The 72,089-nt window shown below is 36.6% G+C and overlaps 7 protein-coding genes across 7 annotated transcripts; 3 read left to right on the top strand and 4 right to left on the bottom strand.

Moving 5' to 3' along the window:
* Nucleotides 1–18,110: 18,110 nt before the first annotated feature.
* On the bottom strand, nucleotides 18,111–19,895 carry PADG_07832 (uncharacterized protein; the record flags this gene model as incomplete). Its single annotated transcript, XM_010764758.1, has 2 exons — nucleotides 18,111–19,053; nucleotides 19,189–19,895. The coding sequence occupies 2 exons, from the start codon at nucleotides 19,893–19,895 to the stop codon at nucleotides 18,111–18,113; spliced, it is 1,650 nt and encodes a 549-aa protein (XP_010763060.1).
* Nucleotides 19,896–22,080: 2,185 nt separating this feature from the next.
* Nucleotides 22,081–22,341, top strand: PADG_12362 (uncharacterized protein; the record flags this gene model as incomplete). Its single annotated transcript, XM_010764902.1, has 1 exon — nucleotides 22,081–22,341. One exon carries the CDS (start codon nucleotides 22,081–22,083, stop codon nucleotides 22,339–22,341), a length of 261 nt encoding a protein of 86 aa, XP_010763204.1.
* Nucleotides 22,342–41,796: 19,455 nt separating this feature from the next.
* On the top strand, nucleotides 41,797–42,456 carry PADG_12361 (uncharacterized protein; the record flags this gene model as incomplete). Its single annotated transcript, XM_010764901.1, has 1 exon — nucleotides 41,797–42,456. One exon carries the CDS (start codon nucleotides 41,797–41,799, stop codon nucleotides 42,454–42,456), a length of 660 nt encoding a protein of 219 aa, XP_010763203.1.
* A 61-nt stretch (nucleotides 42,457–42,517) lies between these two features.
* PADG_12360 (DNA-binding E3 ubiquitin-protein ligase SNT2) lies at nucleotides 42,518–47,241 on the top strand (the record flags this gene model as incomplete). The annotated part of the gene is made up of 3 exons (XM_010764900.1): nucleotides 42,518–42,596; nucleotides 42,709–43,192; nucleotides 43,269–47,241. The coding sequence occupies 3 exons, from the start codon at nucleotides 42,518–42,520 to the stop codon at nucleotides 47,239–47,241; spliced, it is 4,536 nt and encodes a 1,511-aa protein (XP_010763202.1).
* An 858-nt stretch (nucleotides 47,242–48,099) lies between these two features.
* On the bottom strand, nucleotides 48,100–48,944 carry PADG_07830 (uncharacterized protein; the record flags this gene model as incomplete). The annotated part of the gene is made up of 3 exons (XM_010764757.1): nucleotides 48,100–48,212; nucleotides 48,320–48,371; nucleotides 48,471–48,944. The coding sequence occupies 3 exons, from the start codon at nucleotides 48,942–48,944 to the stop codon at nucleotides 48,100–48,102; spliced, it is 639 nt and encodes a 212-aa protein (XP_010763059.1).
* A 1,575-nt stretch (nucleotides 48,945–50,519) lies between these two features.
* Nucleotides 50,520–51,535, bottom strand: PADG_07829 (uncharacterized protein; the record flags this gene model as incomplete). Its single annotated transcript, XM_010764861.1, has 2 exons — nucleotides 50,520–50,881; nucleotides 51,004–51,535. The coding sequence occupies 2 exons, from the start codon at nucleotides 51,533–51,535 to the stop codon at nucleotides 50,520–50,522; spliced, it is 894 nt and encodes a 297-aa protein (XP_010763163.1).
* A 19,225-nt stretch (nucleotides 51,536–70,760) lies between these two features.
* PADG_07827 (uncharacterized protein) lies at nucleotides 70,761–71,342 on the bottom strand (the record flags this gene model as incomplete). Its single annotated transcript, XM_010764756.1, has 2 exons — nucleotides 70,761–71,128; nucleotides 71,273–71,342. The coding sequence occupies 2 exons, from the start codon at nucleotides 71,340–71,342 to the stop codon at nucleotides 70,761–70,763; spliced, it is 438 nt and encodes a 145-aa protein (XP_010763058.1).
* Nucleotides 71,343–72,089: the final 747 nt, after the last annotated feature.

Raw genomic sequence — 72,089 nt, 5'->3', positions numbered from 1 at the left:
TCTTCACATACTTCTTGAAGCTCAATTTTCTATCTAGTCAGATTTCTATATATTTTATGAAGCTTTTCAATATATTTGCTGTAATAAAGTAAATGTCAAATGTTGTTTCAAAATTAATTAACAGATTTGAAAGAATTTTGCACTATGTGAAATGCACTATCTCAGTTTTGACAAAGTCAAATATTACTTCTTCATTACTGACTTAATTATTTAGTAGTTTGAAATTCTTCTGAAGAGTAATAATATTTTCTTCAAAAGTGATTTCAGTACTAAGCAGTTCTAGATTATCTGTAAAGTTTGAGTATGCATATCTTCTTTGTATAGTTTCTAGAAAGAACAGAAACTGAATAAACAGTATGAATAAAATAGATGAGACTGATGAGTCTTATGAAAGCTTTGCTAAAATATCAAAAAGCTCTTTCAGAAGTTTATTTATTATGATTCTGTCTATGTATTCTATCATGAAGCTTTTCACTTATCTAATTAAATTTGAGATTTAGTTTTGTTCTTGTAGTCTCTGCAATATTCTTTCTCTGAATATAGCATCAAAAACATTGTTGATATTGAGAGTAAAAAGAGATATTACTCTTTTATGAGCTCAGACTTTTTCTATATTATAAATCATTGCTGCCACTAGATCAGAGACAGCTCACTCAGAGAGAGCTTCAAAGTACTGAAAATGAATAATCTTCTATTGTATAGCTATTCAGATTAGTCTATGAGCTATCAGACATTTTAGTCTCTTTCTCAATGTTGAGAGATAGACTATAAGTCTGTAGAATTGCAGAAATGTTGAATCTCTGTTGATCTTAGATAGCACAATCCGTGTAACTTCTTAAAAAAAGATTGAATATCAGTCAACTCTAAGAGAGACTCTGAACAGTCTTTTTACTGATATCTTAATATGTGGTCATATCTTTTGTAGCATCTTTGTTGATATTTCATTAGTTTCTAAAGTGATATTATCTGTATTCAGTAGAGAATTTTATATTTCATGTACTGAGATAATAGAAAGTGATAATTTAACAGATAATGAATTGAATTAGCTAACTGAGATATTCTCTCTGCTTGCAGCCTTCTATAAGAGCATTTATTGCAAAAGGTCTCTTTTCTCTCTAAAACTTGTTCATGCTAGCTCAGTCTCTTCATCTATAAGAGGGAGACAATAAAAGAAGTCAGTTGAATGAGCTCATTTGATCATCTTAAAGATATCTTTTCTCATTAAGATCTCTGCTATCTTATCTTATCAATATTCTCTTTTGATTTTTCTGATAATTCTAACTATATTGTCTTTTACTTCTTGTAAAAATCTAGAATCTAGATACTGTATTCAATATAGTATTATCATCATTTTTTAATAGTTTTTATTTCATTATAACTAATCTATATCTTGTCTAATGCTTTTTTTGATGAAGCTTTTCAGAAAAGCTACTAGTGCATCTATGATACTTTGAGTCAGAGTATCTAGCTGATCTGCACTAAAGTACTCTGAGATATTATATAGTTTACCTAATTTTGACTTATAGATCTTCAGTGTCTGATTAAAAACCTTTTTATTCATGATGTCAAGACAGAAATGATAAGGTGATCTGTCAGATCTTGCACTCTGTGAAAGACTGATTTTGATGAGAAAAGTTTGATGATTAAAGAAAGTGTAAAAAGATCTGTTCATCTATGTGTTTACTTTTTTAATAACTAATTCTGAGGTAGTCCAAACCAGGTCTAGCATATTATACTTATATATAGAGGTATCTAAGTCCATGATAAGAGTAAAGTTGAAATTTATAATTCATTGCAGAAATGATTCTACTTATATGCTTGAAATCACCTCTGATTGTCATATAAGATGCTTGATATTGAGATCATCAGTAAGAAGTAAAGAAAATACTGAAACAAATCAGAAAAGAAGACAGCTAACACCTTGTTCAGAATTCTGTATGTCTCAAAATGTGTTGTATACGTTAACTATCTGAAGCTACAAATCTCAGATCTATATGTGCAGTATATGAATGATTCAAGTTTCTTCCCAAAGGTCTGAAACTACATGAGCAAGAATTTATGAGTGCTTATACACATAAATGAGAATTTGTAACTTTCTGTCTTACTTTTCAATTAAGATAAAGCAGTTGAATGCTAAATGCTTTTTAGAAATATATCAGCTTAAGTTTCTATTGATGCATACAAGTAATCAAATAGATAGAATAAATCATGTCTGATTCTCTTCTAATAAGATGAGCAGATGCCCTGCTATATATACACACTATAATTACTCTATATGATAGAAGCAATCATATAAAATAGTAAATATAGAAAAGATTGAAGTCTCTGAGTGGATTAGAAAGGGGCAAATAGAGAAAGAGGCGGAAGAATAAAGGCGGAATACCACAGTCCCTCTGTTCAAAAGAAGGGGTTCAGACACTTTTCCTCTATTCATTTTGATATATTATTTTGGGTTTTCTTTTGTCAGTTACTATAATGCGCAATCATGTGTGCAGTTTTTTACCATGAAGGCCTTGACAAGCTCAGGGCAGTCCTGCAAGAGGTTTTTCAAGGGTTCTCAGATGAGATTGTCATATTTCTTTTATTTGATCTGAAGGTAGGTTTTCCCATTGTCAATTCACTTTCTCATAATCTGTTCAACTTCAAATTGCAGCTGATCATCAACTATTACTGGTTCAGATAGTAGGTGATAAGTGTCTACTCCTGTTAGATTCATTTTTTCCAGGTAGATCATGAAGATTATAAGATGTATTTATCAATCAAACAGTAGCTCCAGTTAGAAGATAACATCAGACACTTTCTTGAGAACACAGAACAGATATATATGTATAGGTGATAATTTTGATGATTTTTTCAAAATATAATCTTTCTGGGCTTTCTAAACAAGGTTAAGAAATGCCCAGTTTTCTACATGAAGGTTAGACAGCTGGTGAGTGTGGTCAAAGACTTTTGTCATTCTTGTCTAAACAAGTGTGTATTGCTTGAGTACTTCTTTTTGCAGAGTCTTGTGCTCTGCTATAAACTCCGTCACTTTATTATCTTTCTCCCTATCAGCAATCAGCACTCACTGTGATTTGATCTCTGTCATAAGCTGGAATGATGAGATTGAGGTAGAATGAGTTATAATCAAGTTAAGAGTCTATTCTATTTATAGACGCAGGGTATTCCAACTCATCTCATATCTACTCACTAGAAGTATTTGCAGCATGACTTTGACAGTTAGATTGCTATGCTCACTCTGGCTATTTAACTGTGAATTGAAGATGATCATCATTTAGCTCTTAATACTTATCAATCTGAGCAAGCTTTTTCAGAAATGGGAGATGAACTTCAGATCTTGATCAGATATAATTGCTAGCAGCAGCTGCCAACAGTATATCATCTTGCTGTAGAAGCTTTTCATTCATTGAGATGTGTCTTACTTCTTCCTTCTGATGATCAAAATAATTGCCTTGGAGAATTTATCAGTAGTAGTCAGAATAGTGTCATAGCTATCACTGATAGATAATTCAGTGATGAAGTTGATAGAAAGCATCTTAAATGATTCTTTGAGTGATGAGATTAAATGTGTCTTCTCTTAGCAGATTTAATTCAATGGTTTGATCATTTAGCAGTTGAAGCACTGCAATATGTAATCTAGAATTCTTCTTCAGATATGCAGTAGGAAAAAAAACTGATGAATAATTTTCTCTGTTTTATGCATATAAAATATAGAAGCTCATCTTGAACAGTGAGTGCATGATATCAGTTCTTCTGACTTATCTTATGAAAAATTTTCTTTAATATTAAATTCTGAGAAAGCTCTCTATACAATCACTTTTTAATCTTATTAGTGAGCATTATCTGACTAGTAGACATCAAACACACATCTGCTAAAGATGCATCTGCCAGCTTCATATCTGAATGTCTTTCTGTCTGATTGATAATGGTCTGACAGATCTTCTTCTGTTTATTTAAAGTAATATTTTTTAGATTATCAGTCAAGTTGCACAGCTGGGATAGAGCATCAACATTAACATGTGAGGCACTCTTGCAGTAGCAGATTATTATTCATGACAAGTATGAGCTCAGAATCAATACTCAATTTGCTAGTTAATTACTCTGATGACTCATTGCTGATGACTGTAGAGCAGAAATCATCATCTATATATTGAAACAGCTTCTGTAATGCTTAAATAAGCTCAAGACATTTCAGTTCTATCATTCAGTATCATTTTTCTGCTGTATTTAATTAATAAGAAAGATATAGAATGAGTCTTTCAACATCATTCATGCTTATCTGATGTAGAGTGACTTCAATACCTCTGTACTTGCTGGAATCTACATATAGAATGAAGGGTCATTTGAAGTCAGAATAGACTTGCATTGAGGTATCTATTAGTGCTTATTTGACTATTTCAAACACTAGCTGTGCATCTGCCATCAATCTTTTATACTTGATTGAATCTTCAAATCTGATCATCTTTGTTTTTACAGTATATGAAGTTTTTTGACTTCTACTGCAGAGACTGTTTCTTAGAAAATGATTCTTAAGAGCCTTCAACACTTTTATCTTATCAGTGAAGAAATCAGCAAAGTTGTAGTAATAATTAAAGAGATCAACAACATTCTCTAGTTCGCTCAGAGAGTTGAGAAATGCAAGATTCTTAATCATCTTTATCTTTTTCTTTTGTGTGAATATGCTCAGCTACTTAACATAATGCCTCAGCAGAGCTACTAATGAATAGGCAAAGTGGTATTTTCTTAGTGACATTGTTATCTCTGACTTCTCTAATACAATGAACACACTGCTCAGATGTTTGAGATGCTCATCCAGCTCTTATAAGTATATAATTATATTATTCACATATACAAATATAAATTACCAGAGATATTGCATCAGAATTTCCTTCATCTGTTGTTGAAAGAACTCAGATGAGGTCATCAATTTCATGATGATGACTGTGAATTGCTCTAACCCATGATGAGAAGTGACAAAGATTGTCTTAAATCAGTCACTCTTCTCAATTGACTGCTGGAGAAAGTCTTGCTGTATATTTATTGAGGAGAAGAGGATAGAACTACTTAGTGACTGCAGAACATCTCTTTGAATTAACAGCAGATATGCATTCAGAACTAGTCTCATATTGATCTTTCTCAAATTAATGACCATTCCCAGCTTGCTCTTGTTCCACACAATAAATGCTAATGATGTGATAGAATTTTTATTCTTAAGAGAAACTTATTCAATTCTGCCATCATTCAGAAGTGGATTCAGAATCTGATTCATTGCCTCTCAATCTCATCTCAAAAATAGATAGACATGTTACTTGAGTCTCAAAAATTTGACTTTATTTATGAAGTGTAATGACATCTTTATGCTGTTTGTGAACCACCTCAATGCAGGCTGAAACAGATGATAGTAATGATTAATTGTCAATTAAACTACAGATTATTCTATCAGATTCAAGTGAGGAAATATATTCACATCTACAGACTTCTCTGCTGCTGTCTCAGAGACTATTAGTGAGTTTTTGCCTTCATCATCTGTTGCAACTAGATAGATAGTTTTGAGCCAGTGAGTGAGGTTTCTTTTCTATATTGAGAAGATGTATTCCACTACTTGACAAAATCACATAGTGATAGATATGACTTCTAGATTAGTAAATAAAAGCATTATTACTTTTGAATTGATTATGATTCACAGCAACTTAGTAAATGTAGCTAATCTTTTGTCAGCTCTTAATCTCAGCTTCATCATTCAAAGTACATCTGTAAACCGCCTGGCATGAGATACAGTAAGTGGAATTCTTTCATCTAAATTGATTATAGCTGGTTGAATGGTGCAGATTGTGAATCACTGTTTGATCTGACTAATCTTCTCTACTCTTTTTGATGAATATCTCTATTTTTCTGCTCAGATAACCCTCTGAGTGACTCTTGCTCACACAAAATACTGATTGAAAAATATCATCACTTGATCTCATAAGATGATTTTCACACTAGTAGATGTTAGAATATTATTGACTAATATGATATTATAATCTAAATACTTTACTAAGTGAAGTTCACTCTTCATGGAAAAAAGGAAACTTTTTTAATCCTATATAATAATATCTGAATTAATATATGTATTGAAGGCATCTGACTCTGCATCAATATTTCTGATTTCAATACTGTGATTATCAAGCATAGAGATAGATAAGTGCTATGAGAAAAATAGCTTCACTATCTTCATATTAATGAGAGAGATTCCAGCACTGATGTTCATACACATGAACAACTCTTCTCACTGAGTGATCATCTGAATGAATAAAAATATATATAATAGATAATATAAATTATTAATAACCTTCTAATCATTTTCTGAAATGCTATTGACTAATATATATGTCTCTGTATTAAAAATGAAATGTTCTAAGAGAGAAGCTACTACAGCTTCTGCTAATGAGATGAGCCTCTTAGTACTTATCTTCTCATTTAATTTTCCATCTCATCATTAAACTTCAGAAAGTTCTTCTTCAGGTCTGATAATGAATCTGCATTATTAAATTCCACTTGATTTATGACACAATCACTGGTCTTCTTGAGGCATCTGATAGTATAGTACAGGCTTCTGCAAATAAAACACTCTGCCACTGGGGCAGATGCAGGCTTGATGAGTGTGGACTTGAGCAGAGTCATCAGATCAGTTCTGCTGACTCTTATTTTCAGCTGATGCAGCTGTCATGATCAAACAGTTAACTTAGCTTGTCAATTGATTTATTAGTCAGTTTTGCCAGCTTTTGCTTCTAATTGATGCTGCTGTCATAGTCAGACAGTTGATTTGACTTGCTGATCAATTTGTCAGTCAGTTCTGCTAGCTTCTGCTTCTGATTGATTCTACTGTCATAATCAGATGATCATCTCTACTTGCTAGTCATGCTGATAAAATATAAAACATCTATTCTTAGTCTGGTATTCTGCTCTTTTATACTTGAGAAGTTGCTATTGTTGATCTTCTCAGATATGTCTAGCAGCTAGCTCATTATCACATATACATCTGCAAAAATCATTTAGACATTCTGTTGAGATTAGAGAGATGATTATAGCTAGACTGCTCTTCAATTCCTCTCACAACAGATGCTTGATCATGATCTAATCAGAAACTGCTGTCACTTGTAGAAGAGTGATTTTGTAGATAATGTAGACAGTAAGTAATAGCTCACTTATCTTGTTAAATGAGAATTGTAATTTCTGAGCTCAGTCTCAGATCTTCTCTTCTGAAAGTTGAAACTCACTTTGTAGCTCATTGACTATTATCACAAGCAAAACTACTATCTCATTTCAGCATTTGAGCAATAGCTCATTATTCTACTCTAAAGATCTTCTCTTGAGATATAGAGAAACCATTCTGAGGACTGCTACCTCCTCTTCTAGAGTTGCTATGAACTCTAATGGTGATGTAAAAGTAGTCATATCTATCTCATTTGAATTGTAAAGCATGAGGTCCACTGCTCAGAGCCTTATCAGCTACTTTTTATCATATAAAAAGATAGTAATTCTATTTTAAGTGCTTGTCATTAAGAGTGTGAATTGATTATATTCTCTTAGCAGTGGGTCAGTTATCTCATCTTATTCTATTATCCTTCACATTATATGTATAATGCTCTATGCTGGCAGTTCTATCATGCTCTAGATTGACTCTGATATACAAAACCAACTCTCACAGATGACTTATTACTTTCAATACTTCTCAACTGACTTCTTTCAGATCCAGTCTTGCAATAAATGAGTAAGTGGTGCTGGCACACTCTGAGCAGATCTCATGAGTGATTAGTTCCTCCTCTTATTCATTGAGAAGAGACTCATAAATATAAAGCTGGGATTTCAAATCTGTCATCCAGTTCTCTCACTTCTTTAACTACATGTTGAGGTCTGTCAGTCTATTCTTTCACTTTCTCAACTGTACATTGAGCCCTTTAAACTTCTTTATAATGTTCAGTATCTCTTTCTCATCACAACGATCATCTTCTACAACTGAGCGACTGAAATCTATAAAGACAGAAGTAATAGATCTTTGATTTCTGATGTACTTGATGACTTCTGTTCTGAACATCTAAATTCATTAGTGAAAGATAATCATTCATTCTGCTACCAGAGTTTTTTGTATTGCTGTACTCATCTCATTGTATTATCTTACAGAGATAGTAAATAGCATTCTCTTCACCTTGAGATAGTTATAGAAAGTGATCAATAATCATAATTTTGTGTATTGACTGCTCTTGTTTCTCCACACTTCTGTGATTGCTATCGCATACTTTTCTGTGGATGTTTGTATGCATTGGTAAGAACTGCTGTAGTAAGTATCCTCATCAGCACCTTGCTCCTTACCAGCTAACCCAGCACTCTCTGATCTTGTTGAGGATTCAAAAGTCATTGAAAAAATAAGAGTGTTTGAATGATGAGAGTATTTATCTTTAGAGCTACTCTGAAGCATTTTAAGAGGCAGTTAAGGCAATCATTTGAAGGCGATTAAGATCTGACTCAGAGAATAATACCACAGCTAATGCTTTTTTTAAGGCAATTAGACTAGTAATTATGAATCAGAGTGACTAGCATTTATGATTTAGAGTAACTAATTTAGTAGATCTTGAATCAATTTGATATATATCTTAAATATTGATTGATTTAGCAGATCTTGGACCAATTTGATGCGTATTTTGAACCTTGATTGATTCAGTGAATCTTGAATCTTTTAGAAAGACATGAACATGCTATCAATTTGATGCGTACAAGTAATTGAATAGATAGAATAAATCATATCTGATTCTCTTCTAATGAGATAGGTAGATGCTCTACTATATATACACAATATAATTTCTCTATATGTTAGGCTCAGCGCCCGACCGAGCCCGACCGAGGCTCGGTGCCCGGTTAGACTCGACGTCGGATTAAGCTCGGCGCCCGGTTAGGCCAAATATTCTCACGTGATCAAACGACCATGCGGGTGGTTATAACCCGGGCAGGCCCCAGCACCTCCTTTCATTCCATCAAGCTTAGTATTTCGTTATATAGCAGTTAGCAACGCAGAGAGTTTCCTTCTTATGCAGCTCGCATTCGCTCCCTAACACTATATAATAGAAGCAATTATATAAAATAGAAAATATAGAAAAGATTGAGATCTCTAAATGAATTAGAGAGAGGTGAATAGAGAAAGAGATAGAAGAATAAAGGTAAAATGTCACAAGCTTAAGTTTCTATGAATTCGGAGTTTCTGTATGAGAAGAATATCAGTTTTTTTTTTAAATATTAGATTAAGAGCTGTTTTATATATCAATTTTTTTTCTATATTAATCTGCATAATCTGTAAAAATTATAAAGATCTAGAGTTCTTTTTCATTGAGTAGCTGAAAGAAAAGTATTGTTGCATAAGATATCATATTGAATGTTATATTAGATGTTAAGTTGAACATCATATTTAATGCTGTATCTGATGCTATGCTTAATACTATGCTAAATGCTGTGTTTAATATTTATATGAGATTAGATCTACACTTAGAAAAGTTATTCAATCTCAGATCTGCTAATGAATTTTGATCACTGCATTTGCTGTTATTTGTTTTGATTAAGTATATCTTATTCTATATATTGTAAATATCTCTCAGCTGATTTTTTGAACATTTTTAAATAATTTTATTCTTTATTTTTGATTTGATAAAGTAAAATGAATCATTTGAAGCATATGATTCAAGATAGTTAGTACAATGATTGAAGTATTTACACACCTCATTCTTCTTATAACAGATTGAATTTTCTTTTATGTGATTTTTAAAACTGAATTTTTTACAATGAGAGAATGCAGAGATAGTATTTTTTTAAATAAAATTCATAGTATCTGCTGTATTGTTGTATTTTAATGTTAAATATCTTTCTAATCACTGATTTTGATATCTATATAATTTCACTTTTGACGATAAATTTACTCCTATCTTTTATAAAAAGTATAATATAAAAGTAACTGTTGAGTTTTTAGAATATATTTTTACTCAATAACTTTAAACAAACTTAATTTTGATTTGAAGTATAAATTTTTCTATCATGAATTTTATTGAGAGATGCAAAATTTCATCACCATAGTTATTAATTTTCATAAGTAGTTTAAAAATCAGATAAATGATTCAATGTTCTTCTTTCTTATTTAAGTATTGGTAAGAGTAACTGCTATATCATTCTTTTTGACTAGCAGAGTCTTCATGTCTTATAAACTTCTAAAAATAATAATAATGCCTGAGAGAATGATTTGAATTGCTGTAATGACTACTGTCAAAAACTCTGAAAGTTCAGTCTTCAACTTTCTAACAGTAGTGATTGAGCTTGCTTTATGAGTTAGATGATTTGAAAACAAATATATCAAAATTCACAGTATTTTTTTTTAGGAAGTTATTTCTAAGCAAAGATTTCTGTAGTATGATAGTTGATATTTTTACTATATTAGTGCTATCTGCAGCTGTCTTTATGTAGATAGAAGCTTTTGTATCTGTTACATCAATAAAATCAGTAAATTTAATTGTGATGAACTACTTCACTGTTTTTAGACTTTTATTATATTAGTTTTTAATTAATATCTTCATGATAACTTCAAAAGTTAGTGCTTTTGATAGATCTTTTATCTTCATGTCATTTAAGTCTTCTTTAATTTAATCAAATATATTTGCAGCAGCTAGTGCTTCTGCATGAGATTTCTGTGCCTTAGTCTCATAAATGACTAGAAGCTTACTAGTTATCAGACTATGTAGATTGAGACATATTGATATGACATTTATACTCTTTGAGCTACTTGCTGATGTAGAGAAGCTTGAAAACTTTATATCACTCAGTTCATATATGCAATGAGTAATTGAGATAAAGAGATGAAGTCTTTTAAGTGATCAGTATATGAGAGAGCAAATGCATGTCAAGACTCAGAACATATTTGATGTTATTAAGGGGCCAGAAGCACTGACAGTGTTGTGTTGACACATCATCAGACTTATTGTCTGAGAGGATGAGAGAGAGCTTATAGAGATGTGATCAAGATTAATTAAGATGTTTTCATAGTTTTTTTGCAGCATGCACAGTTGTACTTGTATTTATCTGTTGGTATGTGTATATGTGTATGTGTGTGTATGTATGTGTATATGTGTTTTTATTTAACATCTGGTTAGTCTATATGTTTTAAGGGCACATGATCTAGTAGAGTCTGTGTTGAACTATAAAGTGAGTAGAACTACGTCTGTAGATGACTATCTACCTAGTAGCTATTTTATAAATAAGGTAAAATGAGTTGTGTATTGCTACACTAGCAGAGTTTATAAGTCAGTTGTCATAAAGCAGAGGTTTTAATAGATTTTAAATTTATGAAAGAGAGATAGAGAAGATAAATAAAAAGAGAGACAAGAAAGAAAAGAAAAAAGAGAAAAGAGAGAAAGAAGAAAAAGACAATAAAGAAGATAGAAGTAAGATAAAAGAGAAGATGATCTGTAAGATCTGATCTGAAGATGTATATCAGTATATTGAATAGATATTCTAATAGAAGATTGTTTCTCTTAGTCAGCTATCAAATTCTAGAGCTTCACATGAGATTGTAGATAGGTCAGCACTGCTTTGCTGCTTTTCTTGCAAGAGTGCAATAGTAGAAATATTCTGAGATTTTACTATATCTGCACTGGCAGTAGCACTCTGTATCTTCATACTTAAAGTGGCTATGATAGACTGCAAAGTCTTCATGATCTGATCAGACAACATAGAGCTTTTCTAATGTGAAATGTGAAAGTTTTACCTCTGTTGAGACTCTCTTCAGTGAGATCTCCAGATTCATATAATGTTTGAGCAGGTTTTTGATCCAGTAGTTCTCAAAGACTCATGTAATTTGTTCCATAGTGTGTCACTTTATATAAGCTAGAGTATCTATGTTGTCAGATTGAGATACTGTACTTGTACTTGCTGCCTGCACTGTAGCTGCTTTGACTTCAAGATCTGTCTTTTTATTACTGGCTACATCTATATGGCCTGGGACTCATTTAATGACCACTCTGCTCTGAGTGATCAATGAGAGTCTATTCCTGCTCTGTCAGACCTTTATGACTTCTAGAAACCACACAAAGATCAGCTGGCTAGAGGTGTTTGATACAGATTCAAGAGCTCATGCTACTTTCAAATTGTCTAGACAAATGTAGATATTGCTGGCAAACTTTATCTGAGAAGAGGTGATGACTTTCTTTAGACTCTGTAGAGCTGTCATTGCCTCTGTATTAAAGACCTCTGCTTTATTTATTGATAGATTTTCTGTGAAGACTAAATGATGTTTACTACCTCAGCATATAGCTCATTCTGCACCAGTCATATGCTAAGAATACACTATCTGTGAACCATCAGTAGAGACCACCAGATTCAGAAGATTGTATTATTATAGTCATCTATTAAAGTCTTGTGCTGTCTGTTTCTTTATATAGTCTGTTTTATATTCAATCTACAGATCTTCTTTTCTAGAAAATCTCATTTAAAAAGATATGAGTAAAAAATCATATGCTTCTATCACATCAGCATGACTGGATGCTCTAAACAGGCATGTGGTATAGAACTGAGTGATAGCTACTTTATTAGAGCATTTCACTAGCAGATGCCTCTTGTTCAACTTTTTGATTCTTACTGCAAGTACAGTATGCTGATTGTCTAGTATCTCTTTCATTGACATGATTTCTAGCTCACAGTATAGAGCTGAAATAAATGTGGTCTTGTAGACTGGCAGTATCTCTTGCAAGGCATCTCTAAGAACTAGATCTAGCTTTCTGACTAGGCAATTCATTCAATTGGAGATTTTCTTTTCCTTCTCCATTCATGTGACTTCAGACCACTAGGCCTCTACTTCATAGCAGAGCACAGAGAGCACACAGATCTGAATGAATTGTCTAAGTAGTTGTACTGAAGCACCTCTTGCCATGTTGCTTAGTGTCTATATGTCATTAGACATCTGTCATGCCTTAGCTGTCATGATCTTCACATGTTTCTTGAAGCTCAGTTTTCTATCTAATCAAATTTCTATATATTTTATAAAGCTGTTCACTGCATTTGATATAATAGAGTGAATGTTAGATGTCATTTCAAGATCAATTGAGAGATTTGAAAGGATTCTGTGCTGTGTGAAGTGCACTATCTCAGTTTTGACAAAATTAAATATTAGTTCTTCTTTGCTGGCTCAATCATTTAGCAATTTGAAATTCTTCTGAAGAGTAAAAACATTCTCTTCAAGAGTCATTTCAACACTAAGCAGTTCTAAATCATCTATGTAGTCTGAGCATGCACATCTTCTTTATATAGTTTCTAGAAAGAACAGAGACTGAATAAATAGCATAAATAGAATAGATGAAACTGATGAGTCTCATGAAAGCTCTGTTGAAATATTAAAGAGCTCTTTTAGAAGTTCATTCATTCTGATTCTGTCTGTGCATTCTGTCATGAAACTTTTCACTTATCTAATTAAATTTGATAGTCAGTCTTGTTCTTACAGTCTCTGCAGTATTCTTTCTCTGAGTACAGCATCAAAAGCACTCTTGATATTCAGAGTAAGAAGAGAGACTACTTTTTCATGAGCTCAGACTTCCTCTATATCATGAATCATCACTGCCACTAGGTCTGAGATAACCTGCTCAGAGAAGGCTTTAAAGTACTGGAAATGAACAATCTTCTCTTATATAGTCATTCAGATCAGCCTATTGGCTATCAGACATTTCAGTCCCTTTCTCAATGTTGAGAGAAGAGCTATAAACTTGTAGAATTGTAGAAGTGTTGAATCTTTATTGACCTTAGACAGCACAATTAGTGTGGCTTCTTAAGAGAAGGTTGAGTGCTAGTCAACTCTAAAACAGACTTTGAACAGCCTTTTCACTGATATCTTAATATGTGATCATGTCTTTCATAGCATCTCTGTTGGTATTTCATTGATTTCTGAAGTGATATTACTCATGTTCAGCAGAGAGTTTTATATCTTATGTGTTGAGACAATAGAAAATGATAATTTGACAGATGATAAATTGAATCAGCTAACTAGAATATTCTCTCTGCTTGTAGCCCTCTGTAAGAGCATCTGTTGTAGAAGATCTCTTTTCTCTCTAGAGATTGTTCACACTAGCTCAATCTCTTCATCTACAAAAGGGGAGAATGAAAGAAGTTAGTTGAATAAGCTCATTTGATCATCTTAAAGATATTTTTTCCTGCTGAGACCTCTGCTATCTTGCCTCATCAGTATTTTCTCTTGACTTTTCTGATGATTTTGATTACATTGTCTTTTGCTTCATGTAAAAATCTAGAGCCTAGATGCTGTGCTTAATGTAGTAGTGTTACCACTTTCTGACAGTTCTTATTTCATCATGACTGATCTATATTCTGTCTGTTGCTCTTCTTGATGAAGCTTTTCAAAGAAGCTATTAATGCATCTGTGATATCTTTAGTCAGAGCATCCAGCTGATCTGTATTGAGATACTCTGAGATATCACATAGTTTGTCTAGTTTTGACTTATAGGCCTTCAGTGTCTGGTTAAAGACCTTCTCATTCATGGTGTCAAGACAGAAAAAATAGAGTGGTCTGTCAGACCTTGTGCTCTGTGAAAGGCTGATTTTGATGAGAAAAGTCTGATGATCAGAGGAAGTGTAAAGAAATCTGTCCATCTGTGTGTTCACTTCTTTGATAACTAATTCCAGAGTGGCTCAGACCAGGTCTATCATGTTATGCCCACATGTGGGGATGTCTGAGTCCATGGTGAGAGTAAAGTTGAAATTCATGATTTATTGCAGAAACAATTCTGCCCACATGCTTGGAGGCACTCCTGGTTGCCACACAGAGTGCTTGATATTGAGATTGCCAGCAAAAAGCAACAGAAGTGCTGGAACAGATCAGAAGAGAAAACAGTTCACATCTTGTTCAGAATCCTCTACATCTGAAAGTGCATTGTATATGTTAACTGTCTGAAGCTGTAGACCTCAGACCTGTAAGTGCAGCATGTGAATGTTCTGATTTTCTGCCCAGAGGCCTGGGACTGCATGAGCATGAATTTGTGAGTGTTTATGCACATAGATGAGAATCTGTGACTTTCTGTCTCACTTTTCAATTGAGGCAAAGCAGTTGAATGCTGGATGCTTTTTGAAGATGCATTGACTTAAGTTTCTGTGAATTCAGAGTTTCTGTATGAGAAGAATGTCAGTCTTTCTTTCAAACACTAGATTGAGAGCTGTCTTGTGTGCTGAACTCTCTTTTTCTACATTGACTTGCATAATCTGCAGAAAATGTGAAGATCTAGAGTTCTTCTTTATTGAGTAGCTGAAAGAAGAGTGTTGTTGTGTGAGATGATGTGTTGAGTGTTGCATTAGATATTGAGTTGGACATCATGCTTAATGCTGTATCTGATGCTGTGCTCAATACTGTGCTTGATGCTGTGTTTGATGTCAGCATAAGATTAGATCTACACTCAGTAGAATCATTCAATCTCAGATCTGCTGATGGATCTCAATCACTACATTTGCTGTTACTTGTTTTAATCAAGTATGCCTTATTCTATGCATTGCAGATATCTCTCAGCTGATTTCTTGAGTGTCTTTGAACAGTCTCATTCTTTATCTCTGATCTGGCAGAGCAGAATGAATCATCCACAGCATGTGGTTCAAAACAGTTAGTGCAGTGATTGAGGCATTCACATGCTTTATTCTTCTTATAACAGAATGAATTTTCTTTCACATGATTCTTAGAACTGCATTTTTTGCAGTGAGGGATGCAGAGGCAGTATCTCTTTTAATGAAATTCTCAGCATTTGCTGCATTGTTGTATTTTGATCTTAGATGTTTTTTTAATCACTGGTCTTTGATATTCATATAATTTCACTTTTGATGACAGGTTTACTGCTGTCTCTTGTGAAAAGTATAATATAAGAGTGACTGTTGAGTTTTCAAAGTGTATTTTTGCTCAGCAACTTTGAACAGACTTGATTCTGATTTGAAGTGTGAATTCTTCTGTCATGAATTCTGCTGAGAGACACAGAGTTTCATCATCATAGTCACTAATCTTTATGAGCAGCTCAGGAATCAGACAAATGATTCAATATTCTTTCTTCTCTATCTGAGCATTGATGAGAGTGGCTGCTAAAACATTCTTTTAAGCTAGCAGAGTCTTCATGTTTTGCAAGCTTCTAGAAATGATGACAATGTCTATGAGAATGACTTGAACTGCTGTGATGACTGCTGTCAAAGACTCTGGAAGTTCAGTCTTCAACTTTCTAAGAGTAGCAATTGAGCTTGCTTTGTGAGCTAGATGATCTGAAGACAGACATGTGAGAATTCATGATGTTTTTTCTTCTCTGAGATTATTTCTAAGCAGGGGTTTCTGCAGTATGATTGCTGGTGTTTTTGTTACATTGATGCTGTCTGCAGCTGTCTTTGCATAGGTAGGAGCTCTTGCATCATTTGCACCAGTGAAGTCAGCAGGCTTGATTGTGGTAGACTGCTTAGCTGTTCTTAGACTTTCATTATATCAGTCCTTGACTAACACCTTCACAGCAGCTCCAAGAGCCAGTGCCCTTGATAGGCCTTTTGCCTTCATGACATCTAGGTCTTCTTCAATCCAATCAAGCATATTTGCAGCAGCTAGTGCTTCTGCATGGGATTTCTGTGTCTCAGCCTCGTGGGCGGCTAGGAGATCACTAGCCATCAGGCCATATAGGTTGAGATGTATTGGTGCAACATTTCTGCTCTTTGAGCTGCCTGCTAGTGTAGGGGAGCTTGGAGGCTCCATGTCATTCAGTTCACATGTGCAGCGGGCGATTGGGGTGAGGAGATGGGGTCTCTTGGGTGGATGGCGTATGGGGGAGCAGATGCGCATCAAGGCTCAGGACGCGTTCAGTGGTGTTGGGGGGCTGGGCGCGCTGACGGCACTGCGTCAGCACGCCATCAGGCTTGCTGCCTGAGGGGATGGGAGAGAGCTTATAGGGATGTGATCAGGATTGATTAAGATGTTTTTGTGTACTTTTTGCGATATTTTCTGTTCGCCCGTTGGTGCGTGGGGGGGGGTGTTGGGCATGACCGCCCTAGCCGCACCACCTCACGTGATGTTCGCGTTTATCAGTTAGCTGCCCAGTCCTTCCCATCAATGGAAGACCAACCATCCCACAGGTAATGCTCAACCTGAACATACTATCCGTATACAAAGTTACATATTCAACTATATTCAACTATTTGATAGTCTTAATTTATTAATATTTTAAATATTTAATTGTGTTGGTTGTTGAATACATTGAATATTTGATGATATTCAGAGAGAATCCGCCGCTCAGTGGTGAAGTACGTTATTGAATAAATAATATATCATCACATACGTAGACACCGCTGAGAATACCTGGTGGGATTTACGACTGTCTGCTCTGGGAACCCGTATCCGCTCTCGAAGACGCGGCCGCACTTGATGCCTACGAATTAGCTACTCACTGCCGCAGCGATCCGCCGAACGATCCGCCGAACGATCCTCCCGACGGGACAAGGGCAACTAACGGGCTAACGCCCGATTGGTAAACTATTTGTAGCCAAGTAAGTCTACATTCTCAACCACCGGATCATTTTCCCATCCCGACCTCGGACTATCCTTATATCCGCCAGAACTCACGAAAAGTAACTCTTCGCCTACCCTTCATCTCTCATTCTGTTTCCCTTCTCTCTCTAATGAATTCGCCTTTTGTTCTATAGGAAGTTGCTAGACCGTATTCGGTAGCACGCCCGTTAAATACCTGTTGCAGTGATTGATTACATGCCAGGGGGATCATATGAACATAACTTTCTCTTCAATCATTCAGAGCATGAGAAAGCATTCGAAGCGGACCAATTGGAACGTAGTATTTCAATGATCTTCGAAAAAGGAAATTCTCTGGCAAGAAAGGCACTATTACATTGCTTCTCTCGCTTCGCTCCCTCCGTAAATGACATGTGGATATTACAGGATCATGGTAGGGGAGAGGAGCACTAGGTTAAGGGCAACCAAAAATATGCTTCAAGCACGGTGGATTGTGATGGGCGGTCTCACACTCACTCAAGGGTTGTATGTATAGGGAACTACATAGTTAACTAGCTAGTTCCTCTTACCTAACCCGCGTCATTGCCATCTCGTTTAATGTTGTTCGCTTTGCCCAATTCATTAGCTGCGTTTTGGGCTTGGAAAAACGCTTCAGCCGTTTAAGTCCCGTGCTCGGCACAGCTGGTGCACCCGGCGACTGCCTGTAATATTCATCCAGGTCTTCCGAGGATATCGAGGAGAACGAGGCAGCATGCTGGATATAGGTGATTTCTCGGCCACCTCGAGTCTTGCGGGCTCGCTGTTCAGATTTGAGTTTCTCTAATTGTTCTGAATCCGCCTGGCAGTCGAGGGTTGTCACCTGCAGTCCGGGCAGGTTCATAAATAGGAACTTTTTAAGTTCCGGAAGCAATTGGGCATTGGGGCGATACGTGCCGCTGTCGTTATCAATAATGAGTTCGTATACAGCAGGGTCATACGATACCGGAAAGGCAGCATCACTAGCAGCGGCTGGCGATGTAGCTCGACAAATGGAATCATCTGCTGACTCTGATGAGCTGGAACGCGGGGACCGACTTCTGTGTTTCCGGGAATGGGACAAACGACGTTTAACAAAGAATTCACCCGAGTACGCAATGTAGATTGAAACGTTGCTGTGCATTGTGTGTTTGCTTAGCATGTCGATGCCGAATTCCTTCCCCGTCTCCGTGAACCGCCATTGGCCGTCCAGGGTAATCACATAGGTGAATATCCTGCCGCCCTGGTCGTAGTGGACGAATTCGAGGAACTGATGAGTGAGTTGAGGTGAGGGGGCAGGGAATACCCCATAGACTGTAGATCGATCAAAGTTGTATATCCGGACATGTTGGTGATGAAGAGCACGGTTGAGAATGCGGCCACGAAGGCTCTGCGAAGTAAACATGCCTTCTACGAAAGGCTTGAATTCAACATATCGATGGTAAAGGGAGGCCGGTACTGGGCCTTTCAACTGAATCTGAATAGCCTGAAAACTGCAACATAATATTGTGGTATGAGAATTTGCAAGTTAAGAGAATTAAATTTTGCATTCAGCAAAAGAAAATGAGAGAAAAGTAATGGAATAATAATAACAATAATAAACGAAAAGAGGGAAGAAAAAAACATACTTATATTTGGTTGTGGTCCTTTTGCCGTCTTGGGAGGGTTCAGTGTCAACCGTGCCAGCCAGAAGCCCGATTAAGGGCGAGAAGTGTTTACTCCAGAAGTTGGGCCCAACGGTGTACATGCGAGCATCCCCATCGTCGGAGGGGGTCCTGCCAAGGCATTGGACACTGAGGAACAGAGAAGGGTTCAGATGTTTACTTTTGCAGCAGACTATGCTCACGGATCTGAAGAAGTAGACTCTCTTGCTGGCCATGCCTTTGTGCACCCGGAAGGACTCTTCGGGGATGCCAGGCCAGTCTTCAGGTATGGACGGCACGACGAGGTCGACTGTTCCGAGTCTGTCATCACTATCGACGGGGTCCTCGTCGTAGATACGGCATTTCAACTCGAACCCGGAGGCGGGGACGTTGGCGACAATCCATTCGCAGTTCCAAACAGGGTTAACATTCCGTGCAACGGTTGGGGTGCGGTAAACCAGGTCAGGGTCCTCTTTGTGGCGGCGAGGGGAGTCTGCAGTGAGACGGGCGACAACGAAAGGGTCGGCGGAAAGGGTGCTGATATCAGCGATGGGAAGGTTGGCGGCACGATGAATGGTGAACTTAAGCGTAAAGCCCGGGGCGGCGCAGGGAACGGGGGTGTCGTCGAAGCCTCCAGCGGGGTGACTTGAATAAGCGGATTGGGCGGAAGGGCGGCGCGAGGGCAAAACCATACCTAGTTACAGCTTACAACTTACCTTGGGACAGGATATAATCCAGCAGCAGTGGATCCCGATCGCCAGTTGAATGAATTCCAATGTGTTGGCGGGAGGGAAGAAGAAATCAAGAGAGCAGAAGTGTAAGTTGAAACCTTGAGAGTCAAGAGTCCAGAATCACAGAGAGCAGAGTGTGTGTATCTACATGTCTGTAAATGAGCATGTCTATTCTATTCTATTTAATAACAAGCTACTTAGGGCGGACGAATATGAATAACCTGATGAAATATCCCCAATTTCGAGGGTTAAGCTCGGGTTTCCTGGAAACTCAGATTGAGCAAAAGTCTGCTGCAAGTTACCAACAACTTCTGATATTCATTATAATACTTCATTTATACAAGCATGCTTCACTCGCACGCTCGCCACGGTGTGATATAACATGATTTTAATCACTCAACAATTTCTACTACTCAACAATTTTTTACTACCTATTATTCTACAGCTTTGCTGAATTGTAAATTTAAAACAATCATGAATTGAACTACTACTAGCTATTAAATATTAAATGAGTGTATTTTAAATTATATATAAATTAATATGATTAAGAAAATATATAATTATTATTATTATTCTTTATTTAAGATGTATTTAGTCAGTAACTATGACATCTATCTAGTTAAATTAGAATTTAATTACTTTATTAATCTAAGTAATAAAGAACAATCAATTTATGTATTTATAGAGTTTTATTTTAAAATAATATAGTATTTAATAATTTTTTAATAATAGATATATTTATAGTTTTAATTTTAATTTAATTTTTTTTTAATTTAAATAAAATAAATATCTTTTCATATAATAATATATTAAATAACTTAATATATTATATAATAATATAAATTAATATAATTGTAAAATAAAATAAAATAAAATAAAATAATAAATTAATATAAAAAAAATCTTAATAAAAATACTATTAAAAATATATTCTCAACTTTTATAGATTAAATATTAAATATATTTAAAATTAAAGTTTATTCTTTAAAAATAATTTTTATTTTCTTTATAAACTTAATTAAAAACTCTTTTTTAATTTGTTATTAAATAAAATAATTATATTTAATTAATTAATTGAGTATTTTTCTTTCAATAATATAATACTGTTATTGATAATATGATATAAGATTGATATATTTCAATTTTAATTATATTCAATTGCTTAGATTGATCTATTTCAATTCTTAATTATCTATATATATTGAGCTGCTCATTTACTCTCATATTTTAATTTTCAGTTTAATATTCTTATCATAACTATCTAGTTATATAAATAAATTAAGCTTTTATCTTGTATATTATTATATCTTTAAATTAAGTTATAATATAATACTAAATTTCTCTTTCTTATAAACTCTAGAAATTAAATAAACAAATCTTATGTTCATGTTCATATTTATATTCATATTCATATTTATATTTATATTCACATCTGTATTTGATTGAGCTTCTTAATAGTTGCAATCATATTAAGTATTCAAAACTCTTATTAATTTTTATTTTTTTATTATTCTTTACTTATTCTTATCTCTATCATAAAAGTTTTTCTTGCTGCTTTTTGTTAGAAATTTGAGAATGTTATTCAGAAGCTCTGCAATCAAAATCAATTGTTGCAGATCAAATTTCAATTTTTACACACTAAATATTAGTTCTTGTGAACAGCTCTAAATAGCTTTTAATCTCAATTTGTTAGGCTCAGTGCCCGACTGAGCCTGATCAAGGCCTAGCGCCCGATTAGGCCTAACCCTCATCATGTGATCACATGACCATGCAGGTTGTTATAACCTGGGCAGGTCTCAGCATCTTCTTTCATCTCATCAAGAAGTTATAAGAGACGTTCCCGCGGAATTGATGATAAACACTTCCTGTTCAACCTTGGTTGGAACAACAATTGAACTGGACATATGGATGGGATGAACATGAAAACATCTTAATTGATTTTAATCACATCTCTATAAGCTCTCTCTCATTCTCTCAGACAGCAAGTCTGATGATGTGTCAACACAGTGCTGTCAGCACATTTGGCCCCTCAACAACATCTAACAGGTTCTGAGTCTTGATGTGCATTTGATCCTCCATACACTAATCACTTAAGAGACTTCATCTCTCCATCTCAATCATCTGTCACATATATGAACTAAATAACATGAAGTCTTCAAGCTCCTCTACATCAGCAGACAGCTCAAAGAGTATAAATGTCACATCAATATGTCTCAATCTACATGGTCTGATGGCTAGTGAGCTTCTAGCTGTTCATGAAACTGAGATACAGAAATCTCATGCAGAAGCACTAGTTGCTGCAAATATACTTGATCAGATTGAAGAAGACTTAGATGACATAAAGACAAAAAATTTATCAAAAACATTGATTCTTGAAGTTGTCATGAAGGCATTAGTCAAGAACTGATACAATGAAAGTTTAAAAACAGTGAAGCAGTTCATCACAATTAAGTTTACTGACTCCATTGATATAACTGATGCAAGAGCTTCTATCTATGCAAAGAAATTTATAAAACATGAAGACTCTGCTAGTCAAAAAGAATAATATAGCAGCCACTCTCATCAATGTTCAGATAGAGAAGAAAGAACATTGAATCATCTATCTGATTTTTGAGCTGCTCATGAAGATTAGTGACTATGATGATGAAACTCTGCATCTTTTAGCAGAATTCATAATAGAAGAATTTACACTTTAAATCAGAGTTAAGTCTGTTCAGAATTTACTGAGTAAAAACACTCTCTGAAAACTCAACAGTTACTCTTATATTATACTTTTTACAAAAAATAGTAGCAAATCTATTATCAAAAGTAAAACTATATAAATATTAAAAATCAATAATCAGAAAGACATCTAAGATCAAAATACAACAATGCAGCAGATGCTGAAGATTTCATCAAAAGAGATACTGTCTCTGTATCTCTCATTGCAAAAAATGCAGTTTTAAAAATTATATGAAAGAAAATCTGATCTGTCATAAGAAGAATGAAGTGTGTAAATACCTTTATTACTGCACTAACTGTTTTGAATCACATGCTACAGATGATTTATCCTGCTTCATCAGATCAGAGATAAAAAATGAAATTGTTCAAAGACATTTAAAAAATTAGCTGAGAGGTATTTGCAATGCACAAAATAGAATATACTTAATTATGACAAATAACAGCAAATGTGATAATTGAGATTCATCAGCAGATTTGAGAGTAAATGACTCTATTAAATGTAGATCTAATCTCATACTGATATCAAAAACAGCATTAAGCATGACATCAAGCACAGCATCAGACACAGCATTAGACATGATGTTCAATTCAACATCTAATACAACATTCAACATGACATCTTGTGCAACAACATCTTTCTTTCAACTACTCAATGAAGAAGAACTCTAGATCTTTACAATTTCTGCAGATTATGCAAATCAATATAGAAAAAAAAAACTTAGCACATGAGATAGCTCTCAATCTAGTATTTGAAAGAAAGATTAATATTCTTCTTATACAGAAACTTTGAATTCACAAAAATTTAACTTGACATATCTTTAAAAACCATTCAGCATTCAACTGCTTTGCTTCAATTGAAAAGTAAAACAGAAAGTCATAAATTCTCATTTATGTGCAGAAGTATCTACAAATTCATGCTTATATAGTCTCAGATCTCTGAACAAAAAACTGAAACATTCACATACTGTACATACAGATCTAAAATCTATAGCTTCAAACAGTTAATATATACAATGCACTCTCAGACATAGAGAATTCTGAATAAAATATCAGCTATCTTCTTCTCTGATCTGTCTCAGCAATTTCTTTGCTTCTGATTGATAACCTTAATATCAAGTATCTTATGTGGCAACCAGAGGTGCCTTTAAGCATGTGGGTATAACCATTCCTGCAATGAATCATGAATTTTAACTTTACTCTCATCATGGACTCAGACACCCTTACATGTAGGCATAACATGCTAGACCTAGCCTAGGCCACTTTGGAATTAGTTATCAAAGAAGTAGACATAAAGATGGACAGATTTCTTTACACTTTCTATGATCATCAGACTCTTCTCATCAAAATCAGTCTTGCATGAGGTACAAGGTCTAACAGATCATCTCATCATTTCTACCTTGATATTATAAATGAGAAGGTCTTTAACCAGATGCTGAAGATCTATAAGACAAAACTAGACAAACTATATGATATTTTAGAGTAACCTAGTACAGATCAGCTGGATGCTCTGGCTCAGAGTATTATAAATGCATTAGTAGCTTCTTTGAAAAGCTTCATCAAGAAGAGCATCAGACAAGATACAGATCAGTCATAGTGAAATGAAAACTATCAAAAAGCAGTAACAACATTACATCAAGTACAGTATTTAAATTCTAGATTTTTACAAGAAGCAAAAGATAATATAGTCAGAATCATCAGAAAAGTCAAGAGAGAATACTGATGAGATAAAATAGCAGAGGTCTCAATGAGAAAAGATATCTTTAATATGATTAAATAAATTCATTCTACTGACTTCCTTCATTCTCCCTCTCTTGTAGATAAAGAGACTGAGCTAGTGTGAACAAGTTCTAGAGAGAAAAGAGATCTTTTGCAATAAATGCTCTTACAAAAGACTGCAAGCAGAGAGAATATCTCAGTTAGGTAATCTGATTCATCATCTGTCAAATTATCATATTCTGTTGTCTCAGTACATGAGATACAAAACTCTCTGCTAAACACAGATAATATCACTTCAGAAACTGATGAAATACCAACAGAGATACTACAAAAAACATGATCACATATTAAGATATCAGTGAAAAGACTGTTCAGAGTCTGTCTTAAAGTTGACTAACATTCAATCTTCTTTCAAGAAATCACATTGATTGTACTGTTTAAGGCTAATAGAGATTCAATACTTTTATAATTCTACAGACTTATAGCTCTTCTCTCAATATTGAGAAAGAGACTGAAATATCTAATAGTTCATAGACTGATCTGAATAACTATACATGAGAAGATTATTCACTCTCAGCATTTTGAAGCCCTCTCTGAGCAGGCTGTCTTGAATCTAGTGACAGCAATGATTCATGATATAAAGAAAGTCTAAGCTTATGAAAAAGTAGTCTCTCTTCTTACTTTGAATATCAAAAGTACTTTTAATGCTGTACTTAGAGAAAAAATACTGCAGAGACTATAAGAACAAAACTGATCATCAAATTTAAATTAAATGAGTGAAAAGCTTTATGACAGAATGTACAGATAGAATTAAAATAAATGAACTTCTGAGAGAGCTTTTTAATATCACAGCAAAGCTTTCACAAGACTTGTCAGTCTCATCTATTCTCTTCATGTTCTTTATTTAGTTTATATTCTTTCTAGAAACTATACAAAGAAGATGTGCATACTCAGACTATGCAGATAATCTAGAACTGCTTAGTGCTGAAATTACTCTTGAAGAGAATGTTGTTACTCTTCAGAAGAATTTCAAGTCACTAAATAATTGAGTTAGCAATGAAGAGATAACATTTGACTTTGTTAAAACTGAGATAATACACTTCACACAGTGCAGAATTCTTTCAAATCTCTTAATTAATCTTAAAACAACATCTGATATTCACTTTATTACAGCAAATGTAGTGAAAAGCTTCATAAGATATATAGAAATCTGACTAGATAGAAAATTGAGCTTTAAGAAGTATGTGAATATCATGATAGCTAAGACACAATAGATGTCTAATGATATATATGTGCTAAGCAACATGACAAGAGATGTATTAGTACAACTACTCAGATAATCTGTTCAGATCTGTGTGCTCTCTGTGCTTTGCTATGAAGTAGAGACCTGATTATCTGAAGTTACATGAATGAAGAAGAGAAAGAAAATCTTCAATCAAATAGATTATCTAGTCAAAAAGCTAGATTTAATTCTCAGAGATGCTTTATAAGAGACACTATCAGTCTATAAGATCATATTTATTTCAGCTCTACACTATGAGCTAGAAATCATGTCAATGAAAGATACACTAGACAATTGATATACTGTCTTTGCAGTAAGAATTAAAAAGCTGAACAAGAGGCATCTGCTAGTGAGATGCTTTAATAAAGTAGCTATCACCCAGCTCTATATCATATGTCTGTCTAGAGTATCCAGTCATGCTTATGAGATAGAAGCATATGATTCTTTACTCACATTCTTTTGAATGAGAATCTCAGAAAAAAAGATCTGCAGATTGAGTATAAGACAGATTGCATAAAGAAACAGATAATATAAGACTTTAAGAGCTGGCTGCAACAACACAATCTTCTGAATCTAATGATCTTTATTGATAGTTCACAGATAGTGCACTCTTAGTATATGACTGATGCAGAATGAGCTATATGCTGAGATAGTGAACATCATCTAGTCTTCACAGAAAATCTGTCAATGAATAAAGTAGAGGTCTTTGACACAGAGGCAATGACAACTCTACAAAATCTAAAGAAAGTCACTGTTTTTTCTCAGATAAAATATGTTAGCAACATCTATATTTGTCTAGACAATTTGAAGATAGTATGAGCTCTTGAATCTATGTCAAACATCTCTATTCAGCTGGTCTTTGTATAATTTCTAAAAGCTATAAAGATCTGACAAAGCAGAAATAGACTCTCATCAATCATTCAGAGTAGAATGATTATTAGATAAGTCTCAGACCACACAGATATAATCAATAATGAAAAGACAAATCTTGAAGTCAAAGTGACTGCAGTACAGACAGCAAGTACAAGAACAGTATCTCAATTCAACAGCATAGACACACTAGTATATATAAAGTGATATATTATAGAACAAATCATGCAGGTCTTCAAGAACTTTTGAGTTAAAAACCTGCTTAAACACTATATGAAGCTGGAGATCTCACTGAAGAGAGTCTTAATAAAAATAAAACTTTTATATTTCACATTAGAAAAACTCTATGCTGTCTGATCAGATCATGGAGACTTTGCAGCCTATCACAACTATCTTAAGCATGAAGATGCAGAGTGCTACTGTCAGTATAAATATAGTAAAATCTCAGAATATTTCTACTATTGCACTTTTACATGAAAAGCAGCAAAGCAGTATCAGTCTATCTACAATCTTTACAAAGTACTGACAATCTTATATGAAACTCTAGAATTTAATAGCTGGCTAAAAGAAACAGTCTTCTATCAGAATATTTGTTCAATGTGTCAATATGCATGTTCAGATCAGATCTCACAAATCATCTTCTTTTCTATCTTACTTCTGTTTTCTTCATCATCTTTCTCTTCTTTCTCTCTTTTCTTCTCTTTCTTTTCTTTCTTGTCTTTTTTTCTATCTATCTTCTCTACCTTCTATTACCTTCTTCTCATAAACTTAGAACCTCTCAAAACCTCTACTTTGTGGCAACTGACTTACAGACTCTGCTGATGTAGCAATATACAACTCTTTTTGCCTCATTTATAGAATAGCTACTTGATAGATAGTCATCTATGAGTGTAGCTCTACTTACTATATAGTTTAATATGAACTCTACTAAATCATGTGCTCTTCAGACATACTGACTAATCAGATATTAAATAAAAAACACACATATATACATCATCTCATCAAGCTTAATATTCTATTATATAGTAGTTAATAATGCTGAGAGTTTTCTTCTTATGCAGCTCATATTTGCACTCTAACACAATTTCAATTCCAAAACTATCATTGTTAAACTTTGAAAAGTTTACTAATCAAACTCTAAAATTTGATATCTAACTTCTTTTAATCAAAGTCAAACTATATGTTGATTAAGCTACTATTGAATATCTAATTACTCAGTTCTACTATATCTACTTGAATCTAGATTTAAGTATACAAGTGATAATTCTTTCCTAGCTAGCTTAAGCTGAAAAAGTAAGTAATTAAAACTATAATTCAATTCTTAATCAGTTTTCTCATATATATAATAACTCAAACAAAACAATTGATGTAAAAGACAAATTATATAATCTAAAGCAGAGTACAAGCAAATCTCTGACAGTTTATATTATGAAGTTTGAATATATTTTCTAGGAGATCAAAGCTCAGAAGTAGTTAAATTCTTCAAAAATATTTCAATTTTATCAAAATCTTAATATATTAATCTGTAACTATTTAGCTTAGCAGTTAAATCTATTTCAAACTTATAAGAAATTTCTATATATTATTTAATAGCTAGCTTCTAGTAATTTTTTTTTATTCTTGTCTTATATATCTTAGCAGATTGATTGTTCAGCTTATTATAATTACTTAGTTTATTATAATCACTCTGATCTGATAAATTTAAATCAGATTAATACTTTTAACTTTTTATATAATTCTTTATCATACACTCTATCAATTTCATCTTATTAACAAAAAAAATACTTTCAAGAAGGCTATTATATATATTGTGAATTTAATAATTATTGAGTTGAAGACTATTATTTCTATTTATATTTTTTAAACTCTATTACTACTATTAAACTGTCATAAATTTCAATTTTTAATTAAGAATATAATAATAATGACTAAAATGTTAGTAAAATATAAAAGAGAATATATAAGAATTTGATAAATAATAGCTAAAATAATCAATCTATTAATAAATTTAATGAATTTTATTTTACTCTTTTCTTATATGTAGCATAACTGCTTGAAAGCAAGTACTTTTTTAAATTAGAGAATAATGTTACAATACTATCACTAAAAATATGAAATAAGATTAATTTATTCTAACTTTAATTATATTTAATTTCTTAGATTGATTTACTTTAATTTTTAATTATTTATATATATTAAGTTACTTGTTTATTTTTATATTTTAATTTTTAGTTTAGTATTCTTATTGCAACTATTTAGTTAATTATATAAATTAAGCTTTTGTTTTATATATTATTATATTTTTAAATTAAGTTATAATATTAAATATCTTTTTTCATCTTATTGTATAATAAGTAATTTATTAGTATATAATTTAAATTTTCAACTATATTATAAAAATTATATCTATCAGAGTTTAAAGAATTTTTAAATTTTTTTAATATATAATTTAAAGTAGCTATATTTAAGTTTTAATTATATTATAAAGAAAAATATTTTCTTTCTGTATTTTATTAATATAAACTATCATAGCTCAATATAAAGACATGATGATAATAATATAAAAGCTTAATTTATCTATCTACTAAATAGCTGCAATGAGAATACTAAATTGAAATTAGAATATAAGAATAAACAAATAATTAAATATATATAAGTACTTAAAAATCAGAGTAAATCAATCTAAGTAACTGAATATAATTGAGAATTAGAGTGGATTAATCTTAGCAACTAAATATAATTAAGATTAAAATGAATCAATTTTATTTTATATTATTAGTAATAGTACTATAATATTATTTCTTAGTTTAATAGAGTACTTGCCTTCAAATAACTATGCTAGATACAAGAAAAGAGTAAAATAAAATCTATCAAACTTATCAGTAGATTAATTATCTTAGCTATTTTTTATTAAATTTTTATAGATTTTCTTTTATATCTTACTAATATCTAAGTTATTGTCATCAGATTCTTATATAAAGGCTGGGATTCATTTAGCAGTTTAACAGCAATAGAGCTTAGAAAAATATAGATAGAAATAGTAGTTTTTAACTCAATAATTATTAAAATCAAAAGTATCAAATTGAATCTGATTTAGATTTATATAATCATAATAAGTAAAGTGATTGAAGTAGAATAATCAAAGTGAAATAATCAAAGTAAGCAGAGTAATTGAAGTAAGCATAGTAATCAAAGTGAGCAGAGCAATCAAAGTAAGTGGTTAAATTGAAGCTATTGAAGCAAAGCTATCAAAGTAGAGTAATTGACGTAAGTAGAGTAATCAAAGTGAAGTAATTGAAGCTGACTATCAAAGCAAACTGATTGAAGTGAGCAGAGTGATTAAAGTGAGCAGAGTGATCAAAGTGCGCAAAGTGATCAAAGTGAGCAAAATGATCAAAGTGAGCAAAATGATCAAAGTGAGCAGAATGATTAAATTGAGCAGAATGATCAAAGTAAGTAAAATGATTAAAGTGAGCAAAGTGATCAAAGTGAGCAGAGTGATTGATATATACTGCTAAGAAGTATATAATAAAAAAAATAGAAAAAAAAAATTAGAAGCTAACTACTAGAATAACATACAGAAATTTCTTATAAACTTAAAGAAAATTAAACTACTAAGCTAGAAGATTATATACTAATATATAATCTGAACTCTGGTATCATAGAGAATATATTTAACTTAGCAATATAGACTGCTAGAGATTTATTCATGATTTAATAGTAGAGGCTTTAGATAGAATTGATTACAAGACTTTCTAAATAATATCTCAAATTTCTAATGAAGAGTAGCAAAAGAAGCTTTTATGATAAAGAGAAGAATAATAAGAAAGAATAAAATAAATATAGATTTAAGCACTTAGTATAATTGCAATCACTAAAAAGCTTATAATAATATAAACATAGATATAAATATAAATATAGATATAGATATAGAGTTTAAGTACTTAATATATTTATAACTACTGAGGAACTCACATAGACATAAATATATAAAGTTTATCTACTCAATCTTTAAAACTTTTTAAGAAAGAAGAGTTTAGTATTATATCATAACTTAATCTAAAGGCATGATGATATATAAAATAAAAGCTCAATTTATCTATCTACTAGATAACTGCAATGAAAATACTAAACTGAGAATTAAAATATAAGAATAAATAAGCAGTTATATATATATAAAAAATTAAGAATTAAAGTAAATCAATCTAAGTAACTGAATATAATTGAGAATCAAAATAGATTAATCTTAGCAATTAAATATAATTAAGGTCAGAATAAATTAATCTTATTTTATATTATTAGTAATAGTACTGTAATATAGACTTTCACTTTAATTTTATTTTATATCTTGCATACAAAATATTTTTTTTTCTTTATTTTTCAGATCTTTATTTATTTTTCAAAATATAATTTTTTAATCTTTTTTTTAATATATGATTAGAATATAGTTTTTAAAGTTATTTTTAAGTTTCAATTTCAATTTTTATTATTAAATTTACTTTTTTATTTTCTAGAATATCTATATGAGTAAATAGTTAAAAAAATAAATCTAAATATTTTTATTCTTAATTTTAATTCTTTTTACTACTTTTTAAATTAATTTAAAATTCATTTTATTACTTTGAATTTTATATTTTTTTAATATTGATTGACTATTTGAAAATTTTTAAATATATTTAAAATTTAATTTCTAAGAAATAATTTTATAAATTATTATAAAAGTCTCCTGAATTGTAAATAATTCAATGTTAAAGACTTTATACTTTTTTTTCTAAATTTTATAAAAATATCTTATATTCTGAATTTAGTTTAAGATATTTATTCTACTACTATACTAGCTCCCAACTATTCTTATTTACTTTTTAAATAATCGAAGTATATTAATAATAAATTCTTCTTATTTATCTCTAGATGTTTTCAAATATATGTAGTTTTTTCCTCTTCTTTTAACAAATTACTAATAATAATATCTAATAATAATTATAGATTTTTCCTTCAAAGATAAAGCTTATTATGATTTATATTTTTTATATTTAAGCTTGATAGCCGATCTTTAATTATAGCACATATTGTATATAGTTGATAAAATAATATCTTCTTCAAATTACTAGAGTATTTATTATAATCTAAAATTTTTTCTTTATTTAAGTTTTTATTAAATATATCTGAGAGATATAAAATAGATACTTTTATTTAAATTAAATGATTTATATTTATTTTTATGATTTTTAAAGTATAATTCATACAATTTTTATCAAATCTAATAGTAGATAGTGGAAATGATGCCTCTATTTCCAAAGCTCTAACTGGAGATATTTTAAAAACTTCTAGAATTCTTCATAAAACATTATTCTATAATAGTTAAAATTGATTTATAAAGTTCTTTTGCTCTTTTCATCAAATCTCTATTGCATATATAGTCTGATACAGAAGCTGTACAAGCTATATATAATTATCTCATAGCTTGAAAAAATAAATTTTTTTCTCTATTAGAAAGTATAATAATATTATTTAAAGTTCTCTTTGCCTGAGTAATTCTTTTTTATATATAAACTTTAAAGTTGAGCTTTGAGTTTAATTATACTCTCAGTTATCTCACAGAAGTTTTTGATTTTATAACTTTATTTTAAAAAGTAATAGTTTTCTCTCTTTTATTTTTTTTAAGTAAAAATAAATTAATTTAATTCATTGAGCTTTTTCAAAGTTATATTGATTAGATAATAATAAATTTTTAACTATATTATTATCATATAATTCTACATTGAATTAAATGACTTTGTAATCTGATTTTAATATTTTTTCTAAATTAATAAATTAATTTTACATCCTTTTGTTATATAATTCTTTAGATAAAAAGATAAAATCTATGATTAACTTTTTTAATAGATTTTATTTACAATATATTTTATTTTTAAATTTATTAATTAAATTAAATTAAATTCTTTCAAGATCAGTCAATCTATCAATTTGATTACTCTTATAGATTGAGTATAGTTACCATTTCATCATGAGTAATAAGTATTAAAATATTCATTTATAATTGATTTTTATTTATTAATAAGTTAAAAAAAGCTTTATTCACTATCTAGCTATTATTATTTTTCTGTAAAATTTTTTTATTATAGGTATTTATTACTCTAAGTTTGACTTCATTTTTCTCTAATAAATAATAATAATAGCTAGGATATCAAATTTAAAATTGATATTCAGTATCTAGATTTTCTTTTATATTAGAATAAAATCAATTCTCTGAACAATAGTTGTATTTAAATAAGAATAAATAGAAATTATAAAAGGTTGAATCTTTAGATTCACTCTGGCTGGTTGACTCAGCCTAGTTATCATTTGCATGTGCGCATATGATCATGCTATATAAGCTTGCTTAAGCTTGAGTTCTCATCTCATTTTTTTCTTCTCTTTATCAAGCAATTCATTCTTGTTATATAGGAGGACTAGCTTCTAGTTCTTAGAGCTTAACTCTTTACATTATGAATTACTTGACTTCTTTCATTGATAGATCACTGAAAGTCTTAATTCTATATCATAAAGCTTAGCAAACATGCTGACATATGATAGACTATTGAAAGCCTTAAATTCTACATCATGAAGTCCAGTGATAACACTGATATATGAATAGACTGAGTTAGTAATTGTGTTAATGAACAAATAAGCAACATTGAAAATATCTAGCTGAACAAGATAAAGCAGCAGATTTGTACAATAAATACACAAATAAATCAAAACAAAGCAATGAGCAGGAACACTTTCAGCAGTCTTGAACAACAATGAATAGTCTTTCTCCAACAGCAGAAACAGGTTTAATGTGAGAACAGAGATTTAATAGCAGCTTAGCAAGCTGAAATAGCTAATCTATATCAAGCTTTGAACACTCTGATATCAACTCTCTCTCAATTGAACTCACAACCACTCATTGAAGTTAGAAGATCAAAGATCAAGCTACTGAAAAGCTCTTACTATATGTGTTCAGAAATGAGAAGAGGCTTAAGCAGTCTCTGATGTCAATCTCTTCATGCAGTGTTTGATCTGCAAAGATAACAGTTTCTGATCATTCTTCTCATATCAGCAGTATAGTCTGGCCAGTAGAACTCACATCTTAAAACTTCTGCTGTTTGCTCTCACCCAGGATGACTGGTAAGAGGTGAGTCATAAGCCTTGTGCACTAATCTGGTTTGAAGAGGTTCAAAGTCTGGCACCCACTTAACAATCTTGAAAGAGAAGCTCCTCATTCTCATTTAAAGAGCACTCAGAGACAGAGATCTTAATGCTGAGTTCAGAAGAAAATCTGAATCTTTTCTCATGAAGAGTTTGCTTCAGATGCTGCAGGATTTTATCATTTTTGCAGGCCTTATTCCACTGAGCTTGAAGAGACATCTCAGGTTCCATGCTGGCAGCAGCCACTATTGATTCTATTTCAGATATCAGTATGTTAAACTTAAGTAGTTGAGCTTGCCTCTGCTTGATTTTCTCATCATCAGCACTTTGCAGCATGTCCTGCTCTCTTTGTGATAGAGTGTCTGATTCAGTATTCAACTTCTCTAGCTAGTAATTAATTCTGAAGTTGAATTGATAGAGAATATCTATCTAATGTAGCTGTCTTTTATTTAGTTTGCATGTAGTCATGAAGTATTCTAGATTCTTATGATCTGTGAGAATCTTGAATTTCTTTACACTTTGTAGCTCAGTGTCTCATTTCTTTAAACACTCAATTATTGCTAATAACTCTTTATCATGAATCTCATAGTTGTATTCTGCAGGTAAATGCTTGTGAGAGAAGAAGGCACATGAGTGTAGAATGCTCTGCTCATTATATTGTAGCAGCACTCCTTCTGAGATGTAATCTGAGAAGTTCATTTTCAATATAGTCTCATGATTAGAGTCAAATTGAAGCAGGATCAGAGCAGAGATAAACATTGATTTTAGACACTTAAAGACTTTCTCAGTCTTGCTCATCCACAAAAAAGAAACATTCTTGCATGTAAAAATTGTCAGTAGGGTCACAATCTTTGAGAAATCTCTGATAAATTATCTATAGAAATTGGCAAAGCCTAAAAATTCTTATACATCTTTAAGAGTAATAGATATCACTTATTTCAAAACAGCTTTAACCTTCTCTAGATTCATTCATATACTCTTGTCTGCTTCAATGATGAATTCAAGATATTTTATACTTTTTATCTCAAACTCACTCTTTCTGATATCTGCCTGCAGGTCTGCTTTCTGTAGATGCATAAGCATTTTTTGTATATGCTCATGATGCTTCTGTAAGCTTCTTGAGGAAAATATCAAGATGTCATCTAAATAGACTGAGCAGAAGTCATCCAAATATCTACATAATGCCCAGTTAATATATTTTTGAAATGTGCTCAGAGCATTGGCCAAATCAAAGAGTGTAATCAGCCACTCAAATAGTCTGTATCTGGTTCTAAAGACTGTCATCCACTCATCATCTTCTATGATTCAAATCTTATGAAAAGCTGCAATAATGTCCAGCTTAGTGAATCATTTAGCTCATCTAATTCACTGTAGAGTCTTGCTAATTAATGATAGAGAATATCAATTCTTTTGAGTGATTTTGTTAAGAGCTTGATAGTCCATACAAAATCTTAGCCCACATCTAGACTTCTTCACAAATAGTATGGAGGTGGCTATGAGAGAGTTGCTCACTCTAATAAAACCCTTATCTAGATAATCTGTAAGAGTCTTTCACAAAGTCAGTAGTTTCTCTTGAGACATATTATATAGCAGGCTCTAAGGAAGCTGTTTTGTGCTACCATTGACCTTTTTAATCAGTTCAACTCCATGATCTCTACCTGGGCCATGAAGTAAGGGTAGAGTGTTAATGACTTTCTTATCAAATACATTCAAAAACTCATGATAATGTTCAGGCAGCTTTTCTCTAGAGTCAATCTTTGATTTCACTTCTAGAGTTTTTTGAATATCAGTCAAACTGACAGTGAAGATCTTGATGTTTCACTTCTGTCAAGTGCTTGCAAGTCTAGAGAAGCTTACAGCAGAGATGAGAATCACATCAGCTTTTGTGTTTGAACTAGACTCTACCTCTATGTCACTCTCTTCAAATCTCACAATTCTTCAATAAGAGATCATGGTTATCTTTTGCTGGGCCAGCCAGAGGTCATCTAAATATATATCATGACCATGTAATCTATTCACCACATAGAAAAAGGTGTGTTAAGTTACATGATCATCTATATCAATTTGAATGCTAGTCACTATGCTTGTAGAGATTCCCATGAAGTCTTCAAAGCCAGTCATTTTAACAGAGGGAATTTCAATGCACAGGAGCTTATGCTTATTAACATAGAATTGAAAAATAAGATCATAGACATTACATCTACTGTCTATCATTGCTCTAGTCAAAAGACATTATCTACTAGAGCATTGACAGTGAAGGGTTTGAATATCATCTTAGATTTAAATCTTCTTTATTGCTTCTTTATAAGCTTCTTATTTCACTTCTTTCAGTGTCTTTTGATTGAAGTTACTTTTTTTCTCAAATCCTCACTTGTATCTACATTATCATCATTCAGTACTGGCTGGAGAATCATCTTAGCTATCATGAAAGTGGCAGAGTATCTGAGAGGTTTGAACAGATAGCTCTTAATCATATGATCTCTGACTCTGTATCTCAGGCAAAGGCCTTGCTCTCTTCTTTGATTAATCTCTGTCTGATTTATTAATTTGATGTGACAGATGCTTGGAATCACAGCATCAAAAGAGACATTTATCAGATCATCAGCAGAAGTTTAAGACTGATTTCATTGATTGAGGACAGCATAATGAAGTAGAGAGTGTGAATTAGACATTGTATGATCTGAAAAAAATCTGTTCTTGCAACATTTAAATCACTGCCTTAAAGTCTTAATCTCAGAGAGTTGATGATCAACTAATCTAAGCTTCTTGCAGTAATTCTCATAGAGAGATGATTCTCTTACACCTATCATGTCTTTTCTCAGCTTCATGCTTAGAGCAGATTTTAAATATCTCTTTTTAATATGATCATCTCATCTGTGACTGTCAGCTTCCAGTAGTAGCTGATTAAATTCAGACAGAAAGTTGAAGAGAGCTCTTCTACTTTGTCATAGATTGTTGAGCTTTTGCATAGTCTTTTTCTATTATGCAGAATCACTAAAGAGCATGTGTGTCTACTTCAGTAAGCTCTCTATCATGAAGTTAATCTTGTTCTTATTATTCTCAACTCAGAGATAAACTTGAGCTGCTGCTATTTCTTCCAGTCTCAAGTACACATATCAAACACATTTCTCATTATTGTCTAAAGCTTTCCCATTGATCTTGAGCTTTGATTGAAGCTTTAGCTCTCACTGAGAGTAGTGCTTCAGATTAGAATCATCATACTTCTTGTAGTTCAGCAGCTTGATCTTTGATCTTCTGACTGTAATGAGTGATTGCAAGTTTGATTGAGAGAAAGTTGATGTCAAAGTGTTCAAAACTTGATGTAGATTAGCTATTTCAGCTTGCTAAGCTGCTATTAAATCTCTGTTCTCATGCTGAACCTGTTTCTGCTGTTGAAGAAAGATCATTCATTGTTGTTCAAAGCTGCTAGAAGTGTCTCTGCTCATTGCTTCATGTTAATTTATTTATGTATTCATTATACAAGTCTGCCACTTTATCTCATTTAACTAGATGTTTTCAATATTGCTCATTTGTTCATTAGCATGATTGCTAACCCAGTCTATTCATATACCAGTGCTATTACTGGACTTCATGATGCAGGATTTAAGACTCTCAATAGTCTATCATATGTCAGCACATTTGCTGAGCTTCATGATACAGAATTAAAACTCCCAGTGGCCTATCAATGAAAGAAGTGAAGCAATTCATAATGTAAAGAATTAAGCTCTAAGAACTAGAGGCTAGTCCTTCTATATAACAAGGATGAATTGCTTGAGAAAGGAAAGAAAAGAATAAGACAAGAACTCAAGCTTAAGTGAGCTCATGTAGCATGATCACGTGCGCATATGCAAATGATGACTAGGCTGAGTCAGCCAGCCAGAGCGAATCTAGAGGTTCAACTCCTTATAAAATTCACTTTGAATATTCTTTTCACTCAGAGCTGCTGTACAAACTGAAGAATAGATAGTTAAAAACTCATTCTTATCAATATGATTGATGTTAAGTCTCATTTTCTTCTCAACCTCTTTTCTATATGCTTGCTTCAATGAGAAAAAACAAGCAACATCTAAAGACTGTAAGAGATGAGAGAAATGAACTGGCATATAAAAAGAAAAAATCAAGTTCTGAGTGCAAAACTGATCAAACTCAGGATCATTATGACTGCCATGTCTATCAAGAATCAAAAGTCAATATTGACTGATTGTATGAGCTTGAGTATGTTTATTGAACATCTCTTTAAATCAGATAAAATCTAGCTTATCAATTGTTCATTCATTTTCACTGATTTCAATCCTCCAGTTGTATGGTAGCCTATTCTTAAATCAAGAAGTCTGATGTAACTTCCTCTTGAGAATAATCATTGAAGATAATAAATAATCAGTTTATTAAATTGACTTTCTCAATAATGATGACTTATTCTGTATTTTCAGACTGTACAAGCTTTAGATAGAGAGTTTTCTCTGACTCAATAATCATCTTAACTGTTTTAATAACTCTCATCTAAAACTCAATCTCATTAAAGTTGTATATATTCTTCTGTACAATATCATATTTCTAAATAGTATTCTGTACAAGCTCAAACCATTTTTGAATAATTTTAAAATTTTCACATAGAGCTCATTGATGATTACATGATTGAGAGAATCAGATTTTTAACTCAAAATGATGATCAATGAATTGTTTAATCTAGCTTTCATCAACAATTTTTGAATTGAAAGAGTTATCTTAATTGACAAGAAGAAAATTGACTGTTTCTCATATAGTCCTCACTCAGAGAGGCTGATCACATTCATTCATGAAGACTATTCACTGAACAAGAGATAATTTCTCAATAGAGATCAGTTTTTGATTTCTTAACTAAGAGTTCTCTTACATTATACAGCTGTGAAGTTGATAATAAAGAGTGAAATAAGAGATGTTGTACAATCTAACAGCATCTTTAGAACTAAAAATTTGATCTTTTTTAACTACTTCAATAGCTAGAGTAAGTCTTTCTTTCTTGTATAAAGAATTATCATCTTTAATTGCTGATATTTTGATTAATTAAGTAGTTAATTACATCATGTAGTGAAGATCTATCTTAGTAGATGATTTGTCTCACTAGATGATTGATTATATTAAAAAAAAAACTATATTAAAATTGAAACTATAAATATATCTTTTGTTAAAAGATTATTAAATGCTGTATTATTCTAGAATAAAACTTTATAAATATATTAATTAATTACTATTTATTAGTTAGATTAGTAAAATAGTTAAATTTTAGTTTTAACTAGGTAAATATCATAGTTACTGGCAAAATACATTTTAAATAAAAAATGATAATAATAATAATTATGTAAACTCATAATATCTTTTATTAAAATTTTAAATTATTTTTTTTACTTTTTTTTATATTTAATTTACTATAATATATAATATCTTAAAAATTAGAATTATAGTTTTTATGATATTTTATTAACTTAATAACTTAGTTGATTCTTCTTGATTTATAATATAAAAAAATATAAAGTATACTTTTATAAATACTAATTAAAGTAATAGTTTATATTTATTTAGATTTACTATTTATTTAACTAATTAATTGATTTTTTTTAATTTTATTAGTTTATAAAAATTGATAAGTATAATAGTATTTTTTAAGTATTTATTAAATTAATAGATAAAAGTAAATTATAACATTTTATATAAATATGAAATTTTATAAACTAAGAAAATATTTTGATTTTAAATAGTAGAAATTATCAGTTTATTTTTTTTATCTATTTTTATAGAGTTTCTTTATTTTTAATAATCTTTAATAAATGTGTTTATTAACAATAAAATAAAATGAAATTATGCTTGTCTTATTTATCTTTAATTTCTGTATTCTTCAAAGCCTCTGATCAAAGATTTTATCTAATAATTAAAATAGTTAACTATTCATAATGAAAATGATGTAAGTAGATATATATGACAAGTAAAAATTTAAAATAATCTATATTATCTCAGTATACTTGTTCTCAATATTGATGAGCTTGTGAAGAGCTAGCTGACAGAGACAAATATAGACAGATACATAATCACTTGTTATTTTTAATGAGTTGACATCATATCATGTCCAGAGTTGAATGTAATAACTGCTGAAAGAGGGGATCTGAAGAGGTGATGGTCAAAGTAGAGTTGAAACTAATAGATATATAGCTTATGATAGACTTTTTCTGGTACTAGTTATTTCTTGTTGGAACCTTATATACTTCATAAGGCTACCGGGATAGTTAACTAGTTATGCTGGGTCTGGGAGCTTGGGAACGGAACAAATATAATATTAGGTTTTATGTCTGGTAGCAGAGAAGAAGATGAGAGGACAAGAAAACAAAAACAGATGAGTTGAGACAGACAGATGCAAAGAGAGAGGAAATATTTAAGATTTAGATTTGTTACATTAATCGCACTCCCATTTCCTCTCCACTAACTAGTTACCTAGGAACTGTGCACAACCTTGGAGTTGAAGCGTCCTTGGAAGAAGGTTGAAGGTGGTTTTTATCATGCCATGAGAAAGCAGCAAGTATAAGTTAGTCAACTAATAGTTTAATATAATTAATTAATTAATTAAATGAGCAGTCCATTTAATGTATGTAATTGTAACTGACTCTGGTAGCTCCCTCACTCCCCATCACTCCTGCTGCTGCTGCTGCTTCATCATTCCTTCATCCATCCTCTTCCTCTTTCTTCTTCTTCCTGATTCTCTTTTCTCATCTCACCTCTTCCCTTCTCTTATTTCCTCGCATCATCTCTCAGACTTCTTCTTCTTGTCTCCCCATCCTCTCTCTCCTCACTGCAATCATCCTCATCATCCTTTGTCTTCATTTTTCACTTTTCCACGCCACATCCACGCTGCTAAATATCAGCCATCTCAACCGTCCCACCTAGCCGTTAGTTCCCGTCATCTTCCTCTTCCTCTTCCACCACCTCCTCTTCCTCTTCCTCCCCACTGCTCCTCTTTCTTCCACTTTCGACAAATCCCTCCCCCTTAGATGGTATTTAGTTATTTCTTTAACCCCGTCTTTCGCCTTCTTCCCTACCTCCCTCCACCCTCCATCCTCCACATCCACCAATTAATATCTCGGCTCTAAGTTCTCTTGTTGCCCCCTTCATTCTTCTCCTGTGATGCTGCTCCTGTCGTGATCTATTGAACATCACTTAGCCCCAGCTTCCAATGCGTTTCTCTTTCCCCCGCCCTCCCCCCGCCTCCGTGTTCACCTGTTCTTGAATGATGTACGGTGCAATTCCCTGCCTTGTTGCTTGCTGGGCGCCAGCACGGAGTAATGGGTGATGGTGAGATTAACTATCTCCTGATAAGACGGACCCATCCACTTCGAGACCCCTTTGCGACTAGGCCCTTTTCTTGCACCCCAATCGAAATAAATCCAATTAATGCAGATTACCTATGCCTTCAATCAAACCTCTCTCTCTCTCGCTTTCATCCTTTCTCCTGCATCCACTTTTGCCGCTCTAGTTTACTAAGTTACCTCTTCTCCCACCCTCTTCACTTCTCTTCACTTCTTCACTTCTTCTTCTTCTTCTTCCTCCTCCTCCTCCTCGCTTTCTTCTTGTCCCCTTCCCCCCACCCCCGTCTTCTACATTTTTTATAGCCATGCCCTCCAGAACTTTCTTTCCCCATGCAGCAACCCTGACACTTATCATAGAGCCTGATCTATAGCGGCTTATTCGCTTCTTTGTTGAGTTTCCTGTGCATGCTTATCTGGTGCATCCGTTCGTCCCATGAGCCACTCCCATTCCCGCCACAGTCCGTTTGTCCCAGCTTTCTTCTTCTGTTCTCCACCTCGATCCGGCTAACACAACCCACCCACCCAGAAACCATCATTCACCTGCATTATAATTTCACTGCATTTCACTCCATCAACAACAACACCACCACAACCACGAGCGCCACCACCACCAGCCAACTTCCTTTCCACCGCTAATATTTCCAACAACCTACTAACCATTGAACCTCACTATATATAACCTTTACAACACCTAAACGGTCACCCTACCATTGTAGTGGATGTATCAACTCGCCAACCGGAATTCAACAGGTTACGCCTGAATTTCACAATGTCCTCGTCGCAGTCGGCCACTGCGACTCCGGACCGTAACCATTCCCCCTCCACCAAGGCTGCTGGCCAGCTATCGGTCTCTCGTCCTTCCGTGCAAGGTGGAATCATGGATTCGACAGCTTCCAAATCTAACTCCGTTGTACATGGCCTTCAGTCACAGCCATTGACCGCTACGACCTCCCCCGTGTCCTCACCAGCTTCAGACGCCACCCCCCAACATGCCACTACCTCATCGACGACTGGAACTGCTCCCTATGGTACTCGTTCCAGAAATCGAGTTGGTGGCGCACGCCCAAATTACGCGGAAGATCGCGACATCGACACAGAGTACGAACTCGCAGGTTCATTATCGCGATCTTCTGGTTCCTCCAAAAGGGTCTCGAACTTAAACAACAGCGCTGCATCCGTATCTGCGAACGTAGACAATGGCAAGGCGACCGGAGTGAACACGCGAAGACATGCAACGACAGCGACAACGACAAACGTGTCGAATACTTCTGCTCATTCAACGAAAGAACACATTCCCGGAACATCATCCTTTTTAGCCAACCCCAATGCCAATAATTCTACGACGACAAAAAAACGAAAACAACCCGGCTCACACCAAACTACACCTGCTTCATCCACCCCAAACACTACCTTCCTCTGCGTCGACTAAGAAATTTATCGCACTCGCCAATGTATCTCCAGACGACCGGAAATCTCATGGGCGTAACATGATGTCTTTCAATAATTGTCGGGCATATCTAAAACAGGGAAAGCTGATAGCAGATGATGGCACGATCCTCAGTGTAAATGGTAAGTAATCTTGTGATATGAGACCGCTTCGCAATGTCATGCGCCCTCAGTGACTACCTCTGCTTATTTACTCTGGGTTCTTGACTTGGCTTTTCTAACGTCTCCGTGCTAGACCATGTATATTTGGTTTGCGAACCCCCCGGCGAACCCTACTACCTTGCTCGCATTATGGAATTCTTACCATCCAAAGATAATCCCGATGGGCCTATCGAAAGCATAAGAGTTAATTGGTATTATCGACCACGGGACATCCATCGTAAAGCTGCCGATCTACGTGTCGTGTTTGCTTCAATGCACTCGGATACCTGCCCTTTATCGTCACTGCGCGGCAAATGCCAAATTAAACATCTGTCCGAAATCGCAAATCTCGACGAGTTCAGAAAATCCAAGGATTGTTTCTGGTTTGAGAAAATGTATGACCGGTACATCCAGCGATATTACGAGGTTGTCCCTACAACTACAGTTATCAATGTTCCTCAACATGTCAAGAAGGTCCTGGATGAGCGGTGGAAATACGTCCTAGTTGAGTTAGGCCGTAGAAAGGACCTGACCAGTGCAGTTAAAACCTGCAAAAAATGTAGTTTATATGCCGCGAAGTATGCAAATATTCACCTGTTCCGTTTCTGCATATCTTTTTTTTTGTCGTTTTCAGTGGCTAATATTATTACCTAGCATGGATTCGGTTGATTGTGCTGTATGCCACAGCACTTACCACATGTATTGTGTACGTCCTGTACTACAAAAGAAACCGGCGCGTGGATTTGCGTGGGCTTGCGCAGCGTGCAGTCGTGCCCAGGAGCGAAAGCTAGAAGCGAGAAATACCCCTATCATCGGAGATGCGTCAATCGAAACTGAACCAGAAGTTATCGAGGAAGAAGAGGAGGATCCTGCCGCTCATACAGAGGTCACACAGCGAAGCACCCCTGCTCTACCTGATGCCGTTCGACCCGCCACCAGTGAGCAAATTGCTCAGGCAAAACTGTGGCCTTTTAGGTATCTGGGGATACATTGTCGAGTAGAAGATGCTTTGGACTATGACGATAGGATATACCCTCGTGCAAGTTCTCGAATAGGTCCTCGTCATCAAGCTAACGTTATTCCATGGCACGGCCACCCAGTTCAATATGTCAAAACTGCTGAACCGAGAAAAAAGAACGTCAAATCGAACAATAAAAAGGATCTCAAGCTTTCTAAAGAAGCCGTTGCTGCAATAGAGGCGGAAAAGGCAGAACGAGCTAAGAGGCCAAAATGGATCCAAGATGAACCTGTAGGATATATTCCCCGTGGAGAAGATGAACCGGTTACGGTAAACGGGAAACAGATTCTCACCGCAGAATTGGAATTCAAGATGCCCGAAGCTTCGCAACTTCCGTCTCGTGGCGAAGACGACGCCTCTGATACTTCACTAAACGATACAGACCGTGAAAAGTTAGTGGACGAATATATGGCTAAAGCCAAGGAAATCGCTCCTTCTCTCAAAGTCGAAAAGTATTCCACTAATTTCTTAGACAAAGCTCTTGCTCTCCTCTATGAGGAAAATTTCAATGTGGATGCTGCACTTGCAAAACTGAAACGAGCCAATAAGTATTCAGATCTCAAGGAACCGTATCTCCGTCCAGAAGAGATTAAATCATTTGAGAGTGGAGTTGCAAAATATGGATCGGAGCTTCGCAATGTGACGAAACATGTCGGGACCGTTCCCCATCGTCACATTGTTCGATATTATTACATGTGGAAAAAGACGGAGAAAGGGCGTCAGATCTGGGGCAATTTCGATGGGCGGCGGGGAAAGAAAGCTGCAAAGCAAGCAGATAATGCGGTGAAACTAGTTGATGATGTCGCAGATGACCATGATGATTCTGCATTTGACAATGAGAAAGCCAAGGACAAAAAACGGGGCTTCACTTGCAAATTTTGCTCGACGAGATCTTCAAGATTATGGAGGCGTGCCCCTGGAACGCCTCCTGGTACCACTGTTCCTGTAGACCCTAAACGTGATAAAGCGGTGCAAAGTCTCACTGTTGCCATATGTTCACGATGTGCTGTGCTTTGGCGAAAGTACGGTATTCAGTGGGAAGATGCGGACGAGGTCGTTAAGAAGATTGGACAGGGGGGCAGCAAGTCGTGGCGTCGACGCTATGAAGAAGAGCTACTCGTCCAGCTCCTCACTTCGTCGGAAACAGATGTCAAAATCAATAGCACGACCGCAGCGACAGCTACTGCGATGGGAATTCCCGTTATTGCGGATGTGAACGTCCCACCACCCCCTTCAGAACCACCTAGGAAAAAGGCGAAATCATCATCCGACCAGAATGGTAACGCTCCTTCCATCAATACCCCCGCAGAGCCTGCTCCGAAAAAGAAGGTGGTTGAAAAACCCGCTGAACCACCACCAATTGCACCCGAGCCACCAAGGGTGAAGACACTTCCGTGCGCGGTGTGCAGCAAAATGGATCCCATGGGCGATCAGCATCTATCCTGTCGCGATTGCCGCTTGACCGTTCATCGAGCATGCTACGGCGTGAGCCCTTCGTGGAACTCATCGAAATGGTTCTGTGATATGTGTTCAAACGATAGGAATCCCGTTATTTCCACGTCATATGAATGCGTTCTGTGTCCGGTTACGTACACTGAGCATGAGCTAATGGAACCTCCCAGGGTCTCACACAAAAAGAAAACAGACCGTGAGCGTGAAAAGGAGCGGCTGGAGAAGGAGATGGTGGCGGAAGCTAGCAAGCTTTACAAGATACGGCAAAAGGAGGCTGGTAAACCGACGGGTCCACGCGAGCCGCTCAAACGAACCGCTGGTAATAATTGGGTTCATGTCACCTGTGCAGTTTGGATGCCTGAGATAAAGTTTGGAAACGCAAAGGAACTGGAGCCGGCTGAAGGGTTAGGCCTAGTACCAGCTGAAAGGTATCAAGACATTTGCAAAATCTGCAAGACGCGGCAAGGAGCTTGTGTTTCTTGTCACAACACTTCTTGCAATGCGCGGTTTCATGTTGGGTGTGCACATCAGTCTGGTTACATTTTTGGTTTCGATATTACTCCGGTAAAAAGCAGTCGACGCGATGCCGTTCACACGATAAAATTAGGTGATGAGGCGGGTTCTGTCACGCCTGCGATTTGGTGCCCTCACCACACCATTTCAACAGTTGTCCATGAAATGAGTGAACCTAGCGAGGTCCAGGGGCTGAATGCATTGCAACTTTATTGCCAGACTTCCAAGCAAGCTGATCTTACTTTGACGGGTACGGTCCGGAAAGCCGCGCATGTTCAACAGTCTGTTGGGGTATCGATTCAAAACGGCCTGCACATTGCTCACAGCCGGCGGATCTCCGTCAATGGTACTACTTCTCTACACCATGGTAGCAAGGATAGCAGTAATGCAACTGTTAGGGTGTCAGCTGCGGAATCATCTTCCCCTAGTATAGGAAGTAATCACGCCGCAGGTGATGTCAGCGGCCAGAGTTTAAACACCTCAGCCAACAAAACTTGCGTAAATTGCAACTCAACATTCAGCCCAAAATGGTGGACAGTCGAATCATCTGGGGACAGTCGTCTATTGCTGAATGGTGTTGGTCAAATGGACGGTTCCCATGCGGTCCCAACTACGGCATCCCCAGATCAAACACCATCCATAATGAATGGAGACAACGCTATGACCGATGCAGACCGCATGATTACGTCCACTCAAGGCTCTCTGCCATGTCATCCAAATCCTACTAGGACATTGCACGAATGCCACAAATGCCATATCAAAAAGCTGTCGGCATCGCCCTTAGAATCCGAAACGCGACCTTCACCATACACGGCTAAACGCGATCCCAGTCTTCCTGCGGCCCGTACTTCAGAGTTCCCTAACCACCAATACTCCCCGTCGCCACATCCACATGCCCACCCAACAACCCAGCAGCCAAATCTACCCATTCCCCCCATCGTCCCAATACACGGCCACGGCCATAGCTCCACAGACTGGCGTCCGGAGTACGAGCAACAATCAAATGACTATGGGCCCTCTCTCATGCTCAATGGCATACCAGCTGGTGGCCCCCCGTCCAACGGCCTCCAGTCACTCGGACCACGAAGCTTCCATGGTGCTCCTCCACCTCCACCTCCACCACCTCACTTGAACGGTTATCATCCTTCTATCCAACCACACCACCAGGCCCCACCTCCACAGCACTATACAAACAACGTCCCTCCCCCTCCACCCCCGCATACCTTCTCGGCCCATCAAAGTCCTTATAGCCCCGTTCCCCTACCGCCACCACATTCCCCTCAACCGAGCCGACCATATACCACCGCTACATCCCCGCCAGCCTCACAATTTTCCCCGTCACATACTCTGAGCTCACTTCCCCCACCTGGTCCCCGTATATTTTCAGTCGAGCGCTCCATTGCCCCGGGCCATCCATCACCTTCCTCTACACGCCGCAACCTTAACCCGCAGTGCCCAGCTACGCCTGCCGCTAGTGATGAAAACGTTGCGCACAGCAGCAGCCCCAGGCCAGCACCTGTTAGGCCGAGTAGTTCTGGGCGATTCCATGGTGTAAATGGACCCGTAGGTGGTGGATCAGGGTCGGGGTCGGGGTCGGGTTCAGGGGCTAGCGCAAGTCCGTCTCTTAAGAATTTACTTTCTTAGGACTTGTACTTGTTTGTTTGTCTGTCAGGATCTTAGCCCTTTTCTTTTTTTATTTATTTTTTTATTTATTTATTTTGCATGTTGGTCTAACATGCTGCTGCGAACTCTCTCTCTTTCTTAACCTTTAATTTTTTTTTATTTTTTTTTATTTATTTTTAAACAGTGTGCTGTTGCAAATAATCACCTAGGTTATGGAACTGAACTGGTAAACACACATTGAATACCAGAAAAATAAATAGGTTTTTAATCCATTTTTTTAAGGTGTTTAATTGGTTTGACTGGATTATGGATATCATATATAGAATTGGGACTGTGTTTTGCGAGTTTTTTATTTGTATAATGTATTTTTTTTTCCTTTTGTATTTTGCTACTCTTTCTCTTGCTTCTTGCTCTTCCTTTTTGTTCTTCCTTTTATTTCACTGATTTCCTTTAATTGGTAAAATACCAAAGAGAGGCAGAGTATCAAAGCTTTATATCCTAAGTAAATAAAATTTAGGCTTTATGTTACTAGTTTCTTGTCTGTTAAAACCCAGCTTTCATACTGTTTGAGACGTTAAATATTCGCTCCTTTTGCTTCTCTGTTGACTTCTCTTTTCCTGATTTACGAAAAATGTCAGGGGAGAAATGGAGTAGAACAATGTAAGTACCCTATTATACAGCCTAGGAAATGTCGATGATGAAATCACGTACCAAAGGTTCATATAACTACCTCACTGAGCATCAATGGTCATAGCCGTAAATTCACCTGATAGCCATTTTCTCAGTGCAAGCAATCGTCTCTAGAAATGAAAATATGTAGTTATATATTGAACCATTAGAAAAGACTGCTGCAAAACGTCAAAGAAGCTCTGGGAATCATCAGCAAGTACCCAACATATCAGTTAACGCAGATTTCTCGGTGCCAGTGACTGTCAGATCATAGATGAATTTGACTTTTACCCACATGCAGGCGTACTCGCAATGGTGGGATGCTGTTTATAGGATTTATAATTCGCTTAGTATAAATGGACGTGATTTGTATTCCATTAAAAAGGCAGAAGAGGAGTGATCAAGGACACAAATGCGAGAATTAACTTACCAAGCGGGGGTTTCCATTCCTCAGGACCCGAGTCACTCTTGTCCTGATTAACCTACACACAAAGCACTAACATCTTAGTAAAAACCTATGGAACAGGATATATACATATACAATCATACCCAAACAAATATGTAAAAAAAAAAGCACTCACATTATCAGTAACAGCCACCAACTGCGGATTCTCCAAGTCATTCGCGAAGCTCCTTCGCGTATCTGTTGTCCATTTATCCGCCCCGCTCTTCCACGCATTACTCAACGGCACGACATGGTCAATGTCTACATCGCTTGCCCTCGTCCACGTCGCGCCGTCATAGACACTATACCACGACCCAGACTTTGCAGAGCAGTCAGCGCCAATTCCCACGTCTTTGCCCTCCCGCTTCAACACGGTCTCGCGGGTGTTGCATGCGCCTTTTATGGTGATCCAATGCGGGAATGAAGTTCGATTATAGCCGTCTTGGGGGCCTTGGGGGCCCACGGTAATGGAGGAGAGGAGTGTGCGTGCCTCGCTGGGGCTGGGGGTATTGGGGGGTGTGCGATGTTGAAGGGGGATGGTGGAGGTTGAGGTGAGTGTTGTGAGTGCTGTGAGGAGAAGAGGGAGGGAGAAGGAGGTGAGGTTGACCATTTTTGGTGTGAGAAGGGGGTTATGTTATTTTAATTGGTTTTTTTGGTACTGTGCAAAGACTGTAGGAGAGATGGGTTGGCTTGATAATGAAAGGGGGGGAGAAGAAGAGGAGGAGGAGAAGATTTGAAAGAGTGGGATGTCCCTTGGGGAGAGAAGCGGGAGCATAAAGGACGAGAAGTGAGCGGCCAAGCGGCCAAATCGAGGAGGAGGGATATTTATCTCCTTTTATCCAGTAAACCCACGGCTCTACCTCAGATTTGCATGTCAATTGGCTTTAGGGATTCCTGTTCAATAGGATAATACGTAGCAGTTAAATGCGAAAGCCTGTGTACGTATGAAATTCACCGTACATGCACCAAACTCCAATTTAAAGCCCATGTTATTATGGGTTAGAGAACACAAAGAAAAGCATTGCAGAGAGAGCGGGTATAAAGAGGGTTAAATAATAGGAAACCAAAAAGAAAGAGAGAAAGAAAGAAGATCAATAGCCCAATTTCTTCGTAGATGGATTGCTAGCCTCCAATAAACGGAGGAGGCTATTAATAGCATTTAGCATAAATGTTTATTTGATTGCCTCGTACTGCAAAATGAGGTCGGTCAATCAGGGTTTTTAAGAGAGGTTCCCGAGTTGCATGCATGGGCACGTGATACATGCGCAAGTAAATATCAAGGGCGACTTTGGGGTGAAATATTTCGCGGAGAGACGGACCTCGAGAACAGGACGTTGACCTATCAAGAGGGACAGGGCTGTACTACGCAAGGTTGCTTGAAACAGGGTGGGTTTACTCAAATACCCTATGGACTTGTGTTTTCTTCCCATCAATAGTTAGCTAACATCTCTTATTGCAAGATGACTTGGCCATCTAGCAGTCCGGTGCTGGAACTGCTTAACTAGTTATTATAGTCAACGGTTGAACGCTCCGAATGTCCGAGCGGAAAACTCAAACTAACAGTGGGACCTAAAATAAGCTTAAATATTTCTAAAGCGCCCCGCATGTATGAATGTATGTATGTATGTATGTATGTATGTATGTATGTATGTATGTATGTATGTATGTATGTATGTATGTATGTATGTATGTATGTATGTATGTATGTATGTATGTATGTATGTATGTATGTATGTAGGTCCAAGTTTAACTCCCCGGTTATTCGTTCTATATGCATTACGGACGTATATATATACACATATGAATGAATTTAGATAACACGTCAGATACCCTGAAACCTTTTTCAAGCAAGTGAGTAATGAAAAAGTGATGAACCTTGGGATGTTTTTGCCTATGAATGGTCGAGGATGTGAAGCCTTAAACCACAACTGTTGCTTTAAGGAGACTCGCAAAAGCGTCAAGGGTGGAGCCAAATTTATTGATGATGATAATAATGCAAACATTGACAGTGGAGGTCACAATAGCAAATGCTTACGTGCCAATACAGATGCTACCTAGAGACTAACACGATTGCTAAATTTAAGCAGGGAACACGGGATATCACTTCTGAAAGCGAATATGAACATGCCAGCCAATCCATATGATAGTGGGGGGAACTTTCCGAAAACCCAAAAAAAAGATAATTTTAAACCCCATTCATCGTATCCTGCGCTCGAAGCACATCTCCCTGATTGAGAAAGTCAACCAGAACGACGTTGGGCTTGCGTCCATGCATTGCAGTGCATAGCTCAACCTGCGCCCCGATGCTTCCTTTTCCCGTTGCTGCATTGGTTCTGGGTGCAGAGAACCGATCAGGAAACAAAAGGCCAATCCTTTCTATATCCAGGTAGTGGTTCATAATATACATTCTTCCATCTGGGTTTGCATTTGGGGGACGATCGATTTTGCAATGCAGGAATAGCGGGTCGGTGGTATCGAACGGCGTCTCCCAATAATAAGTGAATTGGTCGAGAATATACGGGAACCTATTCGTGTTGGCCTCGTAATCTACATATATATATAGATATATTTTGGTACGTTCATACACTAGTTAGAAATGCAAAAATCTCCTTCGCCCAAGGGCAGAAGGAGAAGGTAAGGACAGGGGGAGAGGACACCAAAACACTAACCCAAGAAGACGACAAGGCGTTTCCCAGACCGAATCATTTGTCCCAGAGTCGGCCATGCGTCCATGTTGAGTCTATGGGGAGAAGAAGGAGGAACAAAAACGTAAGGGACAATGCCACTTTTCGCGAACGCTTCATCGAATCTGGAGACGTCCAGCACGTCTCCATTTGTAATTAGGAGCGTGACCACTTCGTCCGGATTGTCGTCGAGCCACGACTTCACTTTTTTTAGATACGCATCGAGGCCGCCCGCATTCTCTAGAAAGCATGAAGTGTGACACATGCGCAGTTTTCCCCTCGCGTTCAGGTGTGTTTGGCCCTGTAAGTAACGGATGCCGAGATTTAATTGGTTAATCACAGATATCTCCTGGTTGTGCTGTGGTAGGAAGCCCACGAAAGGTGAATTGTGAGCTCCGACAAAGGACACGTCTGTGTAGCGACGGTTGCAGTATTCAGGATGACCATTGCATATGGTTTGGGCAAGCAGGCCTAGTGGCAGGGTAAGCATCAGTAGGGCGCAGAGGGAGAATAGCATGCCGACAGGATGTGCTATTGGGTGGAGTGGGTATAGTGACCCGGGTGTTCAAACAAGCGTGATAATACATAGGGAGCCTTGCCGGGCGGTATCTTGAGAAGCTGATCTGGAGACGTACGATAGTCTATAACTAGGAAGTAAAAAAACGCTAAAAACGAAAACGAGTGTATGTAGCTTGCAATGTGATGTGTATGGAGATGCGCAAAACGTTAGGTCCAGAAGAGATATATAACGTATCCAACCGTATGGGACATCCAATGGACACCAGTCCACGTATAGTGTGTATACAGCATATGGGGGATCGCTCCACCTCCAAGGAAGGAAGGGAGGAGCCAACGCCATATGCCTAGGGCGGCCGCTCAGCAGTCGGTATCACGAAGCACGGGATCTTTCCCGGGTCTGCTCCTGCCTTCAGCCGTGACACCTCTATAAGGCCGATAGAGCCCGAGGTGGTTCCATGTATAAGAGGAGGAGATCGACACCCTGGCATTCGCCGCCCATGTTCGCATCCCACGGATTAGACGTCCTTTCTCGGGTGATATCTGATTCATCGACTAACGGATATTCACTTTATATAACAAAGGGATGGGGCCGGGCATGCTTCCCATGCTGCTTGGACAGTGCACAAACCACGGTCCATAGAGCCGTCGAGGCAGAAGCTAAAGTCTTCCTTCTCTTAAGGCACTGGGTTCGTTGGACTGCACAAGAATATCTGAAACAGCTGCACACAGGGGAGGGATATGTGAAGAGAAGAAGAAGATATGCAAGAAAATATCGAGGTAGCAAACTCTGCTTTTAATTTTTAAAACGCATCTCAGCCTAGCAAAGTAATGATAGATTAGAGATTGGGAATTAAAAGCTTGGGAGAAGTAAATGCAGGTTGACCAACCCATGCGCTGTGCTCATGTGAGAATGCCTGCTTAAGCTGAACGAGGCTCAACGTCTTAGAGGACCGATATCAGTTTCGCCGCGATGAGCCAAAACAACAGCAACATTGCTATCACCAAGGCTCCTCTTCACTCTAAAAAGAAGAGAGCCCGCGCAATCTCCTCTGCTCCACTAAAACCCCTGGATGACCCCCCCCAGCCCCAAAACACCATGTCCCAGGACACATCAGACACTACAACAGCCACCACAGCTCAACTACATCAAATCAATATTGACTTCAATCCCCACCCAGCCCTCTCACCAGGAGGAGAATTCATTGAGAATGTGACTGACTGCACTCAAGCAGTCCTGCTAACTGTGAAGAACTCCTCTTCCACAGTGAATTATAAGCTCAATGCTCTGCTGAGTCATGTCAACAACTTCTTCTCTGCAGAGCTAGCTGCAGTGCTTGAGCTATGCAATAAGCTATCTGTGATACTGGACCCAATACTCTGCACTTATGAGAACTCTCTACCACACCAGACTGCTGTACTAAGACAAGTCATGAGACATGGCATAGTCAAAGTCATTAAAGACCTCACTGCTGAATCAAAGCCTATGTTGATGTATGCTACCACTGCAACAGCTAAGGCAATCTTCTCAAACAATTCCCCCCAGACTGTTTCAGCAATGGGACAACCTCACAAAAAGCAGATACAGCAGGTCAATCATCCTCTGCATCAAGAACAGAAAGACAAACAAGTCATGATTAGACTATCTGCAGCACATGCTGCTCATGACCTAGACCTTCAAGCTATTTGTGAACAAGTACATGCCATGATCTCTGATCTGACCTGGATCACTGATGTATGACACTGCTCATCAGAAATCATCATGACTGCTCTCTTCCCAGTGAAGGCAGTCTTCATTCTTGAACATGCAGATAAGCTGAAAGCTGCTGTAGATGACTATCTTATTGAGTGACAGAAATTCTGAATCATCTTTGTAGTCAGCTCAATCAAGAAGTCAACACACAGCTTTGAAGAACAGAATATCACTCTGATTTCAGTGTCAGAAGAGATGCTTCTTTCTGAGATTTGAGACACTGCTCATCAGACTTCAATCATTCATTGTCACTGGACAAAGAAGTCCATGAACCTCAATCTGCATGAAGAGTACATCTGAGTTGAAGTATGAATCTCTGAAGTGCATCTTTTTTTAAACAAACTTCATCTTTTCAGTCACTCAGTGATGATTAACAAAATCAAGAAATCATCAAAGATCTCAATTTGCACAAGATGTCATGACTTTCACACAGAAAGAAACTGTGCACAATCTTTACATTGTGAGAAGTGCAGCAGTCCCACACACTCAGACAGATGTCAAACATCAGCTCACTGCTGCAACTGTCTTGATCCTCATTTCACTCTCAGCACTGACTGTCCAGCAAGGCTCAAAATAGTCTCTGAACATATAGAACACATCTTCTGCTGTCAGCTACACTCAATACATGAAGCTGACAGAAGAGCATTCATCTCAGCTCATCAAACTTCAGCAGAGAAGAGCAATTCAGAGCTAAACTCTAGAGACTTCATCTCATCCTCTCTCTCAGCCTCACTGACATCAGTCACTAGCTCTCAGAGCAATCAGACAGACTCAATGACCTGCTCTCAAACAGACATCAAGATCACATCAAGTCTGAACCTTCACTAATGAAGAGCAGTCACAGTCCTCCTCACAAATCTACACTCACTATATATCAAGTCAATGTAGAAAGACAGTCAAACTCTCACAACATTGCTCTCTCACTAGCAGATGAAAGAGTCTGCAACATTGTGGTCATTCAGAAACTCTGAATAGCTATGAACCTCTCCACCCATCTCTTCAAAAGTCATCTCTCATACAAATGCTTCACTCTGCTCTTCTTCAACTGAATCAAGAGGCTCAGAGTACTGCTCTATGTCAGAAATAAAAGAGCTCTTGCATCAACTCAATCTATAGCAGATATCTCAAAAAATGTTGTCTGTGTCTCAGTTAAGATCTTTAACTTCAAAAGAGCTAATATCTACAACATATACAACACTTCATCTGATGTCACAGATGCAGGTCAAGGCCTTCAAGACCTCCTCTCTTTTACACACACCACAGAGACCATCCTCTGGATGGCATTAGAAGACTTTAATATTAGACACACAGCATGAGACTCTACAACTGATAGACATTCTCAAGCAGGAGAGAATCTGTATAACTGAGCAATCTCTCTTGAACTCCAGCTTCTCAACCTGGCTGAATCCCCTACACATAGACAAGAAGGCACATTTGATTTTGTCTTCTGTACTGCCAACTCAGCTATCTGTCATATTACTTCTGAACTGCACTGCATCTCAGATCATGAAACTCTTATCACAACAGTTCAATTATCACAGACTCAGACTCAATTGATTAAGAAGAAGAAGCTTAGTCTCATGATCTGCAATGCTGATCACTTCTTGCAACTACTCACTCTCTTCTCCTCATCAGTCTATGAGAATGTGAATGAGAAAGCAGTGAACATTGTGAAATCTCTTCAACTGGCTCTACAAGACTCCTGCTCTCTTGCCTCAGGACTCAAGAGTCATCATGTCTCATGATGGACCCCAGCAGTCAAGATAGTCAGAAGAGTATATCATGCAGCATGTAGACACAGTTCTTGTCAATCAGAACAAGTGACATTTCAGACAGAAATTAGAAAAGCTAAGAGAGCATGGAATCACCAGCAAATTGAGAAGGCTTCCTCCTTATCAGATGTCTACAAGATTGTCAAATGACATAAATACCAACCTCAAGACCTCACCCCTCCTTTATGACATTCTGACAGACATCTAGAACAATCTTGTGCTGGCAAATCTTCTCTACTGCATGAGACACTTCTGGCCAGACATCTTGACACAGAAGATATTCCAGAGCATACATCAACAATCTCATGCAGAGAGATACTCTGAATGCCTCTTACAGAGCAGGAAGTCTACAGAGCCATCTGCCAGACACTTAGCACATCTTCTGATCTGAATGGCATTACAGCCAAGATTCTTCAAAAGACATGGTCAGTGATAGGCAATCAAATTGTTCTACTCTTTCAACACTGTATAGATCAAGGAATCCACCCTCAGAGCTTCAAGAAGGCTGAGATGATGATTATTTCAAAGTCAGAGAAAAGAGATTACTCTCTATCAAAGTCTTACTGCTCAATTGCACTGCTATCCTGCCTCAGCAAAGAGCTGAAGTGTCTGATAGCTAGACAAATGTCTCATCTCACTCTTCATCATCACATTCTAGCAGAAGATCAGTGTAGTGCTGTTCAACAGAGGTCTGCAGTAGACCTCATCACTGCACTAGTCTGTGATGTACAAAGGGCATGGGACAAACATCTTCTGGCTGGCATGATCACTCTAGATGTCAAAGAGGCCTTCAATGAAGTTCTTTGAGACTGACTTCTAAGACATCTACAGAAACAGAGCTGGCTAGCAGTTCTGATAAAGTGGGTAGCATCTTTTCTCAATCAATGACTAGCTTTGATTTGACTAGACAGTGTTCAATTGAAGGTGTTTCAGATTCTCTGTGATCTTTCACAGAGATTCCCTGTCTCATCAATTCTCTTTCTGCTCTACATAGAACCCCTCCTCCAGCTTATCAAAGACTGATTTGGGTACACAGATGACATTGCAATTCTGAAGACTGGAAGCTCCCTTGAGTGAGTAGGAAGTCAGCTTCAGAATTCTCTCAATCACACTCTGGAATGAGGTATTGACAATGAAATCTCATTTGACTCAGTCAAGACAGAGCTTCAATACTTTCATAAAAAGATCAAGTACTTGAAGCCCTCCATCTTCTTTAATGAACAGACAATTTCCCTCAATAACTACACCAGATGGCTAGAGATTTTCTTTGACAGAAAGTTACTCTTCAGAGAACATATTCATCTTGCATGCACTTGAGCCAGAATTGTTACAGAACATGTTAAATCACTAAATGAAGTCTTATTTGAAAATCAAACACATTTGCTCAGACAAGCAACTCAAAGCTGTGTCTTCAGCACTCTGTTTTATGAAGCTGAGATCTGGTTCTCAAAGTGAACCTCTCAGACAGTCATTGACAAGATTCAGATAGTCTTCAACAACACTGCTTGAGTCATTTTATCTGTCTTTGTCACAATGCCTATCTCTGTTCTCCTACATGAATCAAGCTGAGGCCTGGTCAAAGCCTGGCTAGAAAGAATACATGACTGACTAGCTGTTCACATAACTGCAGCTGACCCATCACATCTCCTACACTGAAGATGATACACCTCACATTTTAAATGAATTAGATGAAACATTAAAATGACAGTCATCACATCTGGCTCAGAGTCCTTGCCTTCTTGGGACAATTCTGATATATCAAATAGAGAGCAAAAGACACTAGAAATTGAGGCTGTGGGACAAGCTGCAGAACCAGCAGCTTTTCAAAACTGACTTCAGAAAGCTGTATCCTCTCTCAATCTCATCACATATACTGATGACTTCAAAGACAGTCAAGGAGTTTCAGGTGGAGGCTACTGTCTATACTGAGGAACAAATCAATCTCTGGAGCTTGGTAAGCTGCCTCTGAACTGCACCACTGAGGTCTTTGATGCTGAAGTGCTTGCAGCAGTTGCTGGTCTCAAGACAGTGCTACAGAACCCCTTCTCTATGTTCACACAGCACATTATAGTGACTCTAGACAATGAAGAGACTGCAATAAGACTTCACACAGACACACTCACATGAACATCTTTTCTCATCTTTGCTAAGTTCAATGAACTTTGCAGGTTCTGAACAAAACAGAGCCCAGGTCCAGCTGGTCTGAGACAGGTCTATGTTCAATGATGCCTCAGCCACACTGGAATTCCAGACAATGATGTCACAGATGCTGTGGCCAAGTCAGTCTGCACAATGAAATGCACTCACCACACTCTGACCCTGGTGTGGGCCAAATTCTATGCTAAAGAACACTTCAATGCCTCACTGCAACAATACTGAAGCTTCAATAGCACATCATCATACAAGAACCTCAATATCTCAATGTCAAAAGAACTCTTCTCTGAGCTCACTCTTCTCTGAAGGAATCTAGGCCACTTGCTGACAGCTAGAACAGATCACAGTGACTTTGCAGCCTATCATCACAGATGAGCACATGACAACACACTCCTCATCTGCTCTTGCAGCTGAGATAAGACCTCTGAGCACTTCTTCTTTTGCTGAAAAGATCAGAACATTAAATGAATTAAAATCTCTGAAGCATGCTGAGAATCAAAAAAAGCAATTGACTGACTTCTCAGCACAGTAAGAGAAGCTACAACCTTCTCTATCTGATGCACTAATACCTGCTTCTTCATTGACATTCAACACTGCTACTAGAATCTGTTCAACATCTGACTTCTCTCTTCCCCTCTCTCTTTTCTACACTTCTTATATACATTTCTCATCACCTCTACACATCACTCTAGAAGTCCTTGACTTTCTCAGTCCTGTAATCTTCAGCTACTACATCATTCAGAACCTCCAGGACAGGGGCTACTCTGTACATAGACTCTCAAGAGGGCTTCAGCTGACTAGACATGTCAGGCAGCAGACTAGCTGCTGCGCTGGCATGTCTGATACCCTTAGAGAGATGCTGTGGCTGCGACAGCAGACTATTCTTAGTCAGCTGATCACGTGCCTCCAGGCGTTAAATAAGTAATAATAATAATAATAATTAGAGGACTGATATCAACCTTGTTGCATTGTGGGACTCTAAGCAAGCTAGCTACTACTATTAAATGTTGGGCGTATGTGGCCCGGGCTGCCGCCCCGCCGCACGTGATATAGCGTATATTAGATAGCTAGCTAGGCCTCCCAATATGAGAGATGTGAAGGATAGATTGCTTGATTGATTATGAAGCGATCGCTAGCTACGCGGAAGTTATAACATAATTGATCACTCAACTGGCCAGATCACTCAACTGGCCACCTTTCCAATTTCAACCCATCATCAACAATCAAAGCTCAATTTCTCAACCACAATGAAAATTCAAGCCTCTAATCAGGAAGGAAAACTTCTTTTGGCCATTAGAGCCTATGAAATCAAGCAAATTTCTAGCATTTGAGCTGCTGCTAAGGCCTATAGTATCTCTCATGCCACTCTATCCAATCAACTACATGGAGGCATTCCATGCGTGAAATCCCAGTCTCAATGCCAGAAATTGACATCTACAGAAGAAGAAGCTCTAGTTCAATGGATAATCTCCATGGATGAGAGAGGCCTACCCCCCTGAATTGCAAGTGTATGATATATGGTCATTGAGCTACTCAGAGCCTGTGGATCTAGCATATTCTCTAGCATTGAAGAATGCTAAGTGCAGAGTATAAGAGGTTGAACCTCTAGATTCACTCTGGCTGGCTGACTCAGCCTAGTCATCATTTGCACATGCGCACATGATCATGCTATGTGAGCTTGCTTAAGCTTGAGTTCTCATCTCATTCTTTTCTTCTCTTTCTCAAGCAATTCATTCTTATTATATAGAAGGACTAGCCTTTAGTTCTTAGAGCTTAACCCTTTACATTATGAATTGCTTCACTTCTTTCATTGATAGATCACTGGGAGTCTTAATTCTGTATCATGAAGCTCAGCAAATGTGCTAACATATGATAGACTATTGAGAGTCTTAAATCCTGCATCATGAAGTTTAGTGATAGCACTGGTATATGAATAGACTGAGTTAGCAATCATGCTAACAAATGAATGAGTAATATTAAAAATGTCTAGCTGAATGAGATAAAGCAGCAGACTTGTACAACAAATACACAAATGAATCAATGTGAAGCAATGAGCAGGGATGCCTCCAGCAGCTTTGAACAACAATAGATGATCTTTCTTCAACAGCAGAAACAGGTCCAGTGTGAGAACAGGGATTTAATAGCAGCTCAGCAAGCTGAAATAGCTAATCTATGACAAGCTTTGAATACTCTGACATCAACCCTCTCTCAATTGAACCTGCAATCATTCATTGCAGTCAGAAGATTAAAGGCCAAGCTATCAGACTGCAAGAAGTATGATGATTCTAATCTGAAGCACTACTCTCAGTGAGAGCTAAAGCTTCAATCAAAACTTAAAATTGATGAGAAAGCTTTAGATAATAATGAGAAATGTGCTTGGTATGTGTACTTGAGACTGAAAGAAATGGCAGCAGCTCAAGTTTATCTCTGAGTTGAGAATAATAAGAGCAAGATCAACTTCACAGTAGAGAGCTTACTGAAGCAGATACACATGTTCTTTAGTGATTCTGCATGACAAGAAAAGGCTATGCAAAAGCTCAACAATCTATGACAGAGTAGAAGAGCTCTTTTCAACTTTCTACCTGAATTTAATCAGCTACTGCTGGAAGCTAGTGGTCACAAATGAGATGATTGCATTAAAAAGAGATATTTGAAATCCACTCTAAGCATGGAGCTGAGGGAAGGCATGATGAGTGTAAGAGAATCATCTCTCTACAAGAATTACTGCAAGAAGCTTAGATTAGTTGATCATCAACTCTCTGAGCTTAAGACTCTAAGACAGTGATCTAAACATCACAAGGACAGATCTTCTTCAGATCATACAATGTTTAATCTACACTCTCTACTTTGTCATGCTGTCCTCAATTAATGAAACTAGTCTCAAGCTTCTGCTGATGATCTGATGAATCTCTCTTCTGATGCTGTGATCTCAAGCACTCATCACATCAAATTGATAAATCAGACAGAGATTAATCAAAGAAGAGAGCAAGGCCTGTGTCTGAGATGCAGAGCTGGAGGTCATATAATTAAGAGCTGTCTGTTCAAACCTCTCAGACACTCTGCCACCTTCACAATAGCTAAGATGATTCTCAAGCTGGTACTGGATAACAACAATATGGATATGAGTGAAGATTCAAGAAAAAGAGTAGCTTCAATCAAAAAACACTGAAAGGAGCAAAATAAGAAGCTTATGAAAAAGCAATGAAGAGGATTTAAATCTAAAATGATATTCAAATCATTTACTGTTGATGCTTTAGTAGATAATGCCTTTTCAACTAGAGCAATGATAGACAGTAGATGTAATGTCTATGGTCTTATTTCTCAATTCTACATTAATAAGCATAAGCTCCTGTGCATTGAAATTCCTTCTGTTAAAATAACCAGCTTTGAAGACTCCATGAGACTCTCCACAAGCATAGTGACTGGCATTTGAATTGATATAGACAGTCATGTAACTGAATAGGCCTTTCTCTACATGATGAATGGGTTATATAGTTATGATATGTATCTAGATGACCCCTGGCTGGCCCAGCAAAAGGCGACCGTGATCCCTCATTGAAGAATTGTGAGATTTGAAGAGAGTGGCATAGAGATAGAGCCTAGTTCAAACACAAAAGCTGATATGATTTCCATCTCTGCTGTAAGCTTCTCTAGACTTGTGAGCACTTGAGAGAAGTGAAACATCAAGATCTTCACCATCAGTTTGACTGACATTCAAAAGGCTCTGAAAGTGAAATCAAAGATTGACTCTAGAGAAAAGCTGTCTGAACATTATCATGAGTTTTTGAACATATTTGATAAGAAAGCCACTGACACTCTACCTCCACTTCATGGCCCAGATAGAGATCATGGGATTGAACTGATTAAAAAGGCTGATGGTAGCATAGAACAACCCCCTTGAGGCTTACTATATAATATGTCTCAAGAGGAACTACTGGCTTTGTGAAAGACTCTTACAGATTATCTAGATAAGGGTTTTATTAGAGTGAGCAGCTTCTCTGCAGCTGCCTCTGTACTATTCACAAAGAAGTCTGAGGATGAGCTAAGATTCTGTGTGGACTATCAAGCTCTTAACAAAATTATCTGAAAGAATTGATATTCTCTACCATTAATCAGCAAGACTCTACAGTGAATTGAACAGACTAAATGATTCACTAAACTGGACATTATTGCAGCTTTTCACAAGATTCAAATCACAGAAGGTGATGAGTGGATGACAGTCTTTAGAACCAGATATAAGCTATTTGAGTGGCTGATTACACTCTTTGATTTGGTCAATGCTCTGAGCACATTTCAAAAATATATCAACTGGGCATTATGTGGATATCTGGACAACTTCTGCTCAGTCTATTTAGATGACATCTTGATATTTTCCTCAAGAAGCTTACAGGAGCATTGCAAGCATGTACAAAAGATGCTTATGCATCTACAGGAAGCAGACCTGCAGGCAGACATCAGAAAGAGTGAGTTTGAGATGAACAGCACAAAATATCTTGAATTCATCATTGAAGTGAGCAAGAGTGTTAGGGAGTGAATGCGAGCTGCATAAGAAGGAAACTCTCTGCATTGCTAACTGCTATATAATGAAATACTAAGCTTGATGGGATGAAAGAGGTGCTGGGGCCTGCCCAGGTTATAACCACCCACATGGTCATTTGATCACGTGAGAATATTTAGCCTAATCAGGTGCTGAGCTTAATCCGATGTTGAGTCTAACTGGGCCTCAGGCCTCAGTTGAGCTCAGTCAGGTGCTGAGCCTAACATTACCCCCCAGTCTAGGGACAGGCATGTTCTCATGCTGGTAGGTCATCATCAACCTCATCCTTCAGATAGCTGTCTGTCTCCCATGCCTTCAGCCACTCATTTAGTCACCTTGGGGGTCCAGCTTTTGTAGGATTAGCTTCATAGAAGTCATGTATGGTGTGTGGTGATTCTTTGAAGTCATGAGCTGGGTATCAAGATGAGTTCTCATCAAATCCCTTTCAGTGGACTTGATATTGCAGTTTGTCTTGATTTATTCAACTGGCTAATATATGCTTCACTTCTCATTCATTTTCTTCATTTATCTCAATTGAATCTGGTGGTTTGACAGTCTGTTCTGGTAGAGAGTCTATTGAATCTTTGCACAGCTTGTCTGAGGAGAAGATTGAATGAATTTTCATGATTGTGAGGAGGTTCAGTCTATAGGTGTTGCTCACTCTCTCTAGAATTCTGAAGAGGTCTGTGTTCTGTGCTGCTAGCTTACAGCTTGATCAGTCAATTCTGTATGATTTCAATATCAAGTAAACAAAATCTCCCACTGTGAAGTCAGATTTCTGATGATGTCTGTCAGTCTGCCTCTTCATCTGTTCCTGTGCTGTCTTCATGCTCTTGCCTGCTCACTCTCAGATCTCTTTCATTTGTTTAACAAAGTTTTGAGCAGCTCTTCAATTTGTTCTCTTCTCTGTTCTTAGTTCTCTTGACATAGACCTTCAGTCAAATGATGTTCATGACTCATATTCATTTGCAGCTAGAAAGAAGAAGATCTTAGTGAAGGTGTTTGAGATGACTGCAGAAGCATGATCTATAATGAGTAATCACTCATCCCAGTCATTTTGATAGTAATTAACATATGAGTGAAGGTGTGTGACAATATACTGATTTGTTGCCTCTGTCTGTTCATCTGTCTGTGCATGATGTGCTGTTGAGAGTTTCAACTTTATGTCTAGAATTTCTGTGAACTCATCTCAGAAGTTTGATATGAACTGAGAGCTGCAGTCAGAGACAATTGAGTCTGATGCTTCATTATAGAAATAGTAGAATCAGATGAATAATCAAGCCAGCTCACAGGCTGTAACTTCATAGGTGATAGAAACTGAAATTGCCTTCTTGCTTAACTGACAGACTATAACTAGAATGACATCACAGCCACTTTTGCTCTTTGGCATATCCATGAAGTTCATTGCAATATGCTGCCATGCCTGTTCTGGTATTGATAGCAGCTTTAGCAGGCTGGGGGCTTTGTCTCTTGAGATCTTACTAACTCAGCATGTATGACAGTTTCAAATATAGTGTAAGATATCTGCCTGCCAGGTGGTCCATCAATAGTGAGGGTAAATCAGGACCAGGGTCTTCTGTCCTCCTGGATATGCTGTTGAGGTCTGATCATGAATTTTCTTTAGCAGAGCAGCTATAAGAGTTTCTTCCTGGACAGACACTATCAATCTTCCATGGTAGAGCAACATATTATTCTTCATTGTATAGGGGCTATTCTCCTCTCCTACTTGCTGCTGCAGGGGCTCAATTGAGGTGGCTGTCTTGTTTAAAGACACTATGCATTCAGCAATGTTCTCTTTCTCTGAGGAGTTGATGCTAGCAATATTCATAGAGAGAGTGATCTGAGAGTCAAGAATCTCTGATTCTAGAAGAATCTGCATACAGCTGTTCTGTTGCTTCTTAATCTGCTCAGGCCTGCTCAATGCATCTGCTAGCAGATTGACCTTATCTGGTCAATACTTGATCTCAAAATAGAAACAGAAAAGAAATTCTGTCCAGCAGATCTGATATGCATTCAGCTTCTTGATTGTCATGAAGTATTCCAGTGCATGATGATCAGTGAGAACCTTGAATCATTCTTTCTGTTGTAGTCTCTCAAGCTCAGCTCACCACTTCTGCAATGCTCAGATGACTGCAAGCATTTCCTTGTCATGAATCTCATAGTTGAGCTATGCATCATTCATTGACTTGAAGTAAAAGGCCACAGAGTGTCAAAGATTATCATTCAATCTTTGACTCAGTATTCCAGTCACTACTTCATCTGAAGCATTAGTCTCAATGTGGATTTCACATTCAGAGTCAAAGTAATGTAGAGTTGAAGCCTCCACCAGCTGCTTCTTCAGTTTCTCAAAGACTGATTGACATTCTGATATCCACACAAATGAAACTGTCTTCTTTGTCAACTGGTATAGTGGTTTTGCAATTCAGCTATAGTTCCTTATAAATCACTGATAGAGGTTATCAAATTCTAGAAATGATTGAACATCTTTTACTGTGATTGGAATCTGCCATTTTGTGATGACAGCAGTCTTCTCAGAGTCTGTCTCAATCCCCTCTGTGGTAATGATAAACCTCAGATATCTTGTTCTCTGAACAGCAAACTCATATTTTCAGATGCTAGCTTGCAAGTCTGCTGTCTTTAATCAGTTCAGTACCAGGTTCACTTGCTGCTTGTGTTCTTTGAGAGTTCTGCTGTAGATTAGAAGGTCATCCATGAATGCTGTCATGAACTTGTCCAGGTAGTCAAAGAAGATACTGTTGACAAACCATTGAAAGCAGGCAGGGGCATTTATAAGGCTGAAGGAAATTACTCAGTATTTATAGATTCTGTAGCAGGTTCTAAAGATGATCAGATCCTCTGACTTAGAGTTCATTCAGATGTGATGGAACCCCTGCTGAATGTTCAGCTTTGTAAAGTATTTTGCTCTGTTGAGTCAGTCCATCAGCTCATCTATTAGAGGCAAGAAATACTGATCTTGTTTGGTCATAGCATTCAGCTTGTGAAAGTCAACACAGAATTGTAGCTTCTTCCCACTACAAGCAATCAGAATTGAGGAGGTGTAGAGGACTGAACTTGAAATGACAAAGTTCTTTGCTAGATTGATTTCAAGATAGGTCTTCACTGCTTCTAGTTCCTCCAGATTCATCTTATATAGAGGTGCATGTCCAATGTCCTGAATGAGGTCAGTGTCAGACTGGAGCTCTATCTTAAAATCAACATTCTTCTGTAGAGGAGGTAATTCATCTGATGCTTTCTTTGAGAAACAGTCCTTCTGACCTTTCAATCATTCTGGTAAGTTGCTGATCAGCTTCTCATCAGACTTCTCCTCAGCTCTCACTAAACTTCACTTCTCCTCAAGCTGTTTATCAATTTCATACAGACTGATTATGAAGACTGTCAAGTTCTTGTTCTTCATATAATCATGGAAAGAAGCAGTCTCAATGAAGTTCATATCCATCATCTGTGATGCTGTCTCCTCCCAGGTCAGTCTCTGCCTTGTCTTAGATGCCATGGCTGAGCTGGTCCCTTTCAATCTGCAGAGCTGAGTCTGATGCTTCTGTCTGATCTTCTTGTTCAGTTTGATCTCTTTTTGTTTTACATCTGTCTGATGCTCAGGCTTAGAGTCTGAACACTTCAGTATTGATCAGAGCATCATCTTCAGCATTAGCTCTGCCATCTGTTCAGAAATAGACTGTTCACTCAGTCAAATCAGATGTTGATTTTTAACATCAAGTCATATATTCTGTGCTGCCAATCACTTTCATCCCAGGATGACAGAGTACTGGCCTAGCTCCATCACCAGCAGAGGAACATTCCAGAATCTCTGATCATTCACCCAGAGATTTAGAGTCAATGTGCAGTCTATCACCCCACCAGAGATGTCATTGTATCCCTTCATGCAGCATTTGAATGAGAGTTTCTGAAACTTTCTATTGAAGAATCTCATCAATTCTATAGTGTATCAGATATCAATAAAATTCACATCATTTGCTTCAGTATCAGCAAGAGAATTTGTAGAAGTAGCAATTTCATTGTGAACTAACTTAATTGAGACATTAAAGCTCTTTCCTCCAATCAAGTCCTTCATCTCAAACCTCTCACAGACTATTGAACTATCTGAGATGAAGTCTTCTCTCAGACTCACTCTTTTTCTGAATCTGCTGAAGGCTCAGAAGTGTCATTCTCTGTGAGCTCAGTGATCATCTGTTGAGACTTCTGCTTTGCAGAGCAGTTTCTGATAATGTGATCTTTCTTCTTACAATAGTAGCACTGAATATCTGAACAAGCACTCAAGGCTTTCTTTATGATAGAGGATTTTGTGGCTGAGATGCTGTGGAAAGTTTGACTGTCAGAGGTCTGTAGAGTGTTTTGCTTGAAGATATTAGATTCATTTCCTCACAAGCTCTTTGACTTCTGGGTGGCATTGATTGTCTGGAGAGTGTGAGCTGTCTGAGCACAGATTTTCTGAAACTCAGCATATGTATTGATGATTGCATTGACTACTGTCACTGTTCTCTGAAGATCAAAGAACAGCTTGTCATTGAAGTCTGTTTTGTAGTTCTCTTTGACAATCTTGACCTCATCTGCCAGATGTAAGAATTTTGTGACAAATTCATGATAATTGTCCTCATTGTGCATAATCAGCTTGCAATAATCACTCTTGACATTTTGCAGCTTGTTAGCATTCTCATATATTGACTTGAGGTGCTCAAATATCTCTTCTGCAGTCTGATATCACTCAGGGTGGTCCTCTTCCATATAAAGTGCAATGTGATGTGCTGTGTCTCCATCAGTTCAGTTTTCAATGTATGCAATCATCATGCATTCAGTAGGATATTGGTCAGGATTCTCCTGAAGCTTGTTCTTCATCTGAAAGAGTCAGTGTTCAAATTTTGACTTCTTGCTGTCAGTGAGGTGTTTTGAGTCATTAATCTTGACAGATCTTCAGATAGTCTCAGAGGGGATGACATCTCAACTTGCTGCTTGATTGCTGACTGTCATGCAGATCAGAGTGTGACTAAGTTCATCATATTTAGCAATTAGCTCATCAATCTAACTTTGCTTGACAGCAGTCTGGTCAGTGATGTTGTTCTATTTCATTCTCAGACATGTGATTGTATCTCTCAACATTTTTTCATCATCAAAGATGCTGTCAAAGATTGCTGTTAACTTTTTATAGACATGATTTTGATCTGAGTGAATCATCTGTCTGAATTCTTCAAGTGAGATCTGTAGTTGATCAGTTGGTCTAGTTAGAACATATCACCAGTCTCTCTTGATATTTTCAGAGAGCTGGAAGTCTGAAGTGATCATTCTGGTCTGAGTCTCTCTGATGACTAGAGGGGGTAGGATGAGTTGCTGTTGTATATTGTGCTATCAATATCAGATTCTTGCTGAGCAGGTTCTACTCAATTCTGAGTAGAAGAGATAGAATGAAGCTTAGTATTATGTTAGAAAGTGAATGCAAGCTGCATAAGAAGGAAACTCTCTGCATTGCTAACTGCTATATAATAAAATACTAAGCTTAATGGGATGAAAGAGGTGCTGGGACCTGCCTGGGTTATAACCACCTGCATGGTCATTTGATCACGTGAGAATATTTGGCCTAATCGGGCGCCGAGCTTAATCCGACGTCGAGTCTAACCGGCGCTGAGTCTAACAAAGAGTATACAAATGAATCTGAAGAAGGTTAAAGCTGTTTTGAAATGAGCAACACCTACTACTCTTAAAGATGTATGAGGATTTTTAGACTTTGCCAATTTCTATAGATGATTTATCAGAGATTTCTCAAAGATCATGACCTCACTGACAATTTTTACATGCAAGAATGTTTCTTTTTTGTGGATGAGCAAGGCTGAGGAAGCTTTTAAGTGTCTAAAATCAATGTTTATCTCCACTTTGATTCTGCTTCAATTTGACTCTGACTGTGAGACTATATTGAAAATGAACTTCTCAGATTACATTTCAAAAGAAATGCTGCTACAATATGATGAGCAGAGCATTCTACATCTATGTGCCTTCTTCTCTTACAAGCATTCACCTGTGGAATGCAACTATGAGATTCATGATAAGAAGTTATTAGTGATAATTGAGTGTTTAAAGAAATGAGACACTGAGCTACAAATTGTAAAGAAATTCAAGATTCTCACAGATCATAAGAATCTAGAATACTTCATGACTACACACAGACTAAATGAAAGACAGCTATGTTGAATGGATATTCTCTATTGATTTAACTTCAGAATTGATTACTGGTCAGAGAAGTTGAACACTGAACTGAATGCTCTATCATGAAGAGAGCAGAACATGTCACAGAGCACTGATGATGAGAGAATCAAGCAGAGGCAAGCTCAACTACTTAAGTTTAATGTACTGGCATCTGGAATGAAATCAATAGTGATCACTGCCAGTGTGAAATCTGAGATGTCTCTTCAAGCTCAGTGAAATGAGGTCTGTAAAAATGACAAGATTTTGCAATATCTGAAGCAAACTCTTTGTGAGAAAAGATTCAGATTTCTTTCTGAACTCAGCATTAAGTCCTCTGTCTCTGAGTGCTCTTTAAATAAGAACAGAGAGCTTCTCTTTCAAGATCATAAGTGAGTGCCAGACTTCAAACCTCTTCAAACCAGGTTAGTGCATGAGGCTCATGACTCACCTCTTATCAGCTATCCCAGGTGAGAGCAAATGGCAAAAGTTCTAAGACATAAGTTCTACTGACCAGGCTATGCTGCTGATGTGAGAAGAATGATCAGAAACTGTCATCTTTGCAGATCAAACACTGCATGGAAAGATTGACATCAGAGACTGCTTAAGCCTCTCCTCATTTCTGAACACATATGGCAGAAGCTTTTCATGGACTTTATCATGAACTTACTGAGCTCTAAAGAATACATGAACATCATGATTATAACAGACAGACTGATTAAGAGAATTATATTAAAAGCAGTTAAGAAAACTGATGTGAAGACAGTGATTAGAGTCTTTCTTCACAACATCATCCTTCAACATGACATCTCTAAGATGGTAGTGTCAGATCAAGAGTCAGCTTTCACAAGCATGTTTTGAACTCAGATGTGTAAGAAGTTAAATATTAAGAGATGACTCTTTACAGTCTATCACTCAGAGACTGACAGAGCTACAGAGTGAATGAATCAGACTCTGAAAATCTACCTACACAAGTATATTAGCTTTCAACAGAATGACTGGTGTGAATGACTTTCTCTAGCAGAGCTGGCCATCAATAATAGAGATACTGTCTCAACAAACATGAGCTTATTTTTTTTAACATATCTTTTTCACATCTTCTTCATTGATATAGCTGATGCACCCCTCATTGAAACACCACATAATCCCATTGAGTTTGCAGATGATTATATGAGGAAGGTCTGTGAAGTGTTGAAGTGAGCTCAAGTAAAAATGACAGATGCTTAGCAATCTCAAAAGAAATACATGAATAGACAAAGAGACTCAGCTTCAAGCTTTCAATCTGAAGATAAGGTTTGATTGAGCTTAGAGAACATGAGAACTAATCATCTGTGCAAGAAGCTGAATATGAAATACAATCAATATACTGTGCTAGAAATGATAGAATCTCATACTTACTGACTGAATGTCTCATCTGACATTCACAATATCTTTAATGTAAAGCTTCTACATGCTGTGATAATGAATCCTCTGCCTAGTCAGAGGCAAACTGACTGGCAGCCACCTGCTATAGAGACTTCAGAAGAATCTGAGTTTGAGATTGAGAAAATTCAGAGTGAATGAATCTACCAGAGAAAAAAGCAATATCTCATTAAATGAGTAAATTGGGCTGAGTCTACATGGAATGATATGAGTCTTCTATAAGAAGTGAAGGCCTTGAACACTTGAGAGGCCTCTCAGCAGGCAAAATTAGATGTAAAGAGGACTTTAAATAGTTGTAAAGACCTGCAACAAAGAGGGAGAAGAGAAGTATTATAAGAAATTGAACCTTTAGATTCACTCTGACTGGCTGACTCAGCCTAGTTATCATTTGCATGTGTGCATGTGATCATGCTATGTGAGCTTGCTTAAGCTCAAGTTTTCATCTCATTCTTTTCTTTTCTTTCTCAAGCAATTTGTCCTTGTTATATAGAAGGACTAGCCTCTAGTTCTTAGAGCTTAACTCTTTACAACAAGCATGATATCTCAATCTGACAGCATAGACACTCTAGCTTATATAAAGTGACACACTATGAAACAAATCACACAGATCTTTAAGAACTACTGAGTCAAAAATTAGTTCAAATGCTATATGAAGCTGGAGATCTCACTAAAGAGAGTCTCAACAGAGGTAAAACTTTCATGCTTCATATTAGAAAAGCTCTATGCTGTCTGATCAGATCATGGAGACTTTGCAGTCTATCATAGTCATCTTAAGCATGAAGATGCAGAGTGCTACTGCTGATGCAGACATAGCAAAATCTCAGAACATTTCTACTATTGCACTTTTGCAAGAAAAGCAGCAAAGCAGCACTGATCTATCTACAATCTTCACAAGACACTGACAATCTTGCATGAGACTCTAGAATTCAATAACTGACTAAGAGAAACAGTCTTCTATTAGAATATCTGTTCAATGCACTGCCATGCATCTTCAAATCAGATTTCACAGATCTTTCTTCTCTCTGTCTTGTCTCTGTTTTTCTCATCATCTTCTTCTTCTTTCTCTTTTTTCTTTTTTTTTTTTCTTTCTTGTCTTTTTTTCTATTCATCTTCTTTATCTTTCTTTCATAAATCTAAAATCTCTCAAAATCTCTGCTCTATGACAACTGACTCATAGACTCTGCCAGTGCAGCAATATGCAACTCTTTTGCCTCATTTGTAAGATAGCTTCTAAATAGATAGTTGTCTACAGACACAGCTCTACTCACTCTATAGTTCAATGCAGACTCTACTAGATCACATGCTCATAAGGTACATGGACTAACTGAGTGTTAAATAAAAACACACACACACACACATACATACACATATATATAGCATAACGCTAAGCAAGATTCTTCCATATAGTTGCTACTAGATAGAAATTTTCATCCAGTGGTCCTAGGGAATCGCGTACAGTTACATTCAAAGATTGAAAGATCCTTATGTAAAGAAGTTCATTTTTCTTATTCCAAAGCTCAATTTCCAGAGGAACTGTGGTAGAAGGTGCTGTTTGTTGTTTGTTGAGAACATCTTTTACCTGAATCAAATGAGCATCTGCAAGGATAGAGCTCTTCCATTCCAGATAGTTGACTTCAGTGAGGATGACTATATGCTTTTCTTCCAACTTGATCTTTGCATCTTTGCAAAATTCATCAACTTTATCCTTAATGGGATCCTTAGTAGTATTTGACAAGGAATCTGAGTTTTCCCCTAGTCTTTGTATGAGCCTTTCTATCTGTCTGTTTTGTCTTTTTATGTATTTCATCATCATTCGCATCATATTCATATTGCTTTCATTCATATTTATTTCATCTCTTTGGCCAGTTTCTCCCTTAGGCCCAGGGGTAGGTGTACCGTATTCGTGTTCGCCCCTATCCATGTTGTTGCTTGCAGGGGTACCCAATGGCCCTGTCCTTGGAGGCATCTGTTTACCCCCCCTTGATCCGACCTTTTTCCCGCGACCAAAGCTTCCAAAACAGCCACTTTCCGCCAGGTCCTTGCTGCAATTCAGCGATGCAGTCCCCGCGAGACGTTTTATACCCTAGATTAAAGAAGAAGAAGAAATAGGGTGCGGAAGTAGTGCGGAAGGCTCTTCAAAAAGAAAAACAAGCTATCCGGGCCACAACCTGTTGGACGTCTTAAGTGGTTGTATTGGTATCCTAATCTCAGGGATGCTATATACTATTGTGCGGTGCGCTAGTCCATAATAGGAAGCCTAGGCTCCAACAATTCAACCATCCTACAATAAATACATAGGTGCACGTGACCTCAGGTAGCTGGGGAATTCCTCTAACACAACGGATGAGGTTGTAACTAAGCTAAAATAGGTCAATACTAATTAACTAACTACATATCTCAAAACACTTGTGCTTCTCTCTCCCCTTTCACCACGAAACGTTGACCCAGCAATTCATAACTTAGCTAGTTCATAGGATGAGCCTTTGTATTTGTATTTGATGTCAACGTGCTGCATGCTTCCGTCTTCCTTGGGAGAATCCTTGTCCCCCGAAATATCGAAATATCCTCTCCCAGGCGCCTGGCTTAGGGCTGCCCGCCCAGTTTCAGTTTGACCTCCACAACCACACCCATTGTATATTACGCCGACGCTCATCTTTACGTCCGCGACTTCCTGCCCTGCAACTATCGCATTTCCCCGTTGGAATTCCCAACA

This window comes from Paracoccidioides brasiliensis (genome assembly GCF_000150735.1).
Source record: "Paracoccidioides brasiliensis Pb18 unplaced genomic scaffold supercont2.12, whole genome shotgun sequence".
Classification (NCBI taxonomy): domain Eukaryota; kingdom Fungi; phylum Ascomycota; class Eurotiomycetes; order Onygenales; family Ajellomycetaceae; genus Paracoccidioides; species Paracoccidioides brasiliensis.
The sequence above is the reverse complement of the archived record's forward strand: the minus strand, read 5'-3'. Positions and strand labels throughout refer to the sequence as shown.